The 69,672-nt window shown below is 47.4% G+C and overlaps 2 long non-coding RNA genes and 1 pseudogene across 3 annotated transcripts; 1 reads left to right on the top strand and 2 right to left on the bottom strand.

Annotated features, from left to right (window-relative positions):
• Positions 1-1,258: 1,258 nt before the first annotated feature.
• Positions 1,259-30,905, bottom strand: LOC103159983. Of its 2 annotated transcripts, none has more exons than XR_004770027.1 (5): positions 26,511-30,905; positions 21,903-22,044; positions 14,151-14,388; positions 10,524-12,189; positions 1,259-3,620 (listed from the first exon to the last, which is right to left on the bottom strand). It is a non-coding gene; the product is annotated as an uncharacterized LOC103159983 (long non-coding RNA). The 2 variants fall into 2 exon arrangements; XR_004770028.1 differs by lacking the exon at positions 26,511-30,905 and adding an exon at positions 24,887-25,811.
• Positions 30,906-38,406: 7,501 nt separating this feature from the next.
• Positions 38,407-44,721, bottom strand: LOC113835916 (annotated as a pseudogene).
• Positions 44,722-54,163: 9,442 nt separating this feature from the next.
• Positions 54,164-67,127, top strand: LOC103159982. Its single transcript, XR_003485758.2, has 3 exons — positions 54,164-54,430; positions 64,253-64,320; positions 65,498-67,127. It is a non-coding gene; the product is annotated as an uncharacterized LOC103159982 (long non-coding RNA).
• The last annotated feature ends 2,545 nt before the right edge of the window (positions 67,128-69,672 follow it).

Genomic DNA, 69,672 nt, shown 5'->3' with positions numbered 1-69,672 from the left:
ATATTTGTGTGTCTGTGTGGCCCTGATCTCCCTCAGTGGGGATCTCTGAGGCCTCAGGGAATCATGCCTGTTTTTTCTCTCCCTCCCCTGCCTCTGTTGGAGTGTGGACAGGCTCCCCAGCTTGGGTCACTCTGCTCTGGCTTCCTCTTTGCTGGAAGAATGATGCATCCCCATTCAGCTCTAGCTGCAGCCCATGAAGGCAGCATAGGACACAGAAAACCTTGCTCTGTTCATTTCCAGGGACGGGGCTTGCCCACTGCACTCTTTCAGAAAGGTCAGGGGTAATGAATTCCTCCTCTCACCACCCAAGGGACAACTGAAGCCCATTCACTTAGGCCCCCTCAGCATTTCCCGATCCGAATAAATCAAGTGGGAATTTGGCTGAAATTTATCTTTGTGGTGTTTACACAGACAGACCTTAAAAAGCTGGTCGATAGGGAAACAAGGGGAATTAAAATATTTCAGGGAAGACGGTTGAACATTCCAAAGGGGATGAGAAAGGAACATTGGAAGTCCAGCAGCTAAACTCATCCCTGGGCAATGAGAGGACGAGAAATTGTTGTTTTTATTTCATCTTTGTGTATGTGGTGTGTGGTATGTGTATGTATGGGTACTTGTTTACGTGGGTACCACACCACAATGCTTGTGTGAAGGTCAGAGGACAGCTTTGGGTGTTGTTCCTCATGAGGCAAGGTTTCTTATTGGCCGTTGTATGTGCCATGCTGGTGACTGCCCCAGCTTAGGGGAATCCTTCTGTCTCTGCAGCCCATCCCACTGTAGGAGCACTGGGATTATACAGATGTGCACTACTGAGTGTGGCTTTACATGGATGGGTCCTGGGGATCTAAATTCTGGTTCTCTTTCTTGCACAACAAGCACCTGACCCAGAGCCATCTCCCTAGCTCTAATGATCATTTTAATCATATTTTATTTATGTGGATATGTATGGATTTGTGTACATGCATGCCATAGTGTGTGTATGATGGCCCAAGGACAACTCGTGGCAGTAGGTCTTGCAGGAAATCACCTTTACCTGCTGAGCCCAATATCTAATTATCAGTCTTTAATGACACACTTATCATTACACAAGCTTGACCCCATTGGCTCCAATTAGTGACTCTCAGACAAGGTGGGTAAGTTGTACTGTTTGGTCAACGTTCCTCAGAGATGATGTTCAGCTGAAGTTAAGACAGGGTTGGGCCCCTCTGAGGTCAGGACTGGCTCTTCCAGACCTGAAGTGTGGAAACAGAGGGAGGAAGTTTCTTGACCCACCGCAAAAAAATCTCTCTATGTCTTGGGTCCCATAGCCCTGTGGCGGCTCTATTTCCCCATCTGGAAAGTGAGAGTGGGGCAATGCCAGTTTTATGTGCTCCCTCTGAGGGTCAGACCTCTCTGTCTGTGTCCCCTGTGGGGACAGACTTGGGACAGGGTAAGGCTCTGCTCCACCCCCTTCCCCCCACAGACCGCAGAGGGAAGGCCTGATGCTGCCAAGGACTCACTGTGATCTGTTCCTTCTCACACCTTTCCTTGGGCCCAGCCTCCAACCTGGAGACCAACCAAAAGCACCAACTAGGAGGCAGAGAGGCAACCAGCCTGCCACTTGACTCATGACTAACCCTGTTCTTCTTGGGCCTCCTTACTAGTTTCCTGTTTCTGTCACAGCAAAGTATTCCTGACTCATGTGGGCAGGCGTTCTCATGGGAAAAATATGGGGATCTTTTTGTTTTTTTGTTGCTAGCTCAGGCTAGCCTCCAACTCTCTGCATAGCTGAGGATGATTTTGAACTTCTGATCTTCCAAACTCTGCCTCCCAAGTGCTGAGATTACAGATATGACATCACATCTAGTTTATGCAGCATTGGGGGTGGAACCTAAGACCTCATGCGTGTTAGGCAAGCACTCTACCAGCAAAGATACAGCTCCAGCCCTGCTGTGGGCTCTGCTGACTCGGAAGCTACAATCCTCACTTCTAATCCTATATATGCCAACTTTCTAACAAGAGCAATGACCCCAGCTCTTCAGATAGGGACATGTCTGACTCTTCCTTGCAGGTGATGACTGTGCTGGATGCTGTGTTTGGTCAACAGAGTGGTTGTGTCATTGGGAAATGTAATTGTTTGAATGCTATGCTCAGTCATTTTTCCTTTGATGGGAAGTGGTTGATGTTAGGAGATTTGGGGGAAGGGAGCAGGCAAAAGCACCTTGCCCTAGGTACTGCCATTTTGAATTCAGACTCCATTTTACCCAGGTTCACAGGCCTAGGGGAGCTGGGAACCTTCCATAGCTGACCCACCTCCTCCTTAAACATAGACACTGTCTTTTATGCCCCTTAGTTCTCAAAAGCATCATGGCTGTTCCTAACAACAGAAAGAACAAATGAATCTCATTGGTTGGACTGAAAAACCTTACATTTTTTGTCAGTTAACAATGATGGAACACATAGGGAAAGTCCCTAAATCCCTAAACCGTGATTGGTGAAAATTGTAACTGTAACTTGGCAACAAATGTTTGTGGGTTTTGTGTTTATAGAGCCCGCTGCTGCTTGGGGCTGTCAGGAGAAACAAGGCTCCTGAGTCCTTGTCCTGTGGCCCTGCTCCATCATGAAACCCTGTCTCAAAAAACCAAACCAAACAAACAAACAGCCACTTATTTACTTATTTAGTTAGTTTTTTTTGAGACAGGGTTACTCTGTGTAGCTTTGGAGTCTGTCCTGGAACTCTGTAGACCAGGCTGGCCTCAAACTCAGAGATCCGCCTGCCTCTGCCTTCTGAGTGCTGGGATTAAAGGTGTGCACCACCACCACCTTCTGGCTACGGTGACTTATTTACCTTTGGAATCCATAAGTGTTGTCTCTCTCCTTCTTCATGGCGCACCATTGACTGCGTATAGTAGTCACTGTGGGAAGATGCTGAAACATACCACAGTGGCTGAGTAGAGTTTGTGTCCATCTTGCTGAAGCCTTGACCTTCAGGCAGAGACCATATTTGTTCTCAGTCCTCACCTGGGATGGAGTAGACTGAAATTGTTCTCCAGTGTCCTCTGCTCTCAAGGATGCAAGCATGGTCTCCAGAGTCCCTGTGCCAGCAAGAGGAGCACTGGACAGCTGCTCTCTATCTGTGACCTCCCATGGAAGAGATGACTAATGAAGCCAATGGCTCGTGCAGCCTCGGTGGAAAAAGGCGCCCATCATCTTAATGGTACCTTGGAGCCCTTGGGCTGACCGCGTGGCCATTTCCTGATGCTCACCCCGCCCACGATCCCTCCATGGGAGCTATTCCTGGCGTGTCCTGTGGTACAAAAGTGCAGTTCATCTTTTCAAGGAGACACAGGGAGGTTGAAAGTCAAAGCCATCGGAACAAACCTTGGCTTTGGAGAGGAGTCAAGTGCTTGTTATGCAAGTATTTGCTGTCTCCCTCAGAAGAGGCTGTGCTGAGTCCAAGCGGAGTTGGGGGATTTGCAGATAAGAACAAGAAGGGATTGAGCTTCATGAAGTACACACTGTCTCTGGGGAGAACTATGGCTCTCAGGTCATCCTTGTGCCTGGGGCAGCTCTGTCTCCAGCCTTACCTAGGATAGCCCAGGTGTCAGAGGACAGCTTTGTATCACACAGTTCTGTGAAGACTGGGGAAGGGGCAGGCAAAGATGGCTTAGTCAGTAGAGTGCTTGCCATACAAGCATGAGGACGTGAGTGTTATTTGCGGAACCCATGTAAAAAGGCTGGGTATGGTGGCATGTATTCTTGTAATCTCAGCACTGGTGAGGTTATATAGGTGGGGCTCACTGGCCAGCTAGCCTAGCTGAATCAGCAATTCCCACACAGAAGCAGAGGGCCCTTGTCAGTAAATAAGCAAGGTTAAGAGATGGCAAGACAGCTCAGTGGGTAAAGACACATGCAAGTACAAGCATGATGACCTGAGTTTGACCCACAGAACCCAAGTTAAGTGTCAGATCAGTGTCACACATCTGTAGTCTCAACACTCCCAAGGGGAGAAGGGAGAGAGAGAGGCAGAGGCAGGAGAATCAGCCTGAAGATCTTGGATGAGCTAGTTTGGAGTACACAGCATGGCGGGAACAACTAGAAAGACCCTGCCTCAAGGTGGAATGAGAGACCTGATTCCCAAAGTTGTCCCCTGACATGTGCTTTGATATACATATACTCTCACACAAAAATAATAAAAAACTTAAAAAAACAACAAAGTGTAGAGTGACTAAGAGAGACACATGAGGTTGAACCTTGGCCTCTAAACACGTATTTACCTGCTTGTACACACAGAAGCACACACACACACACACTCACACACACACACACACACACAGAAGCACGCTCACACAGGGAGGGAGGAGTAGAGAAAGTCAGGAAGAGCTGAGGTTTAGTGTGGCTTGGCCCTGGAAGTAGCAGGCATACCCTCTCCTCAGGCCTGTGGCCTGAGGTTATATAGGTGGCCACCTATATAACTTCCTGTGGCCACCACCTCCATCTACACTTAGAGGATGCCACTGAAAGACAGGGTTAGCCAAGACCCTCTGAATTGGCTGAGAGCTGAGCCTCTCCATGCCTTAGGGCTTCATCAAGACAGTAGGGCCTCAAGAAGCTTGCTTCCTTTAGCTGTGCTGGGCAGCAAGCAGAATCAGCAGCTGTTATTCTTGAGATTGATGACACCCTGAAGAAAAGATGTTGGATTCTCTCAAAATAGCTCTCTGGCCTGGCACTCTCATTGTCCTCTAGTGAATGAAGGATGTGGAATATTGGTGTCCCCAGGACCAGTTCCACACACTGAAAAAAAGGGGTCTATGGAGTGTCCAAACTTCAAGTTGCTGTGGGCATACTTGGGGCCAGGAGAATTTTAATGAAGTATGTTTGGTCTGTAGTCATGGGAGGTTGGAAGTTGGGAGCCTCATTCCCTAGGGACAAATTGGAAGGGTCTGCAGATATGGCTAAGTGGGTAGATTACTTGCCCTGCATACAAGAAGCTCACCATGTTTATGTCACCATGACATAAACAGAGACAGTGGCTGACCCTGTCATTCAAGAGCTAGGGTAAGAGCTCAAGATCTTCTTGGTTGTATTTCCCAAGGTCAGCTGCGGGAGCCTGTGGCAGAAGGAAATCTGGATGGGCCTCCAACCTTCTCAAAAAGTAGCTACTGAGTTTTGGCTCCTGTTCCATAGCTGAGTTCCAAGGATGGCCAAGGGGACAGAAGACCTTATCTGAGGTTAAAAACCACCACTCAGAGAACACAGCAGTTTACACCAAGACTTCCAACTGGCCAAAGTAAGGAGAACGGGTTATCTGTGGGGTGCTCAGCCATAAGTAGAACAGTTATGCCACACACATCCCACCCATGCCAAGGCTCAGGGACCATTGTGGAAGAGTGGACAGAAAGACTGGAAGAGCCAGAGGTCACCAGGGAGGACTGGGGCAAAACAACCTCTCTAGACACGGCAGGATAGCTGTACTCATGAGCTCACAGAGCTGTGGTTGCTACACAGGAACAAACCAGTCAGCATTCCTGTTGGCACAGATGAGGCATGCGCATACCAGTGTCCTCACTCCTAGCTGAAGAGCTATGGACAGTTAATGGCTGCTGGGGTAGGAAGAGTCAGCTTTCTTTTAGGGTAAGCTACCCCTGCTCCAGTGGATGCCCCACCCCACACCCCTGCACACATAGGTAGCACTAATTGGACTCAGTAAGCTATCATTTTTTAAAGGACATGAAGTTAGGAAGGGAATGTGTGTGTGTGTGTGTGTGTGTGTGTGTGTGTGTGTGTGTGTGTGTGTGTAGGGGGAATCCACGAGGAGTCAGAGGGGGAAGAAGAGGTGAATATGATTAAAATATACTGTATGCATGCATGAAATCCTCAAAGATAAATAAAAAATATTTTTCCCAAACACTGATCAAGACTGTAGGCCATTGGCACTGAAATTGGCAGACCTCTTGCAAATCCAGGGGCTTACAATAGCTTTTCAATATTGTCCTTTTGTGCACCATCTTAGGTTTCTGTTGCTATGACAAAACAGGACCAAAAGCAGCTTGAGGAGAAAACGGTCTGTTTCAGTTTACACTTCCATATCACAGCCATCAGCACAGGAAGTCAAGGCAGGACATCAAAGCAGGAACCAGGAGGCAGGAGCTGATGTGGAGGCTGAGGAGAAGTGCTGCTTACTGCCTTGCTCAGTCTGCTTTCTTACACAAGCTGTGGTTGGTGGTGGTGGGGTCATGGCATCATCCACATCCATATCAATAATTAATCAAGAAAACATTGTTTAGACTTGCCCACAGGCCAATCTTTTAGAGACATTTTCTCAATGGACAGTCTCTCTTCCCAAATGACTCCAGCTTGTACTAAGTTGACAAAATGCTAGCCAGCACATCGGTTGACTAGGCTCAGTTGGATATTTTTCTCCATGGGGTTGTGATCGGTTGGCACTAGAGTTCGAAAGCTTGGCTACCTGATTCCTCCATGTAAGTCCCTTGTGCCTCTGATTGAGTAGCTGAGAGGCTTAGAGACCAGGGGAGTAGCTCTTTCTCCGTGTTACCTTGTATGGACTTCTTCCATCCACACTGGAATGTTGACTGTCTTAATTTTATGCAGGTCTTGTGCAGGCATCATGGTAGGCTTAGGGCTAGGCAAGTAGACTTCTCAACTTGGGGCCCAACTTCCTCCAGAGTCTGTGATCCAAAATAGTTTTCTGTGACTTAGCTTTGGAAGTCCAAAGTATCTAGTTTCCAGAATCAAGTTGCTAGTGGGTAAAGGGAAGCTTGCCTGAAGACTTTGTTTTGCTTTGTTTGAGACAGGGTCTCACTGTGTAACCCAGGCTGGCCTCAAACTTCCAATCCTATTACCTCAGATTTCAAGTGCAGGAAATCTGCGCAATACAGATTTACACACAAGCGTATGTGTGTGTCACCATACCGGGTGTAAAGATCTTTCTATGAAAAGCTGGGCATGGTAGCACATGCTTGTAACCCCTGTGCTGGAGAGGCAGGGCAGGCTTTTCTAGCTAGTATAGGAGCTTAAGATCAGAGAGCAACCCAGCCTCCAAAAAGAAAGGTGAATGGCTCCTGAGGAAAACACCAAAGGTCACTTCTGGCCTTCATCTGTATTCTGCAGTCCCACATACATACACTCCCCCAGGTATATATACATGCTCCAGTAGTTTTAATTGTCAACCTGAACCAATCTAGAATGCCCGGGAAGTCACAATGAGGGGCTGTCTAGATCAGGCTGGCCTGTGGATGTGTCTGTGAAAGATTGTCTTGATTACACTAATTGAGGTGGGAAGACCCAGCCACTGTGGGTGTCGCCATTCCCCAGGCAAGATATCGTTAACTATTTAAGAGTGAAAAAAGTGAGCTGAGTGCATGTATGTTTTCATTTCTCTCTGCTTTTGTCTGTATGTAATATGACTAGCTGCTTCAAATACTTGTTCCTTGATGGCCCCACAATTATGGATTATAACCTGGAATTATAAGCCAAATAAACATGTGTCCCCTCTATGTTGCTTTTGTCAGGGTATTTATCATAGCAACAGGAAGCAAAACTCTCTCTCTCTTTCTTCCTCTGACACACACACACACACACACACACACACACACACACACACACACACACACACAATATTTCTTTTATGGAGTATACAAGACAGGGGTTAGGACGCACTACCCTCCCAGGACAGCAGACACAAATCCCTCTGCCTTGAGCCATGCTTCCTAACACATCTACCGAGGTTCCCATACAAGCCCGCTTTCCTGTCCCAGCTGAGATAATCACAGCTGGCTTCCCATTTCCAACAACTGCACCATAGGCAAGCCCCAAAGTCAGACCACAGGCGAGCAGGGCTTGGTCTGATCTTCCATGCAGGACCTGTGCCTGGAGACTTCTGGCTTCCTGAAATTGTCCACACTCAGACTCTCAATGGTATGCTTCAGACATGGTTCTCTTTTCCTCCTCCTCCTTCTGTGTGGGTGCACATGTATGTGTCCATACATGTAGGACCTAGAGGCAATCTTAGGCGCCTCAGAGTCATCTCTCACTAAACCTGTAGCTCACTGACTAGTCTAGGCTATTTGACCACAAGGGCTCAGGGTTAGCCCTAATTCGGCCTTCTCAGTTCTGGGATTACAATCATGTATCACTGTGTTCTGTGTGTGTGTGTGTGTGTGTGTGTGTGTGTGTGTGTGTGTGTGTGTGTGTGTGTGTGATAGACACATGAGGACAAATGTATACCACACCATGTGCTGGTGTATACATGTGTGGCAGCTATAAGTTGACATTGGAAGTCCTTCTCCATTGCTCTCCACTGTGTGTGTGTGTGTGTGTGTGTGTGTGTATTTGTGCAGTGGGATAGGAAACATGCCACTGCTCATGTGTGAAGGTCAGAGGACATCTTGTTGGATTCAGTTCTTTTCTTCTACCATGTTGGGTCCTGTGGATCAAACTCAGGTTGTCAGGCTTGGTGGCAAGCACCTTTACCTACTGAGCCATCTTACCAGCCTCCACCTTACTTTTTGAGCCAGAGTGTCTTACTGACCTGGAGGTCTCTGACTGACTAGACTGTCTGGCCAGAGCACTGGGAGCCGTGCTTAACCTTTTTTTACATTGGTGTTGGGGATGGACTCAGTGCTTGGCAAGCCCTTTACTAACTGAGCTATCTCCCCAGACCCAGACACTATGCTTTTTTTTTCTAGTCCTGTGAAGGGCCAGCTGGACCCAAATGGTTTCTTTTGCCCTAGCTGCCCTGCTGTCCCGGGCTTTCAGGGACTCTCCCAGACAGCCAAGCACAGCCATCACTTGGCAAATCAGCTTCCAGGGAATTGTTAGATGCCCCAGAAGCCCCTCTGTGACCATCATCCGGGTGGCCCTCCCTGCTTGTTGAGGCCTGGGACCCCTTTCACCCGGGAGATGGTCTTGCATGGGTGAGAGGCATGGGTGAGCCAAGAACCCCAGAGAGCTGTCCTCTGTGTGAATCTGGCTGCTGGTGCCAGGAAGAGGCTGTGCCCATCTGGTTAACACTAAAGGGAGACCCCAAGTGGGGAACCCTGAGCACAGATGTCCAGTGATCCCCTCCTCTCCCTCCTACTAGCGGAGGGAGAATGTTCTGGAAGGACAACTGAGAGAAGCAAATGAGAGGGTGGGAGTGAGGGAGAGGGTCCCACGGCCCCATGAAAGCCGCTGCCACTTTATCTCAGGAAAGGACTCCAGGGAGTCCTTGAACTCGATGTCATTTTTGTCGTGCACAAGGAGAGGCGCAGGCGAGCGTGTGCGAGGAAAGAGAAATGCCGAAAACACAGTTAGGCTCTGTTAATATTTGATAGGCAGCCAAAGCACTTTTGTTCCCTAGCTCAGCGAGCTACCCATGAAAAAAATAAATTGCTTTTCAAGAACATTCATCACTGTGAGCAGCTCATTTCCTTGTCCTCAGAAAACCCTATTCCTAGGCCCTTCCTCCCATCAAAAACTCCTCAGATGTGGTCAAGTAAAGAAAGCCAGGGAGGGCGGGGTGGGGGGAGTACTTCAGCGAAGGTGGTAGTTGGAGGAGGTGTTAGGCAGAGTGTTCTGGAATGCTCTGGAACACTCTAGAAATTCTCAAACATTCTAGAAGAGTCTTGAACATTCTCCATTCTTCTTGTAATGGGGCCCCGCCTAGATTCTCTCCCCTGAGTGGCAGGTCTTAGGGGTATGATCATTAGTATGATCATGGCACTCACAAGCAGATGCTCTGACTCTCATGAACCTGTTTTTCTAGCATCCCAGTTCACTCTGTTGGAGAGACCACCCTCTGCATGGCATCCTTCTCTGACCTGCTATGCCCTGGCACCCTGCAGGTTTCTCTATGGATTTTCTACGTACTCACTCAAACATGTTACTATACATGCATTTGCTTACGGCCTCCTCTCCAAGTAGAGAACCAGATCCCTTAGCCAGGATAAGGACTTGCTACCCTGTTCACCGGGTTCCTTTAGCTCACAGTAGGTGCGATGGAGGAATAACAAGCCAGTCTCAAATGTGATACTTACAGATTTAGTTGCCACTAAATCTCCAATCCAGGATGCCCTGTTTCTGAAATTCATTCTCTCACTCTCCCCCCACTACCCCTCTCTCTTCAGCATCTAATTCCCTGACTAGTCATCTGGCAGAGGGAACTTTCATATCAACGCCTATTGTGCTATGAGCCCCGTGGGAAGGGGTCAGCCAACAAGTTTGAGGGGTATCTCATTCAGGAGCAGGGCACTGAACTTGGGCTTCACTGTGTAACCTTCAGGAGGCCATGCTACCTCCCTGGCTTCCAAAGTCCTTTAAGACCAGGTCACATCACAGCCCTTCAGTAGAATACAGAAGATGTGGACAACACGCTCACTGGGAAACTAGCAATTCAAGAGGTAGTGACCACTTTTAACTTCATCAATTAGTTAACTGATCGTGTGTGTGTGTGTGTGTGTGTGTGTGTGTGTGTGTGTGTGTGTGTGTGTGTACACATGCGGGTGTAGCTCGGAGGACAACATTTTGGGTAGGGAACTCCTCACCTTCCCCCTCATTCTGGCACTGCACTTCGTGCTCCAGTCTGGCTAGCCTGTTAGCTTCTCACCCGTTCTCTGGTCTCCATCTTCCTTCTTGTCATTGGAGTGCTGAGATTATAGACATGCTCCACTGCTCCCCAACCTGCTGTTTAAACGTGGCTGCTAGGATCAGACTCTGGTTGTCAAGCTTGCACAGCAAAGCTAATGTCCTCCAGTTACAGATAAAGAAGTTATAGGTGAAATCTTAAAGGGCTTGTGGTAGAAGTGGCATGTGAGTCTTTCTTAGCGCTGCGTCACTGGAGCAACAACCTGGGGGTGTGTGGGAAATTCTTAGGGATTAGATGAATGTCAAAAGCCACCCTGTCTTGAGGATCAGCAACTCAGCTAGATCAGGGAGGTGTTCCAGGTGTGATGGCTAATACTGATTGTCAACTCAACAGGATCCAGAATCCCCAGGAAACAGCCTCTGGGCACATCTGTGAGGGAGTGTCTAGACAACTAAGGTGGGAAGTCTCACCCTGAATGTGGGGATGTGAGCAGCACCATCCCATGGGCTGGGTCCTGGACTGAAAGCTGTTGGAGCACCAGGTTCCTGATGGTGGATGCAATGTTCCAGCCGTATCATGCTCCTGCTGCCATGCCTTCCTCATCATGAAGGGCTATGCCCTCAAACTGTGGGCCAAAGTCAACTCTCCTTCAGTTGTCATTTACTAGGCATGCCACCACAGCATGGAGAAAAATAGCTAACACACCATGGCATTCTCCTGCTCTTTAAAGTTGAATGGAACTCTAGAAGGCCATAGGAACAAAGCCTAACCAAGATGGCCTCTAGAATGAGGTCTGTCAGTCACTTTGTGACTCAGTAAGATGGTCACCACTGATATTGGCACTCATATTCTCTCTGCATAGCATTTTTCTTATTTAATTTTTGTTTATAATCATAGACTTAATTCTACAATGCAGCCAGACTTAGAGGAAACAAGGAAAACATGAAATCCCCAAAACTGCAGATTAAAACTTGTGGGATATTAAGAGAGACTAGGCCTCTCCTGAGTACAGAAGCATGGGACTGCTGGTTAGGAAGCACACGTCGATGCGGTCCAATTGTCCATAGTCGGCAGTGGTGATCTTGTGGTCTTGAGGTGCCTGGACCTGAGTGAGGCACTCCATAGGTTCCACAACACCCACTTCATCTTTCATCTTCCAAAAGACTGCATGCTTGTCAGACCACCCAGGCTTGGCAGTGCTGATGAAACAGTGGGAACCATCTGTGCTTGGTCTAGCTTTTTCCATGGACAAGATACCAGGACCTGTATGCTCAGGATGAAGTTCTCGCCCTCAGGTTTCTCCCCAAATATAGACTTGCCACCAGTGTTAATTAAAAATTGTATTATATTTATTTGTTTTGTAGGTGGAAGGGACACATGCCACAGCCCATGCATGCAGGCCAGAGGACAGTTGATTGAAGTTGGTTCTCTCCTTCCACCATGTGGGCCCTGGGGATTAAACTCAGGTCATCAGGCTTGGTGGTACATGACTTTAGCTGCTGGCTTTGAGGCCTGGTTCTTGGACAGTCCTGACTTTCCTCCTTCTCTCCTCAGTGGCTGGGACACCACCATAATTGTTCTGCTGGGTTAACCATTGAACCATGAGAATCTTACAATTCAGAGTCCTGTGAGGGAGAGAGTTAATTCCATAACATGATTAAGAAAGGGCAACTATCTCGAAATTCCTTTAGCATTATTCATGTAGGTTAGCCACCTGCCAAATTGTTCCATTGTCTTGATATAGTCACATCTTTCTTTCCTGTCTCTTGCAAAGGATGCTCTCATGACGGATGGCAATAAGAATGAAGTAGATAAACAGGTTTTGCGTCAGGGTAGAATATAGTCAACTGTGACAACTCTTGTGTCTTGCTCTGTCATGTAGGGGGGAAAACACCTGGACAATCGACTTCAGAGATATTCCAAAGACATATGAGGGGCTAGAAAGAAAGCTCTGTGGAGAAGAGCAAAAGAATCAACCACTGAGGCTGACCCCTAGATCTCAAGTTAAAGCCAGGTGTGTGCTTGTGATCCCAGAAATGAGGAGACAGAGACAGGAGAACTCCTGAAGGTCAAGGGCTAACCAGGCCTAATCATTGAGCTCCCGGTTCAATAAGAGACGTGTTTCAAAGGATTAGAAATAACTGATGAAAGTCAACTTTTAGCTTTCATATGAGAGTGCTCTCTCTCTCTCTCTCTCTCTCTCTCTCTCTCTCTCTTTCTCTTTCTGTCAAAAAATAGCCAGGGTGGCAGTATTCAGAAGGCAGAGGCAGGTGGATTTCTGTGAGTTTGAGACCAGCCTGGTCTACTTAGGGAGTTCCTGGGCAGCCAGGACTACCTAGTGAAATTCTGTCTCAAAAGACAATACAAAATAAAAAACCTCAAGCAAGTATAAACACAGGATGAACACATGGCCATAAATCATTTTAGTTACTGATTAATGAAACCTTCAAAAACTCAATACTAGTTCTCTCAGTAATCCTACTACAGCTAATAGAGTTGTAATTAGAAGTTTAACAAAGAGGTAAGAATGGAGCACACACAGGTCCTCAGGAACAAAGGGCTAAAGAGTGTAAGTGCTAAGAGGCTAGTGACATGGCTTAGTGGGTAAAGTGCCTGCCACAAAAGCATGACGACCTGAGTCTGGAGCCTCGGTACCCATGTAAAAAGCCAGATATGGTGGCATGCATCTGTTATCCCAGCACTGGGGGATGCGCAAAGACAGGAGGATCCCTGGAGCTCACTGACCAGCTGGTCTAGTCAAATTAGTGAGTTCCATCTTCAGGGAGAGACACTGTCTCAAAACATGAGGTGGAGAGCAATTGAGGAAGACATCACCCAGAGCCAATGCATTCACAAATGCATGCATAATATGCATGTGCACATACATATATGATCTTATACCACCCCCCATGCATACATATGAACACACGGAACAAAACAAAATACAACAAAAAAAGAAGCAGGATACTTAAAAAAAAAAAAAGAAAGAAAACAAGATGGAGTATTTACACTCCACTTAACCCTTCTACTAAAAGATAAAGTTTGGCCAGGTGTTGGTGGTGCACACTTTTAATCCCAGCACTCGGGAGGCAGAGGCAGGCAGATCTCTGTGAGTTCGAGGCCAGCCTGGTCTACAGAGCAAGTTCCAGGCCAGGCTCCAAAGTAATACAGAGAAACACTGTCTCAAAAGCAAAAAAAAAAAAAAAGACAACGTTTGAAGGCTGGAGGTATAGACCAGTGATGACATACATAAATAGCTCATGGGAAGCCACAGGTCTAATATCTAGTACAAAAAAAAACACAAAAAAACCCCAAAAAAAAAAAACCCCAGGATATTTCAAGGTTGTACACAAAAGGATAAAAATTTCAAGCAGTTTATGAAACACATGTTTTAAACACGGGATGTAGAAAAGTAGAAAATGGAAAAACAAACAAAAATCCACAAGTTGTACTATGCAAACACTAGCCAGATGAAGGTTTGGCTCTATCCACATCAGAGTAGAGCTCTGAATTAGCCTCTTCTTTGGTGCTATACTAAAACACCTGACAACACCAGATAAGGGGAGGAGAGTTTATTTTGACTTACAGTTCCAGAGGGACAGAGTCCTTCATGGTGGAGAAGACATCTCAACAGGCAGAGAGGGTATGGCAGCAGGAACAGAAAGCTGTTAGTTCACGTTTGTCACACTCAGGAAGGAAGAGGGAACAGGATGTGGAACAAAGCTACAAAGCCTCAAATCCCACTTCCTGTGATGTACTTCCTCCAGCCAGGCTCCGCCTCCTCAGGATTCTTCCCTCTCCCTGACAGCACCACCAGCTGGGGACTAAGTGTTCAAACAAATGAGTCTCTGGAAGAATTTTATATTCAAACCACAGCCAGGGTAATGGAGATAAAGAAGAATGTGTCCTGACCATGAAAGGGTTATGTCAAGAAGGAGACAGCAATCATAAGCCTGTATGCCCCTACTAACATAGACCCTCAATAATTAAAGCAGAAAATAATTGAAGGGATACAAGAGAAAATGTGTAATCATGGCTGGATATTTGAATATCTTTCAGCAATGAATAGAAAAAGTCACATTTAAAAAGTCAACAAGTATACAGAAAATGCGAACAGCAGGATTAATCTGACCTCATAGACAGTAAAGAGTAATGCACCCAACAGCTGGAGAACATCTGTTCTTTTCAAGTGAGCGCTTAGCAAAGTAGGACGCATGCTGGGCCAGGGAGCAAGTCCTAGCAGATCCAAAGATGTGAGGTCATGCTGAGTGTCATCTCTGACCACAATGGAATTAAATCAGAAGCTAACAACAACAGCAAAGGCTATTAAAAAACCCCCTCATTTGGACTCTTCTCCATCACATGGAAAATGATAAAATGTCTCAAACTGAATGAAAATTAGCATGTCATATGCAACCAGAGATATACAGCCAAACAGACAGAATGATTTCAGGGTGAGTTAGTCAGGTACTATTGCTGTGATAAACACCGTGGCCAGAAGAAACTTGGGGAATAAAGGGTTTATTTCAGTTTACAACTCTCAGTTCACACTCCACTGCTGTGGGAAGTCAAGGCAGGTACTCAAGGTGGGAACCTGGAGACAGGACCATGGCAGGATGCTATTTACTAGGCTGCTCCTCATGGCTTGCTCATCTCTCTCTCTCTCTCTCTCTCTCTCTCTCTGTATTTTGAGACAATGTCTCTCCATGTAGTCCTGACTGTCCCGGAACTCACTATATAGACAAGGCTGGCTTCAAACTCAGAGAGATCCTCCTGCCTCCCAGTGCTGGGATTAGAGGTGTGAACCATCATGACAGCCCAGGACCACCTGCCTAGATACTGCTCCATTCACAGTGGGCAGAGCCTTTCTACACAATCATTAATCAAGAAAATAACCTACAGGCTTGCTCACAGGCCAGATGGAAGAATTGTCTCAATCAAGGTTCCATCTCTCCAGATACATCTAGGTTTGTGTCAAGATGAAGAAACAAAAAGCAAAAACAACCAGGCCACAAGGTATAGAAAGTAGATAATTTAAAATCAATGATCTAGGGGTTGGATGTGATAATAATTGCTTATAACTGAAGCACTTGGGAGGCTGAGACAGGAAAATTTCAAGTTCCAGATCACCATGAGCTACATAGTGAAATTCAGACACAAAGACTTGATGGGGGATGTCCTTCTGTATGCTGTGAATATCTGTTTCTCTTATTGGTTGATGAATAAAGCTGTTTTGGTCAATGAACAGGCAGAATGTAGCCAGGCAGGAAATATAGTCAGGGTTACCAGACTAGGAGAATTCTGGGACAAGGAACACAGAGAATGAGTTGCCAGAGAGATGCCATGTAGCTGCTGAGGAAGAAAGAGGCCCAGGTATCATGGGTAGGCCAAGACCATGTGAAGATACACAGATTAATAGAAATGGGTTAATAATTAAGAGAGAGCTAGCCAATAAGAAGCCTGAGCCATTGGCCAAACAGTTTATACTTAATACAAGCCTTTGTGTATATATTTGGGACTAAATGGCTTTGGGACCAGACAGGACAGAAACTTATGTCTGCAAAGACTGAACAGCCCAGTGTCTCAATTTCCATCTCAAGTAGTTGGAGAAAACACAGTAGAAAATCCAAGGAAAGAAGAAAGGCATTAACAAAAATAAGAACAAACAGCAGTACAATACATGGCAGCTGTATGAGAGCAAAGATTAGCAAAGCAAAAGGCTAGGCTGGTGGGAAATCCATGTGCTCAAAGGCGCTTTGTTTTTTGAAACAGCACAAGTTGTCACCATCAGCAATCAAAAGAATATGACAGGGCTAGGGAGATGACTCATGCAATTGTGAGGTCTCAAGTTTGGTCCCCAGAACTCATATTAAGAAATTTGGGGTGTGGTGGTGGTGTACAATTGTAATTCCAGGACATAGGAGTCAGAGACAGGTAGATACCCCTCATGGTAGAATGCTTGCTGAACATGAAAAGTATTGTGTTTGATAGGTTGATTCTCAGCATTGAATAGAGAGAGAACAAAGAGAGGGGAGGTCTATTACATATGCATAGGTATATATATATATATATTTATATGTACCTATCCATCCACTCATCCATGGATCCACTAATCTGTCTTTTTGTTCATTCATTCATTTATTCAGTGTCTGTCTGTCTGTCTGTCTGTCTAGGGAAATACATAAATGACAAACCTCCAAATGATGCTGTTCAATATATTTAGGATGAAATAAAAAGTGAATGATCAGTCATAACAGCATAAAAGATAATGCAGTCCAGCCCATTCTACACAGTGAGTTGCAGGCCATCCAGGGCTTAAACTAATAGATAAACTTTAGGGAATTTGAAAGGAAAAGAACTTAGCAAGAGTAGGGTAAAACTCACAGAAGTGGAAAACTCAAAAAGTGACTGAGAAAATAGGGAACAGTGCAGTGGGTCCAAAGCATGAATCACAGAGACTTTCTGGAAGCGTGGACAGAAAACATGGAGGGCAGGGGGGAGAATTGTGCACGAGTTTGAGCATGGAAATTCCTTAGAACTAAAGGCATGACTTCCAAACCAAATGACCCCAGGACCCAGTGCAACAGATAAACCACTGTTACCACACACAGGAGGCACAGAGGCTTCTGGGAGCAGAGTGAGAAAGGGGTGAAGAGTTCATGCACAGACGTTTCGGGCTCACACTTGCTTTGGATTTCACAACAGCAGTCCTGGGAAGCTTGGTGCCAGAGGAATGATTTCAAAACCGTGAAAAGGCTAGGGAGATTAGCTCAGTAGGTAAAGAGCTTGGCACACAAACCTGAGTTGGATTCCCAGCACCCATGTAAAAGCTGGGCACGGCAGCATGTGACCATGTGACCACAATCCCAGTACAAGGTAAGTGGGACAGGAGAATCCCTGGAGCTCACTGGCCAGCCAGCTTAGCTGAATTGATGAGTTGTGGGTTCATTGAGAGCCGATGTCTCATCAAACAAGATGGAGAGTGATTGAGAAAGGTACTTGACATCAATTTCTGGCTTCCATGGGCATGTGCAACACACGTGCGCACACACATGAGAGGAAAAAAATCTCCAACCACAATGACTATAAACTGGGCCACACAATGAATTGTTCTGAAACCAAATGGCTTTAAAAAGCTTGCATTTTCTCATAGCTTCTCAGGGGCAGTAGTCAGGAGTAGCTTAACATGACATCTGGTTCAGGGTCTCTCAAGAGGTTGCACCCAAGACCAAAGTCATCTCAGGGTTCAGTTGAGGCCAGAGAATTTTCTGTGTGTGTACATACATGGTATGCACATGTGTGCACAAGCTGTGAAGGTCAAAGGTCACTCTCAAGTGTCATTCCTTAGCAAGCTGTACGTATCAGAATTATAAACATATGCCACCACATCAGGTTTGTTTCTTAGGTGATCTTGGGGTTGAACTCTGGTCCTTGTTCTTGCTTGGGAAGTACTTTCCCGACAGAGCCATCTTCCTGGAGCTGATAAATTTGTTTCTAAGCCTACTTAGGCAGTTGTTGGAAGGACATTTCAGGTCCAAGTCATGGGCTGTCCTTGATGTGGCTTGGCTTTCCCCAGAGAGAGGAATCCACAGGATCAAAAGAACCCACGACAGACTCTTATAATCTAATCTTAGAAGTAACAATCCACCCCTTCTGCCACATCCTATTAGTCACAAGCCAGCAGTGGGGGAGAGTATTGTTCAAGGCCATAAATCCCAGAAGGGAGGTCTCATGGGTCCATTGTAGAGGCTGTCTATACTGTACCAGCCAAGGACTCTATATCTAGCCATACGCCTCATTTTCAACATGCGGGATTGCAAGACTTTACGTCCCAAACACCTTTTTCTTAGAAAACTACTTGAGGAAAGGCTCTACTCAAGCAAGGGAGTAAATTACGACACAAAATCTAGACCAGGAGAGAGACCGAAGGATTCTTCAGGATCATGGACAAGAAAGAAAACAGGCTGTGGCTGTGGGCCCAGGTGAAAGGAAGAATCCAGGCAAGTGTGTCAGAAGGGTCTACCCTCATTGATAGGACATTTGACAGAAAGGGGACAAGTGCAGAGATGGACAACTGACTGTTTAGATTGAATTAACAATGACTACATGGGGAAAAAATGAAACAATTGCTAACCCCTCGGGGCTGAGAATGTCCACAGAAGGAAAAGCCAACATAGCTTACCACATGGTGAATCAACGGTCACAACACCAGTGACATTGAATACAATACATCTAATTACCATGAAACCTTGCATGGAGTTCCAGGAAGAAGGGAGGTTCAGTGGGGACCACAGGTGGCAGAGTTGGTGAGGACACTCCCTAAGAGCACTTCTCTCACAAGTTTTGAATGCTTGATCTCCCCAGTTGGGGTGGTGTTTTGTGGACTTTTCAGGCTGTGGATTTGGGCCTCTGGGAGCAGGCTGTTAAAGACTGTACCCACTCTGGCACTGTCCACATTCTGTCTGCGTTCTACCATGTGAACCAGCCCTGTCTCTTCTCCTACCCCCACAGGCCAGGCCACTCTGCATGTCTTCTCTGCTATCATGTCAAACCATAAGCCATGACCAAATCTTCCTCCCTAAGTGGTTTCTGTAAGGCGTTGGGTCACAGCAATATGAAAGTAATAAATTTCTTTACGCTAGAAGATGCCTGGGACAGAGTCATCAGGAGCAGAAAAACAAAACAAAACAAAAACAGTTTTAGGGGTGCTAGAGATGTAGAGACAACTAAATATAAAAGAGCTAAAAAAAACCCCCAAAAACAAAAAAACAAACAACTTGAGTATGATGACCTAGGGAGAGCAGAGGAGGCCATGGAGGAGGCCTGGGAATCATAATAAAACTGGTTAGACTTTTAGAACCAGGCAGGACATCTAAATAATGATCACATGTGTTTTTGTTGGCATGGGGGAGGGGTATGTGCCTGGCATGTCAGTGGAGGGCAGGGGACCACCTGCAGGATCCAGCTCTCTTCTTCTGCCACACGGCTTCCCAGGATGGGAGTTAAGTCGTCAGACTTGGGGGTAGGTGCCTTCAGCCACTAAGTCAGCTTGCTAGCCCTCATGTACAAAATTAATTAACTAATTCATTAATTAGTGTGAAATATTAACTCCTTTACTAGCAAACAACTAGTCAGTTCAAAATTTCAGTGATTTATTATTTATTTATTTTTTTCAAGACAAGTTTTCTCTGAGTGAACAGCTCTTTCTGCCCTACAACTTGCTTTTAGACCAGGCTGGTCTTGAACTCACAGAGATTCATCTGCCTCTCCCTCCCTGGTGCTGGGATTAAAGGTGTGCAACACCACTGCTCTTAATACTTGAGTTCTTTTGTTTGTATTACAAATTAAGTCAGGATTCAATTGAGGCTCCATCCTCCACACATACACACCCCTTCCCATTTCTTATTTGCCCACCTGTAATCCCATGAGACTGACTCTCTCCTTCCACTTTTGTGTGGGTTTTGGGATTGAATTCAGGTCATCAGGCTTGGCAGCAACTGCCTTTACCTGCTGAACAGCTTCATCAGCCCCAGTGCCTCCTTAAAACCAGGAAAGCTGTTTGTTCAAACATGGTCAATGTGTCAGGCCACTGATACTCTTTAATGACATGGTCTCCATCATCACAGTCGTGTGTGTGTGTGTGTGTGTGTGTGTGTGTGTGTGTGTGTGTGTGTGTGTGTGTGTGTGTGTGATCATCAGTTACCTTTTCCAGTTGCTCTCTTTATTTTATTTTCGAATGCAGGGTCCCCCATGGAATCTAGTGTGCCCCAATTTGGCTAGACTGGCTGGATTGCAGTAAGCCTTAGGAATCCTGTCTCTGCTTCCCCCAGCAGCAAGATTCCAGGTATTCACTGCTGTGTCTGGCTTTTCCACATAGGATCTGGAGTATTAAACTCAAGTCCTAGTGCTTGCATGGCAAGCACTTTACTGACTGAGCCTTGTCCCAGCTTCCTCATAGTCCTTTAACCTCACATAGCTTCATTTTGGAACATGTGCAAGAGTCACTGAGGACTGACAACCAAGAGACCTCCTCATCTAGTTCTCCACTGAACAGAGGAGCTGAGGCCCAGGAGAGCAAAGGGCCTGCTCAAGATCACTCAACAAGCCAGTGCCCATGTGGGTTCCAAACTCAGCTCACCTCTAGAGTGGATCTGTCTGGCCTTTCTGCCCTGGGCAATATGAGCTCTCTAAGACCCTATCCCAAGGAGGTGCAGAGCACATCACAAGGGTTCATGTGATATCAGCAGAGCAGACTTACAGCCTGGCTTGCATCACTGTAGCCACAGTACTCAAGGCAGAGTGGCAAAGACTCGGGTTGGAAGCCCCTGGTATAGAAAGCTTCTTGGCTCATCTGTCAGCTTTGCCACCGTTGTCTGTTCCCTAATTTTCAGGGACAGCTCCTGTGTGTGTAGGTCTCTCCTCCTGGTTCCTGGGGCATCTCAGGTCTTCTTTAGTTCCTCTCCATTTTAGCTTTTGAGACAGGGTCTCTTGGTGACCTAGAGCTTGCCCATTCTGCTAGATTATCTGGCCAGCGAGTCCTAGGGATCTACCTGTCTCCATCCTCCTAGAACTGTGTTTGTAGACAGGCACTGCAGCACTCCAGTTTTTGCATGGGTGCTGGGGTTCACTATCTAGACAGGTGCACCTGGTGTGGGGACTCAAGGATGTCAGCAAACCTAGAGCTTGGAAAAGTTTCTTAACAAAAGGCTGAATTAAAGAATTTCCCAATCATCTTACATGTCCACCCTGTAGGCTGTAGGCTGCATGAAACCCCACACAAAATCTGAAATGTACTTAAGACATTATGATATTTTTAAAAAGATGGTGTGTGTATGTGTGTGTGTGTGTGTGTGTGTGTGTGTGTGTGTGTGTGAATACATGCATGCATGTATGCGTGTGTATGTGTGAAAAGCTGAACACAATGATATATATGTTTGTAATCCCAGTGCTGGGAAGGTGGAGACAGGTGGACAGGTGAATCCCTGTCTTGATGCCATCTATGCCCTCTATCTATCTATCTATCTATCTATCTATCTATCTATCTATCTATCTATCTATCTACCTCTATTATCTATCATTTATCTATCTATATCTATTATCTATCTCATCATCCATCCATCATCTCTATTTTCCATAGATCATGTATATCTACAACTGCCTATTCTATCTATCTATCTATCTATCTATCTATCTATCTATCTATCTATCATCTATCAACCAACTCACAGTCTCCACCATCAAGGAACTCACAATACAATAGATAATGCACAGTTCTGCCTGTGCACATGTGCACACATGCACACACACTCACACTCAGCATACATATATAATCACTTACATGCATGTTTATAATGTTCCCTGAGATAAGCATGTGCCCCACATCCTGGGACATGGACCTCACTCCTGGTAGTATGTGCGGAAGCTTCATCTTTCTGCCAGCCTATCTTGGCCCCTCCTCTTCCAGGCTCAAGGCTCAGCATCTGTGCAATAGAAAGTGCATCTTAAGCGACTCCTCCTGCCAAGAACAAGCAAGCCTCTGGTTGGAGGTTGGTGGTTCTAATAGACCCTGCATTTATTTATCTGCGTGAGGCTGGCTCTGGTGAGGGTGTGATCCCAGCCTGCCCTTCACCTGCTCCACAGATTGGAAGAGGGACACTGTATCTCTGGGGTGCTGAAGGACATGTGGAAGGGGCAGGGCTCTTGAGCTAGGGGAGGATCATCAACCTAACACAGCAGGTAAGGGATAAATGGATCCTCCCCCTCCAAGTCCTCATCTATGCTAGGGGCCAGGGGGCCATTTCTGCAGCCAGGAAGCCATTGCCACCTCCCAGCTGGCTGCTGCCTCTCCTCCAGTGAGAGGATGCCCTGAAGGCTCTGTGACCTCCTTCCCAATATTCAGTGCTGAACATTTCTCCATGTCTCCCCTTGCATCTGTATTCTCCCCCGTCCCTGTATCCTCTGTCCACTGGAAACACTACCACAGACCAAATGGTCATCTCTGAAAACCATATATATGAGTCATGTTACACAGATTGGGCAGGTTGTATTGATGTACTTATAAATACATCTGGATATACATATGTATCCATTTACACATAAGTACGTGGTAACAACAATCCATGAAAAAAGAGACCATGAATTTGAAAGAGAACAAGAAGAGATATGGGGGTTGGAGGGAGGAAAAGGATTGGGGGAAATGATGTAATTATAAACTCAAACTAAAAGAAGCAAACATATAAAAAGACACTACAATGGAGCTTTCTGTTAGGGAGGGAAGGATCTCTGCTTTCAAGTCACCTTCCAAGTCAAGGAAGACCCTGTGGGGATGGGTGGGTGGGGCTGGAGGCATCCGGCCCAGTCAGCTGAGTGCTTTGCATGGTGTGCAGGATGCCCTGGGCATAGGGGTATATGCCTGTAATCCCAGCCTCGGGTGGTGGAAGCAGGCAGATCAGAAGATCAAGTCATTCTTGGCTACATAGCAAGTGTGGGACAGCCTAGACCACATAAACTCTGACTCAAAAACAAAACAAACAAAAACCCCAGCAAACCAGAAATGGTCAGGATGCAGGGTATAACCATGACATCTCAGGGAAAGAGATGTCATGATGTACAAGGTGAGCTGAGGGAAACCAAGTCATCACATTGGTTGTGCCGTATGGGAAGAACTTTCTCCCAGCAGTTCTGAGTGTCGGGTATCTGGAACACTAGGGTCCTCAGCAGTCTTCACAAATGAGGTCTCTGTTGTTAAAGCAGCCACCTTTGCTCAGAGGAGGCTGTCTGCCATTGCTAACTCTGCAGTAGCCATCAAGGAAAGCATGTGGAGACAAAGGTTCAGAGAAGTTATGTAATCAGCTCAAAGCCACACAGCATCCCTGTCTGCTTCATTATCATAGCCAGACTCTTCCCACTCAGCCTCCTCTTCTAGATGCTTCCCTGTGGGAAAACCTGCCCCCAGACTCTTGGACCCAGGTGAGTAGTACTTTTCACCATGGTCACCTCTGCCAGTTGGCCAGACAGTTTAGCTTAGAATTAGGTTATTAAGTCTCTGGACAAACCTGGGGTAGGAGTATAACCTGTTTTTATTTCCTTCCAGTAAAACACAGTCCTAGGAGTTCCAGTAAGTTCTGAGAGTTCCGGGCTCTCTGGAGAGTAAACAGGCACAAGTGACTGGGGGCAAGTCCCTTCCCTAGGGCCACTGCCTCCTACCTGCTCCTGCCCCAGCCTCACCACAACTGCTCTTGGAGAATGCTCTGTCCTGAGCCTAGCCAGGAGGGCAAGTGAGCTAGTCCTTGCTCACCGGATTCACGGGCCAGCTGGCTTAGCTGAATCCGTGAGCTCCAGGCCAGGGAGATACCCTGATCAGAAAACAAGGGGCAGTGTCCTGAGCCCACACACACATTCAGGTATATGTATTCTCTAGCACATATGTGTACCTATACATGCATGTACAAGCACTAATACACACAGAAAAGTTCAGAGTCAGTAGTTCTTTCCTTCTAGCATGTGGGTCTCAGGGAATGAACTCAGGTCATCATGCTTGGTAGTAAGCACCTTTACTTGGTGACCCTTCAAGCTAGCCTAAGATACTATTTTTCAAACTCTTGCTACCCAAGGTAACAGCCACACCTCCTGAGAACCCATTGGAAAGGTCCAACCTTGAGCACCCCCCTCCCCACGCCCTGAATCTGTGTCTACAGTTCGGTGAAGGCTCCAGGTGGCTTAAGTTGAAGTTAGAGAAACACTAGTTAGAGCTTAAGTTTCAAGCTAGACCTAACTGGACTACTCTTCGTAGCCTTGGAGGTGCTGCCAGCTTGCCTTCTCTATTGTTTTTAGAGTGCCCCAGGGCAGCGGCTTTCTGATCTTGCAGTGTGTGTATTGGGGTGAGGTCCCCAGCTCTGTGCGAAGACAGACCTGGGAGACTGGAAGTATCCAGCCTGGGTGTGACTTCTTGAAGTATGAATTCTTGAAGGTGTGAGTTTATGGAGGGCCTAATCATACTGAGCGCATGGGAGAGCTCACCTATCTATGAACCTAAGACACCCATATGCAGGGAGATGGGAGGAAGATGAGGCTGTGACTGTGGCCTATGGGAAAGCCTAGGTGAACTGCTACTAGCTCTACACTCCGAATTGTGGGTCTAGGTCCTACGAAGGGGGGCGGGGTAAGACCTGTGGTGAGGACAGAAGTCATGAGACCTAGGAGCTGGGTCTCTAGGGTGAAGGTGTAGGATCGAGACAGAGCATGTGTTCTAGGGATAGTCAATGTGTCCCCTGACTCTCATCTCTGCCCTGCCTTGTGGCCCTTCAACAAATTCCTCCACACCTGATGGCCATAAAGCAATCCAGCTGGGCTTCCTAGAACCATGGGAAGCAGGAGCTTGACACTGTTTTCTAGCCACTGAAGGCCATGCTGTGATGTCCCTTCCTTCTGGAAGGCAGAAGAGAGGAAGGCAACAGTCGAGGACATTGAGGACATTATGTCCTGGGGAGAGGGAGGAGAGGATCAGTATAGCTGCTTACTTCCTTAGATAGCAATTTTAGTTTCTTTTTGTTGGATAAATACTCCCAGGATACCAACCAGAAAAGTATTATGAACTGGGTGGGGACAGCATTCAACACTCTGGGAGACCCTCTGAATACCTTTAAAAGTGTGAGGAATAACAAGGGAATTGATGTGTGACCTTGGGTGGTTCTCCTAATCTCTCTGTGCTTTGATGTTCTCCCTTGTTCTGTGATACGAAGAGAAGGATTTATCATGGGGTTGGTAGGTGGAAAAGAGATCCCTGGTACAAGCATAGCACAGGTACTACCCCTCCTCCAGCTATCCCAACTGTGTAACTCTGTGCGACTCAACTCCTTTATGCACAGCCCCAGCATCTCTCTGACCGCCATTGCCATTGCTGAGAGTCCTCCAGCCTGGCCCTCAGCTCCTGGATCACTGGGCCCTGTGAGAAGACAGGGGGAGCCTGCAGCCAGCAGACCCAGCACACAGCTCTTGCTCCTTGATTCCACCCAAAGGGTAAAGCCAGGAAGTGCTAAGGGCTGGCAGAGACCAGGTCACGTAAAGCACGGGGCAGAGACACGATGCCAACACATGAGGTGACACAAGAGGTGCTTTATTCCCATCCACAGGCGCTGGCCACAGGTGACTGTGAGCCCAGTGTGGGTGACTACTGGAGCCTGACGGTCAGGGGCATGCAGCCCTCTGGACTGGGCAGATGCCAAAAGCAGTGTGCAGAGGCCTCAGGCCCATCAGCACCTAGCATATCCCTCCCCTCCCTTCTCCTCTCTCTGCCCTTCCTCCCCTCTGTCTCAACTTCCTCCTTCCTCCTTCCTTCTCCCCCTCCCCCTTCTTTTTTGGTCTCCTATAGCACAAGCTGTCTGGGAACTCTGTTTAGTTGAGGATGACCTGCATTCATGATCCTCCTGCCTCTACTTCTAAGTGCTGGGATTACAGCTGTGTGCCATCGCATTTATTTATTTACTTACTTGAATTTTATGTGTATGAGTGTTTTGCCTGCATGTATGTATGTGAACTGCATGTATGTAGTGCATGTGGAGATCAGACAAGAGCACACATACCCTGGAACTGAAGTTACAGATGGTTGTGTATTACCATGTGGGTTCAACCCAGGTCCTCTGTGAAGTCAGTAAGCGCTCTTAACCGCTGGAGAGCTGGCTCTCTAGCCTCACATCTGGATTTTTCTTAGGTTCGTTCTGGGCATTCAAACTCAGATCTTACACCTACATGCCAAGAACTTGACCAACTAACTAACTTCCAAGTCCCACCAACATCTTGCTGTTCTATCTTGATAGGCTGGCAAAATGGAGTATAAGAGAGGCAGTTGTCTGAGCTCTGTTTTCCCTGTCTGTAACATTGACAATCCATTAGTTTGGGTTTGGAAAAGCCTCTCAATAGGTCTTGTGTTGAAACTTTGGACGCTGACCTGGTGCCATTGGAAGGTAGCGGAACCTTGAAGAAGTGGAACCCAGTGGGAACTCTTCTGGTCACTGGGGGTGTACTTTTGATGGAGATCTGTGAGCCTTGCTTGGTCTCCTCCTTGTCCTCTCTTGCTCCGTGCCTGTGGGCTGAGCAGTTTTGCTGGGATGCACACTCCTGCTATGTGTGCTATCTTGACTTCGGCCTATAGTCACGGCCTGTCCCACAGGCCAAGGCCTCAGAAGCTGTGAGCCACTGTGAGCCCTCACTTCCCTAGTTGATTGCTATTTGTTGTAGTCACACACAATGGTTAACACAGGGACAGTAAGACCTGTCCACAGACTGAATGACACAGAAACTCGCAGAAAGACAAAAGCTATATGCTTTCTCTCATTTGTGGTTCCTAGATTTTATACAGATACATAAACCATGCATGTATACATGACACAAAAACTAGAAGGAAATTTTTTAGGGGTAAAACATTTAGGGGGACTAGAAGGAGAGGGGAGGGGTGAGAAGAGGAAGGACAGGGTATATAGGGGAATGCGTTCAACATACAGATTATAGGTGTAAGAAAAATTTAAAAATAAATTAGTTTAAAAGGCAGAAGGGTTGTAGAGATACCTCACAAGCACGAAGACCTGATTCTAATCCTCAGAATCCACAAAAAAATTCTGGGCATTGTGGTGTGTGCTTATAATGTCAGTGCTGGGGAGACAGAGATGGGCAGAGTCCTGGGGCTCGCTGGCCAGCCAGCCAGCCAGCCTACTTGGTGAGTTCCAGGCCAATGAGAGACCCTGTCTCAAAAGTGGTGTACAGCATTCCTGAGGGTGACACATGAAGTTGTTCCTCTCGTCTCCACATAAACCCTCTTCTGACTGTGTTCCTCGAGAGAGTGTCCCTATCCTCAGAAGGGATCATTAGTAACTTCTGCAATGACTCTTCACCAAGGCCCAGAGAAGAGGTCGCAGATAGTATGGTTGAAGGAGGTACCTCATTTCCAGGTGTGTCACACCAGAGGACAGAGGTGAGAGACTGCAAGTAGGTATAGGTAGGTGAGTGATGGCATGCCAGCACAGGTGGGTACAGAGACCCATAGTAAAAGCACCTAGAGCTGCTGTGGTCTGACATACAGAGCGTTGGTTGTAGTCTTGATTTCCGGGATCTAAACTAGCTAACTCGATCACTGAGTGCTCTAGAGTCACAGCCTTCCCATCACTCTGAAGCCTCCTCCAGTTCATGGACCCAGCCCCACAAACCAGCTCTTTCGTTGTCCCTCTCATGAAGTATATTCTGCCGGTGCCCTGTTCTGACACAGTCTGTCCTCATTTCATCTAGAATTATTTTATGTGTCTTCTGAAATGCCACTTTGCTGGCTTGTTTAGTTTGTGTCTACATATTTTTCTTTTAAAAAGAAATCTGAGTATTCATATGTTTGTGTGCGGTGTGTATGTTCATATGTATGAAGGTGGCTTATATCTGTGTGTGTGTACATGCCATGGCGTTTGAATGGAGCTTGAAGAACAACCTTGGATATTGGTCCTCAGCTTCCACCTTTTGAGAGATGAGGTTTCTTTTTGTTGTTGCCACACTGTGAATGCCAAGCTAGCTGGCCTATGAGCTCCCAGGATTTCTTCTTGGTCTGGGATGACAGGTGCATGCCACCATGGCCTGCCTTTGTGGGGTTCTGGGGAGTTAGATCCTCCTGCCTTGTTTCAGGGTCCTGATGGGTGTCCCTTGGGGGTGGGAAAAGTAGACATGACACCAACGACAAAGGTATGGGGAACAAGTGGAAACAACAAGCTCAGTTTATTCCAGGAAGGGGTAAGCCTTATATACCCCCAGCTCTATCCCAGGGGAGGAGACCCACTAGGTTGGCATCTGCGGTGATGTGGTCGCTGTCCATTGGTTTATGTCATCTCTCGTCAGACTCAGCTGCTGTTGTCAAGGTCCTCTGGCAGACCCAGGCTGGCTGTTAGGAAATATCTACTGTGCATGCTCTAAGCCCATTGAGGCTTAGTTATCCCACACTGACTGCTCTGGGTGAGTGCTCTACCCACTGAGCCATTTTACCAGCCCTGTGTGTATATTTTTCCAAAGGGAAATAGTGGGTTTTTTGTTTGTTTGTTTGTTTGTTTGTTTGTTTTCTTTGTTTAAGTGTTGGTCTGTAGCAGAAGTCAAGAACTTGGAAACTTCTAGTTTTTCTAATTTTGAGCTTTCTACTGTGTAAAGCATTGGAGACTTCATCAGAACTGGCCTTTCTTTCCTTCTTTCTTTTTTTTTTCGTTCATTGTTTCTTTACTTCCTTCTCTCTCTCCTCCTTTTCCCATTCCTAATCAGGTTTTTACCATATAGGTCATGCTGGCTTTGAACTTGCAGTCCTCTTGCCTTAGTTTCCCTTTTGCTAGGACTACAGGTGTGGAAGTCAGGGCAGGAAGTCAGAGTAGGATCCCAGAGGCAAGAGCTGAAGCAGAGGCCATGGAAGAGAACTGTTTATTGACTGGCTCCCCATGGCTTGCTCCTGCTGGGCTGCTTTCTTACAGAACCCAGGAGCACCAGCCCAGGGATGACACCACTAGCAGTGAGCTGGACCCTCCCACACCAATCACAAACTAAGAAAACATCCTACAGGCTTGCTGACAGTCCCATTTTATGGAGGAATTTTCTAATTGAAGTTCTTTTTTCTCGGATGGCTCTAGCTAGTGTCAGGCTGACATAAAATTAGCCAGGACAGGATATTTTACCAAAGCAAAGGAAGGGAAATTAAGACACTCCCTACAGCACCAAGCTGGGACCAAGCCTCAACATATAGGCCTTTGGGGATATTTGAGACCCAATGGGAGACATTTGATGTTCAAATCATTGTAGGGAGCTGGAGAGATGGCTCATCCACCGGTTAAGACTGCTTGATGCTCATCTAGAGGACCAAAGTTTAGTTCCCACCATCCATGCCACGTAACTCATAACTGCCAGTGACTCCAGCTTCAAGGGCATCCAACACTCTTCTGCCCTCCAGACCACCACTGCCCCAAAATAAAAACAAAGTGAATCTTTAGGAAAATGGAATCCACAGCAGGGAGACATGCTGTAGGGATTGTCATGGTTTCCCTTCTGGTGCTCTGAGAAAATATCCTGGGCTGGCTAGTTTGATGTCAGCTTGGGAAAGAGGCTGCAGTTGTCTGTAGGTGGGGCCATGCCTTCACTCTGCAGCTTCACACTGGATGGGACTGCCGTTAGCACACTGAAACGTTGTGGCCTCGAGCGTGTGGACCACCCAAGAGGTCATGTGTGTGTAACCCTGTGTGCGAAGCAGCCTCTCCTTTCCTACTCAGCCATGGAGGACACAGAAAACCCACTTGGCATCATCTAATGAGGCTGGTGAGATGGCTCAATCAGTAAAATGTTTGCTTGGAAAGCATATAGATGCTCAGAACTAACATAAAAAAGAATCTGAGCATGGCTGCATATGGGCTGTCAGTGTGGGGGAGACAGAGGTGAGCAAATTACTCATGGGTTTCACCCATGAGAGACCCTGTCTCAAAAAGCAAAGTGGACAGCACCTGAGGAATGAAAGCAGAAGGGTAAACCTCTGGTCCCCACATGCATGAGTGAGCATCACACACACACACACACACACACACACACACACACACACACACGCACACACACACACGCACATGCACACATACCCCATAATGGTTTTACAAAGGAACACCACACTTGCCTCCAGCAGCTGAATGGATTTCACATTACTCTGATCTACTGATGTGTTCATGTGTCTTCTTGGACCTTTGGGAGAACACAACAAGATGCTAATGGATGCTTCCTGTCCTTAGCTCATCTGTCTACCAGTTTCAGGGCACCCCTGTGTTCAGACTGATGGGAAACATAGCTATGAAGCCAGCTGGATCCAGGCCCTTTTGGAAGGGTTCTGAAGGAGAAGGGGACCACTTGTCGCCGCTGTAATACACATCTGCTCTCCAGTGCCTCTTCAAACTCACAGGACTCCTTCCCTTCCCCCAGCACCTCCTAATGCTAACCCACTAGCTGAGCAGGAGAGGGCTGATGATGTCGTTGATTGATGATTGAGGAAACTGAAGCTCCTGAAACTAGCTTGGCTATCAGTGACTTCTAAAGCAGGGCCTCAGTTTTGGTGACTCCAAGCTCAACTCCAAATCAGAGGTATGGATAAGTCTTTCTTCTTCTGCAGACCTCCCCACTGACTCCCACCTGCCCTGACCTCAGGCTGAGAGGGTCCCTGGTGAAGGTGACAAGAGGCCACTTTTGCTGGTGGGACCCAGGGCCTTCACACCCCTCCCATGCTGGCCACCTCTCTTCTGCCATGTCTGAGATCCTGAAACTGATTTTGCTTTCTCCATCTGCATGTCAAATGCTAGTGACTGACCAGAGATTTGAACTCACATGGAGGGGAGGTTGAAAGTCCCATCTTTCTCTGTGCTCTGGATCTGGTTTAATAGCCTCCTGGGCTAGGGAGTGGCTCAGTCAGTAAAGCACTCGATTTGCATGAAGGCCTGAGCTCCACCTCCAAACCATGTTAATAAAGCTGATTCTGGTGGCTCAGGCCTGTAATTCCAGCAGAGATGGGAGGGACCCTGGGCTAGCTGGTCAGCCAAGCCAATTTGGCGCATTCCAGTGTGATGAGAAACTGTCTCAAAAAAAGACAAAGGTGGACAGAACTTGAGAAATGACACTAGAGGTTGTTTTCTGGACTCCATATGCACACTTGAATACACACATATACCCACACACAAAAATGGAAGAAAGGGAGGAAGGAGGCAAGGAGGGAGGAAGGGAGGGAGGGAGGAAGGGAAGTCTGTCCTCTCTTGATTCCTGCTTGGAAAGCAACAAAAGTGGAGGGTTACATGGGTAGTTTATAGGGCAAGGCCTGGGGCCCTGGCCTGGGTCAGGAAGCAGCAGTGGGAATGCCAGATGCCCAGCTTTCTGAGTCTAAGGTCCACAGACTTGGTATCAGCTAATCACTGGTGAGTCTCCTGAAAGGGAAGTAGAAGGTGGTTGTCTCCTGCCTATGGCATATGGAAAATGGGAAAACCGTACTGCCCTGGCAAAGAGTCCTCCATCCTGGACTTGAGACCTGGGCCAGGTCATCTTGCCCTTGGTAATCCCAGCTCCTTTCTCCAGAGTAGCCAGGGAAGGGGTGGTGATGGACAAATCCTCAGATTAAATTCCAACCCATAGTATCAGTACCTCTTCCTTCTTCCACATGGGGGCGTAAATCATCACCCTAGGCTCCGGACTTCCTGGTCATGGAGTTTTCTAGAAGGTATGAATGACTGAGATAAATTATGAAGAGAACAAGATTATTTCAAATGAAAAGGAGGAGACCGGGGTGGTGGGAGGAGTGTTGTGGCTCAGTTGTAAAGTGCTTGCCTTGCAAGCATGTGGACCGGAGTTCAACTTCCCAGAACCCAAATTAAAAATAAAAAGGCAGGATGTGGTGGTGTGTACTTGTAATTCCAGAGCTGGGGAAACAGAGATAGGCAGACACCTGAAGCTCACTTGTCAACCAGCATAGTCATATTGATGGGTTTCAAGCCAGTGAGAGACATCTCAAAAGGCAAGAGTAATAGGTCCTGAAGAATGACATTCAGGGTTGACCTCCGGCCTCCATGTGCATGCGCGCGCGCACACACACACACACACACACACACACACACACACACCACACCACACACACACACACACACACATCACACCACACCACACCACACCACACACACACACACACACACACACACACACAAACACCACACAAAGGATATGGTCTTGGGGTGGGCTGAAGTAGATACCATGGGTCCTGGGAATCTTGACTCTTCCATTAGTCCTGGGAGGGAGGCCAATGTTGTCTGCTGTTGGGGAGGGGAGGGTTCCTGTGGGCAGCTGGGGACACTGAGCAGGAAGGCAAGTTCAGAGAAGCAGCTGGGAGAGATGGGGGTGAACCCTTGTTGATCAGAGAGATCAGACAGAGCCGCAGGAGGGAGGCACCCAGCCACAAGAGGGTTGAGACTAAGCAAGAGGGTGTTGGGAAGGGAGCCACTGCCCTCTCCCCGCCACTGCTGCAAGGATGGGGACAGTGTGGATAGTAGCTCATAGGACCAGGAATGCCCAGCATCCGGAGGGAGCCCAGCAGCATTTGGACTGAGCTGGCCAGGCTTCTGTGACCTGAGTGGTTTAAGGGCAAGCTCATCTGACTACCCCACAGCAGAAAGACATCTCAGGATAAGGATAAGGAAGCTGATGGAGGGGCCCATTGCCTTTGGGAGCCCTCTGTGACTCAGAGTGTTCCACCCACCCCTCCAGCACTGTGAGCAGTCTTCCCTGGCGGATGCATCACGAGCAGAGAATTTGATCCATATGCTGCTTGATTCCTTTACCCTGAACTCATCGCATGCCCCCTTTAGAGCTCTTTGATGCCCCGCAGGACTCACAGGCCTTTTACGAGCTCACTCTCAGCCCTGCTCTCCCTGTCATGCATAAGAAAAGGAAGTTGTTTCTCAGAGTCTAAATAGACACTGGCTTTGAGAGTCTACAGTTCTGAATTCTAAGCTTGTAGGGTTCCCCTGGGCGCAAATCTCCGCAGCCATTCTCTTCCAGACTCTGGGGTGCAGTTCAGCATCCCCTGGCTTTGCATGCAGAGAGCACAGGCCTAGTGGTACTGAGTGGAAAGGGCTCTGCCCTTTTTCCTGACCCCACCCCTGGGGCGGGCCTTGGCTCTGTCACAGGCAGAGTGAGAGTGGCCATGGAAGGGAAGGGCTCATATGGGCCCTCTGCCTCCATCATGTCATATCTCAGCATGCTTTGTTTCCTCTGGATCAAGGCACTTGCTTCCTTGTCCCTCAAAACACTGCAGATGCTGCTGGGGGCAGGGAGATGGCTCACTGAGCAACGTGCTGCTGTACATGTCCCCAGCACACACACACACACACACACACACACACACACACACACACACACACACACAAAGCTGAGCATGACAGCCAGCACCTGTAATTCCAGCACCGAGAAGATAGACAGGAGGATCATCTCTGGTGCTTGAGAGCCAGCCAGTCTCATCAAATTGGCAAACTTCAGGTTCAATGAGAGACTGTCTCAAAAAATTAAGATGGGACTGAATGACCTGGCTCAGTCAGTAACATGACTGTCCTGCAAGTATGGGACCGGAGTATGGATCCCCAGCACCCATATGTCAGCTGTGAGCTAGGCATGGTAGCATATGCCTTTCATCCCAGTACTCAAGAGGATCTCTGTGAGTTCAAGGCCAGCTTTGTCTACACTGTAAGAACTAGTCTCATACCCCGTGCCCCGACCCCCACAAAAGTGAGTTATGGAACTTTTAATCTTAGTGTTGGTGATGAGTGTGGGGTGGAGACATGCTGATCCCTGGGGCTTGATGAATAGTCAGTCGAGCTGACTAGTGAGCTCCAGGCTTAGTGAGATGACAGACCTGCTCAGAAAATAAGCTGGAGGGCTGGAGAGATGGCTGAGTGCCTAATAGCACTAGCTGTTCTTGCAGAGGGCTCAGGTTTGTTTTTCAGCACCCACATGATAACTTACAACTATCTGTAGCTCCTGTCCCTAGGGATCTGAAGCTCTCTTCTGGCCTCTGCTGGCTCCAGGGATCTACATGCTGCACAGACATATATCCAAGCAACATGCTTATACACATGAAATAAAATAATAAGTCTTAAAAAATACAATGTAGACACAATTGAGAAAGATACTCAGTATCAACCTTGGACCTGCACACACACACACACACACACACACACACACACACACACACACACACACACACACAGGAAAAGGCAAACACATATACACATGCATTCACACATATAATTATCACTGTGATCCCGGCCCCGAGAAGAGGTGCGTCAGAGGCAAGAAAATTCTCATGTGAGAATGAGCTCTCCTAATCAGTTCTACTAACCAGGCCTGGTCCTACTTAGCATCCAAGATCAGCCAGATCGCTTGTATCCATAATGGTGTGGCCAGGGAAAGGAATCAGATACACACGCGAGTACAACTGGGTAGTGGCAGCTGTGAAAAAGCAGGCTATGGGGACATGCCAGCTTTTTATCAGGGACTAGGGGCATCTGGACTGTGTCTTAAAGTCTTGGAGACTGGCTAACATAAGTGTGTCCAACACGCTGCCGTCATGCCACACTAAATACAAACCTCCTTCAAACAGTAGTAACTGGGTCGGGTTGTTCTCCAGTACGGACTTTGCAGATGACACTGTGACATGATGTCATCCTTAAAGTTCATGTTTGAGGATCGCGAAATCAAGTTGCAATTACTTCCAGTCCTCGAGAGATGGCTCACAGGGAAAAAACACCTGTCACTAAACTGATGGCTTTTGATCCCGGGGCCCCACATGGTAGAAGGATAGACTCTACACTGAAAGCTGTCTTCTATCCCTAAACACAATGAATACAAAAAAAAAAGAGTTGTTCACTAGAGAGATGCCTCAGCAGTTAAGAGCATTGGCTACTCTTACTGAGGTGAGGGTCTGGGTTCAATTACCAGCACCTACACTGGCTGGTAACTTTCTGTAACTCCAGTTGCAGGGGACCTCTTCTGGCCTCTGTGGGTACTGCACACATTTGGTGCTTAGACATTAATGTAGGCAAAACACACACTCGAAAATTTTAACCAACCCCCCAGCAAAAATCTCATAATGTTTGAAGTGAGTTTATAATTTTGCATTGGGCTGCATGCATGGCTATCCTGGGCTATAGATGCAGCAGATTAGACATGCTCATATATGAGCTGTGCCATACTATATTATGTGTAAACTATTTTGCAGACTCCCTCTGGCTCCATGGAGGGTGTGAACTGGGACTGGGATAAATATCTAATGCTGGCATTGTAACTTGCGATTAAAGACTTGTCTAGTTCCAAGATGATATTAGAAGTGCTTACAATGGTGAACTCAGGGCTTGTAGAAGAGGGGGCAGGTAAACCCAAGGCCAGCATCAGCCCGGCCTCCTACCCATGTGAACTCCAACTGGGAAGCAAAAGAGGAAGCAGGACCAGTTCTCACCAGCCAGTGTAGAAACCCAGGCCATGGGTGGCATTGGAAGCCCAGGGCTCACCAGGAAAACAGAGGACTCATATGCAGCAGCGCCAGGCTAAGTGTCTCATGGCTCTGGTGGCCTTTCTATTTCTGGGACTAGTTGGGCAGAGTCTTTCTTCACTTTGATGAAAGAAATTGTGGGCAGCTTTGCCAGGCACGAGTGACCCCCTGCCTCTGCCAGTACAAATATACCACCGCAAAGCAACCACAGTATTGTGCCATGTCAAACAGGGCATTGGCAGTGGAGCTCACAGTGGACTTTTGCAGCCAGGAGGCCTCAGCCAACTTTGGAGGTGGCTTAAGGGACATGCAGGCAGCTGAGAATCAAGTCTTACTACTATGGGCCACTTACAAGGACAGTCTCCTATTGCTGGGTTTCCTAATCCTCAGGGGTGCCATGGAGTATACCATATAACAATTTAGGAGTGACGGTTAGTGCTCATTACCAACTTGACAGGATCCAGAATCACTATGGAAACACACTACTGGATGTAACCATGAGAGAGTTTCTAGATCGGGTTAATTGAGGTGCCATCTTTACTGTGGCAGCATCATTCCATGGACTGGAGTCTTGGGTTAACTAAAGAAGACAAAGGGAGCCAAACACCAACATTCATCTCTCTCTGCTTCCTGTCTGCAGATGTAACGTGACCAGAAGACTCAATGTTCTTGCTGCCAGGACTTCCTGGACATGGTAGACTGTATCCCCTTGAACTGTGAGTGAGAACAAACCTGTCCCAGTTAAGTTTCTATTTCTGTGATGGAGACCATGAACAAAAGTGAGTTGGAGAGTAGAGGGTGTGTTTCATCTCACAGGTTGCAGTCTTCCATGAAGGGAAGTGAGGACAGGAACTCAAGCTGCTTACTGGATTTCTCAGGCTGCTTTCTTATATCACCCAGAGCTGGCACCTATATCAATCATTAATTAGGAGAATGTCCCCACAGAACTTGCCTACAGGTCAATCTGATGGGGGGGCGGTGGGGGGACTTTTTCAGTTGAGAGTCCCTCTTCCCAGATATGTTTATGTTCGTGTCAGGTTGACAAAACCAATGGTCCCAAACCTTACTCCTTGAAGCTGCTCTGTCAGGGGTTTAATTGCAGCAATGGGGAAAGTAGCTAATGCTGTAGGTCTGGGAGGGTCCTTAGAGAGAGGGGACTGTGGTGTGGTGGCTCTGGGGACAGAGACTTGCTGGCCAGCCTGCCTCACCTCCTTGTCAGTTTCAGGTCAGGAAAGACCAAAAACCAAGGTAGACAGCGCTAAGGAATGATGTCTGAGATTGGCTTCTGGCACACCTGCACCAGGAACACACAAGACAGCCACATTCACACATCCCTCCAATGTAATCTCAGAAGGAACAAACTCCAGCAGGAAAGTGGAAAGGGTGTCACTATGGCAAAGCCTGCAAGAGAAGAGCCAGGCAGAACTGCAAGATTGTGTGCCAGGATGATGAGGCAGTGTGTACCAAGGCACTGGGGTAGATTCCAGTGGGTTCCAGGCCTGAGTGGCTAAAGTTGAGGTCAAAGTATGAGACTGGCATCTCAACCCAGTGGGCCACACTCAAGGAAATCAAATTGCTTTGAGTTGTGTTTGGGCTCAGTCAACAAGAATCTCTAAGACCCCGGTGGTGATGTGTCTATACGCAGGGTTCAGATGTGGTATGTCACATGTATGCATGGATATTGAGTGTTATATGTGTGTCTTATTTATTATTTGTGCACATGCATTGTGATGCATTTGTATGAATTATGTTCCGTGTGTGTTGTGTGTGTGTGTGTGTGTGTGTGTGTGTGTGTGTGTGTGTGTGTGTATTACTTTTGTGTACAAGTGTGGTTTGTGTAGTTATGTATATGTGTTGTGTATGCTGTTATGGGTAGCTTGTGTGAATATGTGTGCTTTCTGTACTGTGTTTTATGTGTACACAGGTGTTATATGTATACTTCATATATGTATAATGTATATGTGGATGTTTGGTATGTGTATTGTTTATACTTATGTGTTATATATGTACTGTGTGAATATGTGTGGCCAGGGTGTACACAAGCTTGTTTGTGTGTGTATATATGGTTTGCATATGGTATGTTATGTGTACATGCGTATTACACATGCAATTTGTATGGATTATGAAGTGTGTGAAGAGTGAATGTGTGTAATTTGTGTGTGCTGTTACATGTATATTTTGCGTATGTGTGATTGTATAGTGTGTGTTGTATGTACATGTATGTTGGATGTGTGCTGTGGCTATGTATTTAATTCATATGTGTGGTTTGTGGAATATTCTACATGTCCACATGTATTGCATGTGTGTTCTTTGTATGTGTGCTGTATAAATGTGTGTTGAGTAGAGTGTGTATTGTATGTAAATGCATGTTGTGCGATCCGTGTTCTGTGTTCTGTGTATGTGTAGTATATTACGTGTGTACATTCTGTATACTGTGTTCTCTGCATGCATATGCTGTGTGTGTAGTGCATGTATGTATATATAATCTTTGTAGTATGTGTTCTATGGATCCATTTGAAGTGTGTATGTACAGTTTTGTGTATGGTCTGTGTAGTGCGTGTTCAGTGTACATAGATACTGTGTATCTATGTAGTTTGTGAGCACATGTGTAGTCTGGTGGTCTGTGTGTATATGTTCCAGTATGTGTGTCTTCAAACCAGTGAAGCCCTGGTGAGAATGTCCCTTCCCCACTGTGCAGTGCCTGCCGTTGATAAAGGGTCCTTAACAGGCATAGGCCTGTGGGTATGGGGAGGGTCCTTTCTATCTAGCATCTCTCCTTCCTTCCTTTTTTTTTTAAACTTTTATCTGCATTTATTTTATTCTGAATTTATTCCCGTGCCATAAGTTTTTGTTTCTTCAGTTTCTTCTGTGATATCTTTTTCTTCTGTGCAACCTCATCTTCTGGCTTTGGAACACTCTGTTCCTTTTCCGTGAGGATCATCCGATGTGGCAGGGGGAGCTCATGTATGGGTTAATCCGGCCGTGAGTTCTGTAAGTTCATCAGTGCATCTTAGGTGCTTTGTTCACCAGGATGTGTTTGATGACCAGAGAATCTACATCTAGATCCTGGAGCTCAGCATTACTCTCTGCACTTTTAAGCATGTGCAGCAAAAATTTGGCACTCTTTTTCGGCCACCGACTCTGTGTCCAGCCCCACTGTTTGGCCTGGGCGCACCTGCCGACTCCACCATTGTATCGCCAGAATGGCACACATTGCTTCTTCAATGTGACATCTTTCAGCTATTTGGTGGCTTTTCGGATATGCATACCCTTGATGGCCTGGGCAGTTTCACAGGTATTCTTAAAGTGAACCCGGAGATTTGAAATTCTTGACTTGAATGGTTTTGTAGGGTTTTCTGGGTTGAGAGAGTAGCGAACCATCTTCACAGGCTATCTCAGGTTGCTTACAGGGAGAGCCTCTCCTTCCTTCTTATTGTTCCAGGTCTTCCTGCTCTGCCTTTGGCCTCCTCCTCCATTCTCCAGCACCATGGAAGGTCCTCCTTGCTCACCTTCCTGCACCCCACAGACAGCAGTTCAAACCTTAGCCTTTGCTGCCCAGTTTTCTCATTTATTTCTCACTTGGTCTCTGGGCTCTCTTGGCATAGGAACAGCTCAGTTCAACCCTGGGCCCTGCAGCAAGGCATTAGCGACTTCTCTACCTGGCTGTCCCTCCGCTATGAAGTCCCAAGTTGAAGGTCATGAGAGGCCCTTGGCAAGCCTTTTCTGGCTCCCACTCCTGGTGGGTGTGGAACATTTGTCCCTCACAAAATGCACTGCAGCTGGTGACCCTGTTTCATAGTGTCTTAGTTAGGTTTTCTGTTGTGATAAAACACCATGACCAAAAGCAACTTGGGGAGGAAAGGGTTTATTTCATCTTATTCCACATCACAGCCCAACATCAAAGGCAGCTAGGGCAGGAACTCAGGGCAGGATCCTGGAGTGAGGAATCGGCACAGAGGCCATGGAGGAGCTTACTGGCTTACTGGTTTACTGGCTTGCTCCCCATGGCCTGCTCAGCTTGCCTTCTTATAGCCCCCAGGACCACCAGGTCAGGGACAGCACCACCCACGGTGAGCTATGTGCTCTTATATCAATCATCAATCAGAAAATGCCACACAGGCTTACCTACAGGTTAACCTGGTGGGGGGGGGCATTTTCTCAATTGAGGTTCCCTCTTCCCAAACAACTCTAGCTTGTGTTGAGTTGCCATAAAACCAGCCAGCACACATTGCCTCCTCCAGAAGGTACATGGAAGCGTGCACCTTGTCTCCTGCTTGGAGCAGATTCACCACCACTGTGGGATAGAGGTAGGAGAAGAAGAGAGGGAAGACATCCACAGTGATGAGGTCCTGGGGAAGGTGTCTGTTCCTGGGGTCATAGGTGTAATTTGGCTGTGACAACAGCCTGGACTCAGCCCTGCATATTGTTGAGGATGTCTGATGGGCTGCGTGAAGAATGCCTTGCTCCATGTCCTCCACCTTCTCTCCTGATCATGACAGATGGCCAGTTCTGTGTCTCTGTCCTTGCACTCCTTCAGTCCCCAATGGCCCTTTGTGTACTCAGGTCAAGTGGGTTGCTGTCTATGGCAGCAGCTGACTGCAGGTAACATGAATAGTGAGTGACAGTGACACTGCCTGATGCTGCTTCAAAAATCACAGAGCTATGTCACGTTGGCTTCTGGGCTGCACCTTTTACAGGCCTCCTGCTGCCAGAGTCTGGCCACCTTCCCTGAAGAGCTGCCCTAGTATGAAAGGTTCTTTGATCTGAAAAGATCCATGCTTGTGACATTTCTACCTCTCCTGTGTGTGGCTTTCTTCTTAAAAATCTTGTCCCGAGGTTCCAGAGGTCTCCATCTTTCCTGCGTCTGTTTTCAGCCTCTTTCTGTGGGGCCTGTCATTCTGCCCACTTGGTATGCAATTGTTCCCTGGGCTATCCTAGGCTCATTGCTCCTGCCCCATTCCCGTGTGGTAGGCTAGAAAAGCACCTCAGCTGTCATTCCTCAGGGGCCATCCACTCTCTTTTGTCACACTGTCTCTCACTGGTCTGCAACTAGCCAAGTGAGCAAAGTTGGCTAACCAGTGGTCTCTGGGGATCCCCTTGTCTTCATACCTCAGTACTGGGATTACAGTCATGTGCTCTTGAACCGTATTTTGCATGGGTTCTGGGAGTCAAGCTTAGGCCCTTATGACTGCTAGTCAAGTGTTTTACCAACTAAGGCATCTCCCAATCTTCTCTTTCTCCTCTTTACATCCCTCCCTCTCCTCCAGATCTGCCCTCTTCTTCTTCTCCATTCTCATTTTCCTCTCCCCGCCCTCCTCTAGTTTTCTCTTCCCCCTTCCCTCCTGACACCCACCCCATTCTGCTCTCAGCTGAGCACATGCTGGCTGGAGGAATTGACCCTAAAGAAGGCCATAAGGTAGGGGTCAGAGGGTCTTTCTGACATTTTGAGAATACTAGGAGAGTCAAGGTGGACCATGAGGTACAAGGTGAGGTTGATTTTGTCATCTATGTGAGAACATGGGCAGTTAAGGAGGTAAATTCCAGAAGTGGACCTTCCAGCTACTCAGTGGATAAGACAGTCACAGGTGAAGGGACAGAGGAAAGCAAGGGCCCAACCAAGAGCCCTGTGTGTCCAAGGAAGATGAGCAGAAGGTTCGTGAGGAAGGTTCCAGTAGGTTCTGGAGAAGTCCGTGCTGGCAGTGGGTAAGGGCTGGGCTTGAGACCAGGACAGGGTTTGGGGCTGGAGTCAACATGGCCACTCTCAAATGTTCCTTGGGGGATTCTTGTATACCATGTGATATATCACTGTACATTGGTGGCAACTGACACCCTAGGACCAAGCATGAAGGGTAAGAGCTGAGGGGTGGGCCAGCGAGATGCTTTAGTAGCTCAGTGTTGCCAATCCTGACAATCTGAGTTTGATCCCTAGACCCACATGGTGGAAAGAGAGAACTGAATTACTTCTGCAACTTGTCCTCTGATCTTCATATGTGCATCATGGAACACACACACATGCGCGAGCGCGCACACACACACACACACACACACACACACACACACACACACACACACACACACACCCTTACCTTGCAAAAATTATTTACCATCAAAATCTCCACATCTCACCCAGAATGCTCTGGTATCCTAGACTGACCTCAAAGTTTGGACAGCCAAGGATAACCTTGAACTTTCTAACCTCCTGCCTTCATGTCCAGAACGCTGGGATCACAGGTATACACCACCACTCCTGGTTCATGCAGTGCTGGGGATGGAACCCAGAACTATGTGCATGCCTGCAAGCACTCCACTTGCCCAGGTACCACCCCAGCCCTTTTCTTATTGCTTCTTGACCTGGCTCTGTAGGATCCCTTTAGGTTCTTTGCCCAGTATCAGTCCTTCCCTACACCTCTGCCCAGGCATCTATGTGGCTGACTCTATCACCTTATGAGTGTCTGCTTTGAGCCACCAGAGAATTCTTTCCTGGTCCCTTTACTTAAAACCTCATTTCTGGGCCTGCAGAGTTCACTCAGTGGGTAATGTGCTTGCCATACAAGCACAAGGACCTGAGTTTGATACCTAGGACCCATGTAGAAAATCTGGGGTGAAAAATGTTGGAGCTTAGTCAATTGAGTGCCTGTCTAGCATGCATGAGGTCTTGGGTTCAATCCCCAGCACTGCAGACCTGGGTGTGGTGGCACATGATTGTAATTCCAGCGTTTGGGAGGTAGAGGTATTTAGATCAGAAATTTAAGGTCATCGTACTTTACATAGAGAGTTCAAAGCTGGCCTGGGTTACATAAGACCCTGTCTCAACAACACCACCAACAAAGAGCCAGGTTTAGTGGTATGTGCCGATGTACATGCCTATGATCCAGTCTTGGGGAGGAAAGACAGGTCAGTTCTGGAAACCAGCCAGCCAGTCTAGCAGAATCCATGAGATGCAGGCCAGTGTCAGACTCTGTCTCCAAAACAAAAAGATAGTGACTGAGAAATAATACCAGGTCTGTTCTTAAGCATCCTTATGCATGCACATCGGCACAACACAGGGACACGCACACACACTCATGATGCACACCCACACTCAACTCTTGTCTTAGTTCATTTCTGTTAGGCTGATAAAATACTCTAACAAAAGCAGCTTAAGGAAGAAAGGGTTTATCTTAACTCACGATCCCAGCTAAGTGTTCAACTGTGGAGAAGTGAGGACAGCAGGAACTTGAAGACACTGGTCACATCCACTGTCAAGAGCAGAGAGAAAATGAATGCATGCATGCTTGTGCTCCAGTCATCTTCTCTGTTCGTTTTTTTCAGTCTGGGACTCACACCCAGGGAATGGTGCCACCCATTTTTAGGCTGGGTCTTCCCACTTCTATTAACCTAAGCAAGGCAATCTCCCATAAACACAACAACAGACCAACTGATCTAGATAATCCCTCATTGAGACTCTCTTCCCAGATCCTTCTATTTTGACACTGAAATCTAACTATGTCTGGTTGACAGTTAAAAGTAACCACCACATGTTTGTTGTTAGCCCTCACCCCACACCTTGCTTTATCGTCCCCCATATTACCTGAAATTGCATTTTCTTTGTGTTTCATCACTTGCAATGTTCCCTACATCAGTCCTCCTCTGTCCAAGGATCGGGTCATGGTCCCTTCTGCTGGGTAATCCATGTGCACGCATAGCAATGGCTCCCAACATACTTGTGGGATGACTGTGAGTGAGGGAGGAGGGGAAGGTGGGTGGGGCAGGCGTGGCTGCTGCAGCAGTCTGTGTATGTCAGCACAGGATGGGGTTTCCTAAGAAAGGGGGGTGTCGCTTGCCAAACACATTTCAGATGGCTAGAGGCTGCAAAGGGGGAAAAACAAAGCTATAAAACCACTAGATGAAAAGACAGGAGAATATTTTCATGATCTTGGAGGGGAGACAGCATTCCGAAGCAGGACATGAAATCCAGAAGCTAGCAAAGAAAACCTCAACAGCCTTGATTACATAAAAATAAATGCTTCTGCATGGTCCAAAACACGATAAACAAAGTTAAAAGACCTGACCAGGGGAGAAATTTAAAACATGTGTAATGACCAACAGATTAATGTTGTAACATATAATGAGATCCCATGAGGCAAGAAGAAAAAGCATACACAACCTGGCAGGAAAACAAAACAAACAAATAAAAAATAAAGGCTGGCGTGTAAGTCAGCTGGTAGAGTTCAGCATGCACGAAGCCCTGAACTTCATCTCCAGCACAGCAAAACTGGGTGTGGTGGTGCATGCTTGCAATCCCAGCCCTGGAGAGGTGGAGGCGGGAGAAACAGGAGTTCAAGGTTATCTTTGGCTATATAGTGAGACCCAGGCCAATTTGGACTATGTAAGCTACCATCTTGGGGGGGGGGTGAATAAGAGGAAGAGAGGGAGGAAAGGAGCCGAAAAAGAATAGAAGAAAAAAAGAGAAGAACAGGCAGGGAAAGGCTTAAGAAATTTCCAGAGCGGGAAATACTGGGGTGGAGAGATGGCTCAGAGGTCAAGATGCTCATGCTGCTCTTACAGAGGACCTGAGTTCTGTCACTGTATGCAGGTTGGGTGGCTCACAATCTGAGGGCAATGGCACTCATATGGATATATTCCTACCTCCAAAGCACATACACTAATAAAAAGTAAATCTAAAAAATTAGTCTAGGCATCTCTGAATGGCTGAACAGTTGCTGGGAATTGATGCGATGCAGCAAGATTCCAGGGAGAAAGTGGGTGATAAGTACGTCACATCAGCCAGGGTGTGGGGCTGTGGGGCCATCTATGACAAGATGGGTCTTGCGGAGGGTAAGAAGGTGGTTAAGGGGCTCAGTGGCATTCATAATGATCACTCCTCAGGACTTGGAAATGCCACCTTTAGGAGCTTGTCCTTGAAAACTGGCAGATGTTCAGTGCCTCATGGTTTATGCCCACAGAAAGTACAAAGTGATGTCACCCATACCTTTGTTCCTATTCTGTTGCTATGAAAAGACACCATAACCGTGACAACTCTTATAAAGGAAAACATTTAATTGGGGCTGGCTTACAGTTTCAAAGGTTTAGTCTGTTATCATCATGGCAGGAAGCATGGCAGCACACAGGCAGATGTGGTGAAGAAGCACCTGAGATTCTACATCTGGATTGGCAGCAGCAGGAAGAGAGCGTGACACTGGGTTAGGCTTGAGCTTCTGAAACCTCAAAGCCCACCCCAAGAGACACACTTCCTCCAAGAAGGTCACACCTACTCCAACAATGCCACAGCTATGAGTCTATGGAGGCCATTTTTCATTTAAACCACCATACCCAACTTCTCCAGAAAGGTGACAACCATTCCTGAAGCCCTTGCAAGGACTCTACTCAAGCATGGTGAAATTCATCCAACTCATTGTGTGTAAGTCAAAGCACGATTTGCAGTAAACAGATTGATTTGGCTTTATTGGGCACCTGGTTACGAGGGCTTGCTTCATGTCTGGCAAAGTGGATATTGTTACTATCAATGACCCCTTCATTGACCTCAGGTGAACGGTATATATGTTCCAGTTTGACTGGAACGTTCCACAGCACAGTCAAGGCTGAGAATAGGAAGCTTGTCATCAACAACCATCTTCCAGGACCAAAATCCCACCAACATCAAATGGGGTGATGCTGCTTCCGAGTGTTGTGGAGTCTACTGGTGGCTTCACCACCATGGAGAAGGCCAGGGACCACTTGAAGGGTGGAACCAAAAGGTCATCATTTTTGTTCATGCCCCATGTTTGTGATGGGTGTTGTCTTAGCCAGTGTTTCCATTGCTGTGAAGAGACACCTTGACCAAGGCAACTCATAAAGGAAAGCATTTAATTGACACTGACTTATAGTTTCAGAGGTTTAGTCCATTGCCATCACGGCAGAAAACATGGTGGCATGCAGGCAGACATGGCACCAGAGAAGGAGCTAAGAGTTCTACATCTTGACCTGCAGACAGCAGATGACTGTGTGCCACACGGAGCACAGCTTGAACACATGAGACCTTAAAGCCTGCCCTCACAGTCACACTCGTCCCCCAGCAAGGCCATCCTTCCAATAGTGCCACTCCCTATGCGCCAAGCATTCAAACACAGGAGTCTATGGGGTCCATTCTTACTCAAACCATTCCAAGTTTGAACCACAAGAAGTATGACAATTCACCCAAGATTGTCAGCAGTGCCTCCTGCACTACCCACTGCTTAGCTCCCCTGGCCAAGGTCATTCATGACAAATTTGGCATTGTGGAAGGGTACGTGAAAACTGTACATGCCACCATTGTCACCTATAAGACTGTAGAGGACCCCTCTGGGAAGCTGTACTGTGATGGCTGTGGGGCTGCCCAGAACATCATCATTGCGTCCATTGGTGCTGCCAATATCCAGTGGTCCCCTTTTTACCCCAGTGATTTCAGCTCCTCTCCTGAGAGACAAGGACAGGTTTTTCTTCTTCTCATGGAGAACTCTGCACACCCCATCCCAGGTCCTGGATGACCAAGGGCCTAATCTATACATGACATCATTCATTGTATGAATGGATGTAGACTCTCCAATGGGTGTCAAGCTAACTGGTAACTGGTTAGTTGGGTGGGAAGCTAGCTGGAGAGAGACTGTGGGGTATGAGCTGGTGCTGGATACAGAGATCCCCGACCTCCCACTAGGAGATGATAGCAATAGCACATCCATCATGGCTGCTTCCCTGATCCCAGCTGTGAGGCTCAGGGAGGTGATAAACTTGCCCAAGTGATCGGATGGTACCTACATCTCCACAGTTACCTCCCAGTTACTTGATGTCCTGACTTTTCATTTCAGACTCAGTATCTACCTTGGGTTTTCTTTTCTTTTTTTGAGACAGGGTTTCTCTGTGTAGCCCTGGCTGTCTTGGAACTCTCTTTGTAGACCAGGCTGGTTTTGGACTCACAGAGCCACCTGCTTCTGCCACCCTGGTACTGGGATTAAACACATGCACCACCCAACCTGGCTGGTTCTCATTTGTCTGATTGCCTCCTCATGACTGCTGGTTGTAAGGTCTAACAGCCTTCCTGTTTTGTCTTTATTCTGCTTCCGATCTTGGTCCTTGAGCTTATGGACTGAGGGTTGAAAGGTTATAGGGAAACTGGGAACCATGGGAAGAAGCCAGAATGTGGGTTCTGTGGCTGAGACAATGGGCAGGGAGTGTAGCCATGAGCTCCACACCTTTGACCACTGACATGGAGACTGGAAGCCAGGGACACTCTGTCTGCTCAGACATCCAAGGCCGAGGCTCTACTCCAGAGAAAGATGTCTACACTAGGGTTGCAGGACTATGGCTCTTGCCTAAGGAATGTTCTCCATCAAGGCATCACTGACTCGCTTTACCCTCATACCTAACAGCTTCCTTTCTTCCCCCTTCCCCTTCTCGGTGTGGTGTGGTAAACATACTTGTTGGTGTGTATGTGTGTACACACGTGTGTGCAGGATGGCATGTACATGAGTACATGTGCCAGTGGTTGACACTAGATGTCATTCCTCCACTGTTTTATAATTTCCTTTCACACAAAAAAAAAAATCTTATTTTTTGTTTTAAGTGTGGTGGGGTTTGTGGTTGTGAATGCAGTACCCAAAGAGGCCAGGAGAGGGCACCACACACACTTGGGCTGAAGTTACACGCAACTGTGAGGTGCACAATGTGGTACTAGGAGCTAAACTAGGTCCTCTGCAAGAGCAGTGCTCACTCTTAACCAATGAGCCATACCTCCAGCCCTAGTCCCTGTGTCTGTCTCTCCGTCTGTCTGTCCCTATGTATGTATGTATGTATGTATGTATGTATGTATGTATGTATGTACATATGAATGCATTTTTGAGACAGGGTTTCTGATGGAACCTGAAACTCGTCATTTTTGCTAGGCTGGCTGGGTAGTGTGCTTCAGGGATCCATGTGTCTCTGCTCCTCCCTCACCCCCAGTGTTGGGGTTACACATGCATGCTGCCACACCTCACTCTGTGCTTGCGTGTGTCAAGATCTGTGTGAGTTGGGCCATGAGGATGCCCCAACATGAGAAGTGGAGGTCTGAGGAAAACTTCCAGGAGTCGGTTCCCCACTCCCACCTTGTTGACACAGGAGCTCTCTTGTTGTTTCTGCAGCGGTGAGGTGTTCTCCAGGCGAGCTGGCCCATGTGCACTTGTGGCCATTTCTCCTGTCTCCACCTTCCATCTCAAGGTATGAGGGCTGGGATCACAGCTGTTGGCCATCACATGGAGCTTCTGAGGTTGGCTCTGGTACTGGATCAACCGATTATTTGGAGTGCCAGGCTTTCATAGCTGGTGCTGTTACCCGCTAAGCCATCTCGCCAGCTCGGTGCTTGCCTCTCTATGTGGGTGCTGGGGATCCAAACTCAGGTCCTCAGGTTTGCATTGCAAACACCTTACTGACTGAGCCATCTCTGCAGCCCCAACAGCTCCAATCTCTTGTACTTACATTTGTGTTTCCTTTGTGTTTTCCGCTTGGTCTTAAAATAACCCTGTGAATGAGGTATTATTGACTGTGTTTTACAGACAAGGAACCAAACAGTCGGAAGGTCCTCAGCCAGTAGGCTCCATGCAGGTACACCTCACCCTTTTAACATTGAGATATGATATCCTCTCCTACAAACTTCACACGAAGTAACCATGAAGTCAGATTATGTACATCTTTCTCCCCTATGCACTCACACACTTGTTTGAATAAGTAAGCTTAGTATTTTGTATTGGGCTGCATTCATCACTGTCCTAGATGCATGTGGCCCAAAGCATCAGGTTGGACATACTTGCAAGCTTGCATTTGGATACCAGACTGCTTCTCCTCGGGCCCAACACTTCCAGCCAGAGAGGGACACAGGGAACCGTGCGGGTGTAGTGCACTCTTCTCAAGATGGCGCCCAGCCACTTTTCTGGTTGTATGGTATTTGATGGATTCTCATGTGACAGCTGCCCCCCTATTTTGGTTTATTTGAATTGCATCCAAGGGGCTGTCATGACGTTGTTGCCTGGCACATCACGCACATCGAAGTTTGTATGAGAGAAAAAAAAAATCCTAGGACCTGTGGTGAGCAACCTTAAAAAGAGATCATATACACACGCACAGATATCCACTGTTCTTACACACATATGCACCTGCACACATGCATACTATACTTATACATACATATGCCCCCACACCCGCATGCCCACATCCACATATGTACACTATACTTACCCATACATACACCCACACATGCACACATGTGCACCATATTTATGCATGCATACAATCCACAGGTGTGCTTGCATACACTTACATACATCCATACACAATCCACATCCACACATATACAGGCATGCACACACACACACACACACACACACACACACACACACACACACACACACACCACCCCAGATTCCTTTCTGCTGTTGTGAAAGAACAAAACAGCTTGGGGAGGAAAGATTTATTTGGCTCACACTTCTAGGTCACAGCCCACCATTGTGGGGCATGAGGGCAGAAACCGAAGCAGAAGTGTGGAGGGGCACTTCTTATGGACTCATTCTCTGGCTTGCCCTGCTACCTTTCTTACACAGGCCAGGCTCACATGCCTAGGGGTGGTGCCTCTCACACCAATCATATATCTAGACCAGTGGTTCTCAAACTGTGGGTGGTAACCCCTTTGGCTGCCTAAGACCATCAGAAAACACAAATATTTACATTGCAATTCATAACAGTAACAAAATTACAGTTATGAAGTATCGACAAATAATTTTATGGCTGGGGGGGTCTTAAAGCATTAGGAAGGTTGAGAACCACTGATCTAGACAATCATTTACAGACCTATTGGCCACAGGCCAATCTGGTCTGGGCAATTCCTCAGCCGAGGTTCCCTCTTTTCAGGTGATTCTAGATTTTGTCAAGTTGGCAATGAAAACTAACCATCAGCTTAGGTGTGGTGGCACATACATTTAATCACAGCACTCAGGAGGCAGAGGCAGGTGGATCTCCATGTGTCTGAGGTCAATCTGTTCTACACAGAGAGTTCCAGACAAGGTGGGGCTGCATTCATAATGAGACCCCATTTACAAGCAAAACAAAACAAAACACCACACTACAGGATACACATATACATATACATATACATATACATATACATATACATATACATATATATATATAAAATGTCTTTGGGTTTCCTCTAGCCATGGTGACTTATCCTCTCCATTGTGTTCCTGTCATCCCATGGCCTAGATACTGCCATTTTGCTTTGCCAGTGACTCTGTGTGCGTGGAAACTTCTGAGGCTGTCAATGCTTACTCATAGTTATATTTTGCCTCTTCCCCATTTAAAGGAAGATCTTGCCACTACCACACCCTCCAGATTGGAAAATATGTGGCTCTCACAATGGCATTCCAATGGACACCTCAGGCCAGATTTCCAAGCCCAAAGGAACAGAGGGTGGCAGTGGCTAACACATGCTCAGGACAGTTGGGATGACACTTTGTCCTGTCTCTTAAAAAACAAACCTTGAATGGCTCAAAGGACTGCTTTCCTATCAAATATTTGTTGGCACTGGTTGTGTCCTGTTGGTTAGAAAACATGTGATTTTTTTTGTTTGTTTTAAAATTAGATTTCCCTGGAAAGAACAATAGAAAAGCAAAGCAATATTCAGTGGGGCAGAAAAAACACAATCTTTGGCCCAAGAGGTCCTGCAGTTTGGTGAGCACCAATCTGACTTAGCTCCAGGATCCCCATCCTGTGCCAAAGATGGGACTCACTGTCAATGGTGACAAAGCCATTGACTGGGTCCTGGGAGGTCCTGGTGCAGGGCACTCTGTGGATAGCTTTGGAAGTGGCTACCCACAGTCACTGGTCTTTGCTGCCCTCTGGTCTTTGCTGAGGGTCCAGAGGACCTGTGCCCCTAAAGCCCTCTGCAATGCAAGGGCTTGGAGGTTTGGAGAAGGCTCCCAAAGCCCTGAGGCTGCCCTGTCCTCTGTGTGTCCCTCTGCTCCAGCCACAGCTCATAGGATATATTCTGAGCTTTGGCCCCTGGCAACTGTTGGCATCCTGGCTAGGGACCATGACCCACAGCCCAGGGGCTATCAGCCAAACAGATGTTTCTCTTGGGGCTTTGGAGGCAAAACATGCCGAGAAAGATGCAGAGAGAGACTGAGACAGAGACAGAGAGACAAAGACAGAGAAACACAGAGATAGGCAGCAAGGAGACCAGGCAGGACAGACCCAGAAGGGTGAGAGAGCAGGAAGAACAAGGGACTGAGACCTGTGTGACAGCTGAGGCCAGCATCCAAAGGTGTCTAAAACTGGTCAGGCCTCCAAACTGCCACCAGGTGGCCGGAGACACTGCTCACCCACAGCAGCTGCTCCCGGAGGCACATTGAATTTCATCTGCCCAGCTACCACTACAATGTAATGTTCAGACGTGATGGAGGACATGTTTTTAATCATCTCTTCCAGGAAGCATTCTCTGATCGCTTCCCCACCACAAGTCCCAGGCCTCTCCTTTTTTTTGAGGAGGGGAGTTCCCCAGAACTTGTCCCTGAGGGTTCCCAGCTTCTTGCATTGACTGCAATCTCTACGTTGTGTTTGTGGCTCTCTCTGCAGTTTCCCCAGAGGCCAGGCTGTGTCTGAGCTTCGTGGGTCCCCCTGCTATATGGATCACACACTGGGTCACAGCAGCTGTTATTGCTCATGGTGGGGCTGGAGGCTCCACCTCTGCAGTCAGTCCTGTCTGTGCTCCAAGCACAGGCCCAGCAGCCCATGCAGACAGCTATGGTGTTCTGTGGCCTCTGCTCCAGGTATATAGTTCTGGAAGCCCAGTTGAGGAATCTGCTGGTATCTCAGAAGTGACCAGCCATCCAGGCCAGAGCTCAGCGCTGTGGGGAGTATAGTCTGGAACCTTTTCTCTTCTTGAAGTTTACCCCAAGGTTCCTGTGTCTAGAGGATGGGAGTCCCAAGTGGGTCTGTCCTCTTCCCCACCCTTCTCTCTGACCTCTCCTCCATTCCTCCGTAATCTAGGGAGCCTGGCTTGGAAAGTGTGCAGCCTAACCGGTGTATACAGAGGCAAAGGAGCCAGGAAGGCTACAGCATTCATCCCTGATGCTTGCTCCTTCCTGAGAGCCCACGCACACAGTCACAGACTGCAGAGGTGGGCACTGGGATGATTCTCAGGTCACAGACTTGCTGTGGCCCACAGTTACTCTCCAGCAGAAGTGGAGGCCAGGCTGAAGCAGGATACAGGGAACTATCTTGAGGACATGAAAGGGGAAAAGGCTACTCCCCCTGGAGTTTGGCCAAAGGCCCTTGCCAACAGCAAGCAAGAACTCCAGCACAGTGAGCTGGTTGGTTCTTTCTCCCATCCCAGCCATGAGCCCACCACTGTCTAGGCATCCCCTCATTTATAGGAGAAGGTCATATCCTAACCCCTTTGCAGTTTCAGGGGTTTCTGTTGTTTTTGTTTTATCAGATTATAGCTCCATTCAAGGCATCTCTAGAACCACTTCATCTCACTCATCAAAAGAAGCATTCTCAGCCACTTGAAAACCACCAAGACAGTATATAAGTGGCTAATGCTGGCAAACTTCATTGTGACTGTCCCCGGAAGAGCCCACATACACACCCCTCGCCATGTCTCACTATCTTCTTGAGTACCTTTCTTTCTAAATATTTTTCAAGTTAAAATTTGTTTTTTAAAAATTATTATTGTGTACGTATATGATGTGTGTGGAGGGGGCATGTAGAGGTCAGAGGTCTTTGAGCCCATTCTTGTCTCCACCTTTATGTGATTTCCAAGAATCAAACTCAAGTCTGCAGGCTTGTGCCACAAGAGCCTTTACCCACTGAGCCATCTTGTCAGGCCCTCTTTCTAAGTATCTTTTTAAAAAAAGGCTCCAATTCTGCTTCATCATACTGGCTAATCCTCAAATTCTTTTTGGCTTCAAAGCCCTGGATTTCCATTTGGCCTGAACTGAAAGGTTAGGGGAACTTCTCAAGCTGCTTAAGGTGGTAGCGAGAAGCATTGTCTCTGTCTTCTCAACACAGTAAGCCTGCAGTGAGCACCAGGACCACAGCCTTCCTGCCTCCCCACCCCATGTTTCTCTCCTAACACAGCACAGCATCCATGTGAGAGACCCACTCCCATCCCAGAGAGCACAGAAACTCAGGCTTCCTGACATAGCATCTGCCTAGGTCCATTGGTTGCAAGGCCCAGGACATAAAGGCCACCATGTTGTCCTGTGCCTGTGCGAGCCACAGGGCAGGTGCAGGGGTCCTGGCATAGAAATAGCTGATAAACACATTCTCAAGGAGTCCAGGTAGAGGAGAAAAGACACAAGCTTAGAAGACATAGAACTGCAACAGGGACAGATGGGATCACTTGCAGAGGGCTGGGGCTGGGCAGCCCAATGAGCATAACAGTAGGGTCCCAAAGTAGAGGCCAATTGGAGGCATGCGTACTATCATGAGGGTGTGAGCCCTTGTCCCATTTGTCTTCCAGAGTGGCCAAATCTTCTTTGCTTGGTTGGTTTTTAAATTTTTTATTTTATTTGGTGTGTGTGTGTGTGTGTGTGTGTGTGTGTGTGTGTGTGTGTATGAGCGCGCTTGAGCAAGCCAAGTCATGGCATATGTTGGTCAGAGGATAACCTTTGGGAGTCAATTCTCTCCCTCACCATGGGTTCCAGGTACCAAATTCAAGTTGTTAGCTATGCTTGGCTGGCACACTTTTACCCACTGAGCCATCTTGCCAGTTCAAGCTCATTGTATAACTGAGGCTGACCTTGAACTCAAGATCCTCCTGCCTCTACCGGGTAGCCACGTCTTCAGATTTACACCCCCTCCAAAAAAAGCCAAAATTGTGCTCTTTCTGTTTCTGTCATTATTTTTATTGTATGTGTATGGTTGTTTTGCCTGTGCTTATGTCTGTGTACCACGAAGCTGCTGGGTGCCCACAAAGACTAGAAGAGGGCATCAGGCTCCCTAGAACCACCATGTAGGTTCTGGGAATTGAACCCAGGTCCTCTAGAAGAGTAGTCAATTGTCTTAATTGCTGACCCATCTCTCCAGGCTGTCTTCCTCTTCTTTCTAAGGGCATTGACCCTATGGGATTAGGGCCTCGCCCTTCTGATCTCATTTAGCCCCAATTACTTCCTTAAAGACTCTACTTCAAAGTCAAAAGTTAGAGCTTCAACTGGGCTTTGAGGGAGGTATAATTTAGTCACAGAGCAGAAGTGCCTGCAATTGGCTTTCTAGAGTCAGGTGTGTGTGTATGCATGCAGGTGCTTGTGTGTGTATTCATGCGTGCATGCATGTGTCTGTGTGTATGTGGGAGGGTACATGCATGAGAGAGAGCACTTCTGGTTTTTTAGTCACCATCTTGAGGCTGAACAAGTGTCCCTGCAGGCTAGATCAAGTCCTCAGGCCACCCCTGTCCTCCCTGCAGTACAGACACACCCAGTAACCAACTACTGTGATTCAGAAGGTGGTGACTAGCCTGAGGCAGAATCTCAAGCCCAGGCTTATGGCCAGTGGGGACTTCCCATTGCCATGCTTGGTCAAATTCTCTAATCCAGGTCCTTTGCCACCGGCATCGCAATTCTTGCATGATGCCTCAGAGATAGGTGTGGTGACCTTTCCCTGTGGCTGAAAGGCGGTGGCTCAGAGAGGCTGGGTCAAGAGAAGCTGAGGCACTTGAAATGGGATGTGGACTTGAAATGGGACTCAGAGCAGGACAGTCATTTCCCTTAAACTGTTCCAGAGTGAGCACCGGTGAGCCCAGCTCCATTCCAAGGACTCATGCGCTGGTTAGTATTATCAATTTTCCAGGATCCATAGTCACCTGGTCACAGTTTCAGAAGTTCCTGTCCTTGGTTGCTTGGCTCTGTTGCTTTGAATTTGTGGTGACTGGGACATCAGGGTGGGGAGGTGTGGTAGAGGACTCCTTTCCCGGTCATAGTGGAGAAGAGTGTTGGGAGGAAAGGGACAGCATCCACTTCAAGCGCTCACCTTCAACAGCCTAACTTCCTCCCACTTGGCTCCACCTGTGTGTGTGTGTGTGTGTGTGTGTGTGTGTGTGTGTGTGCGCGCGCGCGCTCGCTCGAGTGCACGCATGTGCTCTTGTCTGTATGTGTACCATGTGAATGCATGTGCCCACAGAGGCTGGAAGAGGGCGTCAGATTCCTGGGGTAAGAGTTGCAGGTCTTTGTGAGCTGCCTGATGTAGGTGCTGGGAACTGAGCACCAATACCCTTAACTGCTGCCATTTCTCTATCCCTAGTGCTCAGGGTTTTTTTTTTGTTGTTGTTTTGTTTTTGTTGTTGTTGTTTTTTTTTAATATGTGTGCTAGGAATTTGAACTCAGGTCCCCATTCTCGCAGAACCAGAACTCATAACCACAAAGCCATCTCTCCAGCTCCAATCTCACTTCTTAAAGTTTTGTAGGTTGGTTGGCTAAAGTGCTTAGCTTGCAAGCACAAGAACAGGAGTTTGATTTCGAGAATCCATGTTTTTAAAAAAGCCAAGTATAGTGCCCCAGCCCAGGTAGGCAGGGGCTCACAGGCCAGCAGCTTAGCAAGCTGATGAATTCCAGGCATAGTGATTGGCATCTACAAAAACAACAGCAGAGGTTGTCTTCCACACATGTCTGCTCACACGGCTACGTGTACACACTTGCATCTGCACACACGCAGGCCTACCACCTTCCAAAACTTGATACTGGGAACCAAGTTCTCAATAGCAGGTCTTTCAGAGACCCTCTAGAGTCAAACACCATCAACCTCCCCCACACTGGAAACTACTCATTCTGACTGTCTTGCTAAAATTCTATTTGTCTTCATTTATTGCCAGTGTTCAAAGTCCCTGGATCTAACTTTCAAAACAAAGGAAGACAAGGAACTCCTCTTTAACAAGCTTGGGTAGAACCTGGTGTCATCATTTTGTGCAGCGTGCCCCCGTGGGCACGCACAAGGCTCCTGGTTCTTGGAGCCCACAGAGCTCACATCCTGTTTTCTGCGATGGATAGGTTGTGAGGAAAAACCTCTAGGAGTCTGGCTGCTGGGTCAGGGTGAAGAGCAGGCCGACCTGACTCCTAGCTAACTGGGGCACAGAGCTCTCCCACAGGGGCCTGAACAGCCTCCAAACAAATCATATTTATAGGGTACCTGTCACCCCATAAATGCCCTTTGAATCCAAGATGTGCTTAAAGCTGATAGTTTGCCTCCTCTCGCAGTCAACAGATCCTCAAGTATCATCGTCATCATCACTATGCTTGTTACGTTTGAGTAATGGTGATACAGAGAGAGCCAGCTGGGCTGGGTCTCCTGTGAGCACCCAGGCTTTACATCTGATAGTACATCCATAGCCATAAACTAAACCATATGCTGAGCTGCCTTCTGAATGAGGGAGGCTGAAACAAGACCAAGGCTGGGCCCTCTCAAAATTTTATTAATTATCACTATTATTATGTGGTATGTATGTGTATGGTGTGTGTGTGTGTGTGTGTGTGTGTGTGTGTGTGTGTGTGTGATGTGTGATGTGTGTGTGAGCATGTGTGGAAAGTCTAGGACAACTTTGTGGAACCAATTCTGTCCTTCCATTTTTATATGAGTTCCAGGGATTGAGCTCAGGTCACCAGGCTTGCACGGCAAACTCCTTTCCCTGCTGAGTCATCCCAGTACTCCCCAGTCACCTTTTGAGTCAGAATCCCATGCAGCCCAGGCTGGCCTTGAACTCCCTATGGAGTTGAGGATGACCTGATCCTCTTTCCACCTCTACCTCCTGAGTGCTCTGCTCACAGTCACACCATCACACCTGGTACTAGGTTGGGATGGAATCCAGGACATTGTGCATGCTAGGCAAGCACTCTGCCAACTGCACTATGTCCCCAGCCCCTTGGCTGTCTGTTGTCACAGCTGTAGCCAGCATGCTGATTGGGGCTCTCTACCATGCTGCCTGAGCTTCTGGAGTTTGCCTGGCCCCTAGGGACTCTCACTTCACACATCTGACTCTACTAAACAGGAGCAGCTAGTGGAGAAAGGGCACAATCTGAAGTTTAACTTTGTCACATGGCCACAGTACACCCAGCTTCTAGGAGTCTGGGTGATGTGGTCTCTTTGGATGACATCAGCCAAACTGAATATTGGAAGAAGAAACTAAACACTGGGGCAACAGGCAGGCCCAGGTGAATGGATGGGAGACATTCAGCAAGAGACACCATACTCCCAGGAGGCAGCAGGGTGTTGTAGTACAGAACTGGAGCTAGTGGGAAGAGCTAGGAGGCGGAGGAACAATGTGTGTCCTGGGGTCTTAGATGAAAATCAAAGTGATAGCCGGATAAGGGAAAAGCTGGCATGACTGGAGCTGAGTGGGCAGACAGGCAGGATCAGGTCAGGTAGGGCATACACCTGAGGCAGGCAAAGAAAACTCTCTTCACAGAAGGGTTTGGTGGCCGATGGCAGCTGTGGTTTCAGCCCATCTACTTTAATTTTTTTACATTTATTATTTATGCATGTATGTGGGCACTCAGGAGCCTTGGTGTGTCAGTGGAGGTCAGAGGATGACTTTTGGGAGTCAGTTTTCTTTCCCCCATGTGGTTTCCAGGGCTCCAAGTCAGGTCATCAGGCTTACTAACAAGCACCGTTCCCTGCTGAACCATCTCACCAGCTTCAGCCAGGTTTGCTTGGGAGTCTCTGGGGCTCAGGAGAGGTTAGGAGTGCACAGTGGAGGCAAGGGGAGCAGAGAGTGGACTCAAAGCTTTGTAGACTTGACCTCATGCCTGTCACTCTGCATGGGGTGTTCTGCTCAACCCCAACGGCAGGTTGGGGAGGTAGGACCTAGTGAGGGGAAAGGGGGCTTTGCCTGCTTTGTGTGGACCTTGAAGGGCATTGGCAGAGCCCAGACTGGCTCTCTGGGAAGGTAGGGCTGATGTCATTGTGTTAACTGGCGACACCTGGCTCCTGAGAGCTACCTGTCTTCAGTCACTGAAGAGAAATACATTTGCTGTGAATTTCATTTGTGTGTGTGTGTGTGTGTAGGGGTATGTAGGGGTGTGTGTGTATGTGTGTGTATGTAGGTATGTGTGTGTATATGTCTGTCTGTAGGTGTATATGTAGGCGTGTATAGGTTTGTATGTGTATGTAGGGGTGTGTGTGTATGTAGGAGTGTGTATATGTCTCTGTGTAGGTGTGTGTGTAGGTGTGTGTGTGTGTATATGTAGGGGTGTGTGTGTGTAGGGGTGAGTGTGTGTATGTAGGTATGTGTGTGTATGTAGGTGTGTGTATATGTCTGTCTGTGTGTAGGAGTGTGTGTAGGTGTGTATGTGTATGTAAGGGTGCGTGTGTGTGTGTGTGTGTGTGTGTGTGTGTGTGTGTGTGTGTGTAGTGAGGAGGCCAGAGGCTGATGTCAGGTGTTGTCCTCAGGATACCAGCCACCTTGTCTTCTATGACAGTGTTACTCACTGAACTGGAGCTTGCTGATTAGGCTAGACTAGTCAGCTAGGGAGCCACTAGGATCTTCCTGGCTACATCTCCCCAGTGCCTGGATTAAAGTGTGTCCCACCACACCCCACTATTTTATGAGGGTTCTGGGGTTTGAACTCAGGACTTCATGCTGCACTGAGCCATCTCCTTGTCCTCCACTAGTAACCTTCTAAAACCAGCCCATATCCACAGAGTCAAAGAGCATGCAGACTCACCATGGCCTGAGGGCTGGCCAATTTGATCCTGCTGTCTGCTCTCAACTGGTATTAGTGACACCAAGGGCAGATTAACACAGTGGCCAGGTACCCAACTTCATGCCACCCACTGGGCTCTGGCTAAAGCTGCCTGTCTCTCCCAGCATTTAGCTGCTCAGACCCTTCAGCTCCCCAAGCTCAAGGTATTGTGGTTCTGCAAGGGACACCACCGGCCCAGTGCAAGACACAGGAGAGGGCAGGACACAGACAGCCAGGAAAGTGGCATACAAAATCTCAGAGTGGGCTCAAGACTGGAGAACATAGGGCTCTGGGATGCTCATCATCTGAGGAGTCCATGCCACACTGCATAGGCAGAGTGCAGAGGAGGAAGCTCTGAACACACAGCACAAGAAGAAGCTGTGTCTGTGTCAGACAAGACTTTATTCCATACATCATGCCCTCATTTCTTAGTCCCTTCTCTTCCCTTCTGTGGCAGTTTGAATGAGAATGGCCTCATAGGCTCATGTATTTGAATGCTTGATTCCCAGTCAGTGGAACTGTTTGTTGATTAGGAAGTTTGGGCCTTGATAAAGGAGTCCATGCCGTTTCCAGTTAGTATTCTCCCTCCCTCCCTCCCTCCCTCCCTCCCTCCCTCCCTCCCTCCCTCCTCCCTCCCTCCTTCCCTCCTCCTCCCTCCCTCCCTGTACCTATGAATCAGGATGTAAGATCTCAGTTACTGCTCCAGTACCATGTCTGCCTGCCTTCTGCCACATTCTCCCTCATGACGGCCATAGACTCTAACCCTGTGGAGCTGCCAGTCCCAAATAAACTCTTTCTTCTCCATTTGCACTGATCTTGGTGTCTTTACACAGCAATAGAAAAGCAATTAAGACACCTTCCCTTCATCTCTTTTTCTCTTCCTTTTTTTCTTGAGAGTGTCTCTGTAGCTGAGGAGCTGAGCATGACCTTGAACTTCTTATCCTCCTGTCTCTGCCTTCCGGGTAACCTATACCACTATTCCTGGCTTAAATGGCTTTGGGGATTAGAATCCAGGGCATGCTAGGGAAGTGCTCTACCCAGTAGAGCTACATCTCCAGCCCCTTGAGTTTTTCTTGTACATACTTATTTGTTGCATTGGCCACCAAGTCCTGGGCGTCAGCTGGATACCAAACTGTGCTAGGCATTGGATTCAGGCAGCAGTCGTGGTGGAGAGGAGAAGAGAGCTTGCCCCTGAAGTTAGCCCATTAACGAGCAGGCGTAGGGTAAGTGGAGAGGACATCTCAGAAGGGATGCACCTTCACGCACACAACACCAGGCAGGGTAGGCAACATCAAAGGAGCAGCTGTGGCAGCAAAGCATTGCTTGATTCTGGAAAATCCCAGCACCACTCGAGGGACTCTGATATCCAAAGACCTAAGAGACTCACTGATGCTCCTTCCAACTGCCCCTCTACATCTTGGATCCTCACAGAGCAAGATGGTGACAAGAGCCATCATACCCATGTGACAAGTAGAAGGATGAGTAGAAAAGCAAAAAAGAGATAGCCAAATGTGTGTTCAGAAAACTGTGTGTGGGAACAGGGAGGTGATTGGCTTTGTGAGATGCTTGTGCTCAATTCCCAGAACCCCTTAGAAAAGAAAAGAGAAGACAAAAAAAAGGCTGGGCATAATGGCTTAGTGGAGAGAGATCCCTGGGACTCCCTGAGTAGCTAGCCTAGCTGAACTGGGTGGGGCCCAGGTCCTAAAAAAAAAAAAAAAAAAAAAAAAAAAAAAAAAAAAAAAAAAAAAAAAAAGGAAGGTGGAAGGCTCCTGAAGAAGATGCCCTGGGTGACCTCTGATCTCCACATTCATCACACATGCATGCACCCACTCACACAGGAACAGGCAAACATGCACACACACACACACACACACACACACACACACAGAGTCACACACAAGGCTGAGCACTAGAATTGCAGCTAAGACTACAAACATCTGCTCACTAACCAGCAAAGCCAAGGCTTTCATAGCCTCAGGGCAGCCGAGGCTAGGATTGCTGTCCTCTTAGCTCCCCACCTTAGTTTTTCCGGCTATAAATGGTAGCTGTCAGGGCTGCCTGGGAGATTTTAAGCAGGAGTGAATGCTAACTTCACTGAGGAGTGACATTGTCTCCTGATTATCTGATTTAAGTGATCCTAGAACTATTACTCCCAGCCACAGACCAGGGCAGAGGTCTTGTTGCCAGTCCTCATGTTGCACAGTCTTCCAAGGCTGCAGGGCCCCAAGGACCCAAGGCAGTTCAGCCTGGCTTCCGGTCACAAGACCTGCCCTCAACCTGGGAGGTGGCTCTGGGCTTAGTGGGGCCACAAGGGTGGCTTTGTGCCTATCTGATTTTCATTTCCCCAGAAAAAACACGCGGCGGGGGCCATGACCTCATAGCATAGAAAATACCTCAACTCCTGGCCCCTGTATGGGGTTCTCCAATGAGGTGATTTACTTTGTTTTGCATATTAATTGTTCTAAATGTCACCCTCTCTGGGATCAATTAAGCCTTCTAGTGCTGGGAGGATGTGGGAGGCTGGTATCGGCCAAGAGGCGGACACCCCCTCAGGGCCATAGGGTCGTCTAAGATGCCTGCACCCTGGCATCACAACAGCACACTTTGGGACAGGCCCAAGGCAGGCCTGCCAACGTGGGCAGGTAGACTGGGCTGACAATCTGTCTTTCTATCCTCAACCTCTTTTTTTAAAAGATTGACTTCCATGTAGCCCAGGATGGCCTCCAACTGTATTGCACTTATCCTTCGTCTTTCACTTTCCCAGTACTGGAATTATAGGTTCAGGGCACCACTGTAGGGGAAGCTGTAGCCACGCCTACTTAGGGGCTGGCTACAGGTGTGCCTGACCACGCTTGTGAGGGCGTGGTCAGAGTGATGTAGTGTGAGGGCGTGGTCAGAGTGATGTAGTGTGACTGCGTTTGCGCTTTCGGTTTCTCTTTTTGACTTGCATACAGGCTGCTGCCACGACGGCTAGCTAGGTGGCTCTGCAAGTAAGGCTTTCCCTATTAAATACCCTTATATTTCTACCTGACTCCGTATTGGTAATTTTCCACTATACACCACACCAGGTTTATGCAGCTTCTAGAAGAATCTAGAATCCAGGGCTTTGTGTGTGCTAGGCAAGCATGCTACACACCCCCAGCCCTCAAACTGACTTCTTTTATTTTTAAGACAGAGCCTCATGTCCGGGCCTTGAACTTGCTCTGTAGCTGAGGATAATCCTGAACTTCAGATTCCATTGCTTCTGCTGTCCCCCTCCCAAGAGCTGGGATTCTGGGGGTGTACCACCATACCTGGCTTATGCAGTGTTGGGCAAGTACTCTAACCACTGACCTACATTCCCAGGTTGCCCTTTTGATCATCTGTTTCCAATGAGGCCAACCTGTGCAGTCTGTCCTTCCCAGGTAGAGGCTTTGCCGAGTCTCTTTGGCCACTGCTGCCTGGGCAGTTGGCCTTCCTTACCGCCACGGCTGGGTGTGGAGATAGAAATGCTGGTGACACAAGCTGCAAAGCCATGATCTGCAGAACATTCCCATTGTCCTCACCAGCACAGCACAGGCCCTTCATTCTACCCCAGCCTGTTGTGAGCACCTCCTTGAGCTCACCTTGCAACATTCACACACATGCACACTTCCACCCCTGACTACACACCAAGGAAACTCTCAGTAGTCCCCTTGACACAGAGGGTCTTGTCCTCCACCCACCAGCCACATTTTTACAAGTTCTATGGGGTTCAATGATCCAGTGTCATGGGCACAGCCTTCCATTTGTTCCCCTACAGATGTCCCCAACTCTCCTGCTGGTTGTCCTTATGTCATTTTCCACACAGGGGCTACCGTTGTGTGTGTGTGTGTGTGTGTGTGTGTGTGTGTGTGTGTGTGTGTGCGTGTGCACATGCCTGTGTGTCTTACGTGCATACCTGTACAAGGCATGCATATCCATTCTTGTGCTTGGAAGCCAGAGGCGGATATCTAGCCTCCTGCGCTATCACTCTATTTCCCTGAGACAGTCTCTCACTGGGCCTGGAGCTAGGCTGGCAGCCAGCAAGATCTAGCAATCCTCTGGTCTCCACCTCGCCCACCCCTAGCATGGGGATTACAGGTGTACCTGCCTCCACACTGGGCTTTTTCTGTTGCTGCTGAAACTTGAACTTGGATGCCCCATGCTTTCATAGCAAGTGCTCTTACCCACTGAGCCATCTTCTCAGTCCCTGAGCAGCATCTTAAAGGACCAGATCTAGTTTGGACTCTTCAGCTCCTCCACCCCAGCATCTTCAAAGAGTCCCCTTTTGCACATTCTGTGACCTGCAGAGGACCTTGGGGTTCTGTATTAGTCACTTTCCTATTGCTGTGAAGAGACATCATGACCCCTGCAACTTACAGAATTATTTACTGAGACTTACAGTTCCAGGTTAGGGCCTATGACCATCATGGCTAGGGGCATGACAGGGGCAGGGTTGTATGGCTCTGAGGCAATAGCTGAGAGCTATCTTGTTCTACAAGCACACGGCAGAGAGAGATTATTGGAAATGGCACCCCAACCTCAAAGCCCACCCCCAGTGACACACCTCCCCCAACAAGGCCACACCTCCTAATCCTTCCCAAACAGTTCTATAACATACGAGCCCATGAGGGTGGTTCTCATTCAAGCCACCACAAATACCATAGGAAACTGGCTTTGTACAGGCACATTTCAAACCTCTTACACTAGCGTGGTAGCACATGCCTTTAAGCCCAGTACTCAGGAGGTAGAAGCAGGTGGTCCCTGTGAATTCTTTTAACCCTGTTTCTCTAGTTCCAGGTCAGTCAGGGTCACACAGCAAGACTATCTCAAAACAACAACAAAACCAACTCTCTCAGAGGAGCATACTTGGGAGGAAACTGGAAGCAAAGCGTGCTAGGAGGGTGGTCAGTAGAGTCAGAAACAAAGACCAAGGCAGAAAAGTTGCTGGCTGGTTCTTAGCTGCCTCAAGGCCTCTGGGGGTTGGTATGCAAGACCCACACAGAGTTGGGCCAGAGGGGTGGGAGGATGGAGGCCATGGCTCCAGAGGAGGCATCTGGATTTTCAGCCGGCGCAGGCCTGCCTGCTCAAGCTTCCTTGGTCACAGGCAAGCGACTCCCATATGCATGAACGCATGAGTGAAGAGCTTTCTTAGCCCCCTTGCCAGCAGTTCCTTTGCCCACCCTGACACTTGCATGCTGCCATCTGTCCCCAAGCCCAAAATTCCCTCAAGGCCAAGCCACTCCCTTCTACACCCTCTGCCGCAACTCCTTACCTGGGTAACACAAATCTGTCCTCTTCCCATGGCCTGAAGCTGCAGCTTCACCCCCCACCCCACCCCCATGACTCTGGACTCATGGCCACCACTCCCCTTCACCTGTCTGAGGACCTGGGGATCCAAGAGGACTGCCTGGTGGTGAGCCAGTCCTCAGGGCTCCAAGGGGCAATGCCTCTGTTGGTTGTTCCCTGAAGGAATAGGGACCCAGAGTCACCAAATTTTTTTAGACATTTCAGAGAAGGCCTGAATTCCAGATTTTTTTATGTGAAAGTTCTCAGTTTCAAAATATTGGATCAAAACCAAAAACTTCTTAACACTGGCAGAAGCCAGAGAAGTTACATGTGACGAATGTGGTCTAAGCCCTGCTGATTATGGCAGCCTTGTGATGGGACCCACTACTTGACCCAACCAACCAACCCTCCACCCATCCAGCACTTCATCTATGGTCCACAGGATATGGTGAGTGCTTGCTGCTGAGCCTGAAGTGGGAATAAAGGCCATTAGATGCAGGGCTGGCTGCCACTGCCTCTGCTTTCTCCTGATGCTTTAAGGGCTTCATGGTTTCCTTTAAACCTTTGATTCATGTCGATTTATTTTGGTATAACATGTGAAGTGAGGTTCTAAATTAATTTCTTTTACAGATGGGCAGCCAATTGTCCCAATACTAAATGTGGAGAAATCCTGTTTCAAATGCCAACTGGATCATATGGTAACTTCCTATATATATTGGATGACTTCCAGTAATTTCTAAATTATATGGCTATTCATATACTTCCTCTATAGTTCCAATTATTTCAGCTTTATAATAGGTTTAAAATCTGTGTAAATAATGGAGAGGGTTCTCCTTGCTCCCTGCATTGCTGTTTTCAAACTTTTCCTGGATATGTGTGTTTTTCCATGTCACCCTTTCTAGTTCAGTGAGAGCCGTGTAGCTATTGTTCAGTGCGGTTGTGTTGATGTAGAGCTTCATTTAGGGAGAACTGGCATTCTCCTAATGTTGTCACTTTACCCATGGGTATATAAGCTCACATTTGTGCTCTTCAGTAGTATGTAAAAGATTGCTTCCCATGGATTTTGGCACATCTTCAAGGAATTTATTTCTGGGGCTGGGAAGATGGCTCAGCTGGTAAAGTGCTGCCCCTGCAAGCATGTGGCCCTGAGTTCAACCCCTAGCTTTCATTTAGAAAAACAAGCTCAGTGTGGTGAGTGCTTGCAATCCCCAAACTGGGGAGCAGAGGCAGGGGGATCCCTGGGACTGGGCAGCCAGCCAGCCCAGCTCAATTGGCAAGTTCCAGCCTTGTAAGAGACTCTGCCTCAAAAAACAAGGTGGACAGTTCCTGAGGGGTGATGCTCACATGTGCACTCCCACAGGCACCCACGTGAACAAGCACATACACATGCATATATACACACAAATGAAAATTTTAAAGTAAAAGACTTTCTTTACACTGACTTTACATTTTTTTTAAAAAAGTTTTTCTCTAGGTTGTTTTTATAAATGGGCTATTTTATCCATTACAGAATAGCTTTGGTTTGCCTCTGAAGTCTTTGAAGGCCAAGCAGTACTTGTTTTGTACAGAGTTGTCTTATGAAATTCTTTTGTCATTTTCAATCTTTTCCCCCAGTTAAGTCTTGTGCGGTTTTAGGTAAATGAGCAAATAACTCTCAAACAGTGAAAGGTTGCTCTCTGTTTTCCAACACAGTATCTCGGTCTAGCTTTATCATACAAGACCCAGAACGATAGTGATAATGATGACCTTGACTCCAAGACAAAATATATAAACGGCAACTTGTGTAATGATACATTCATCTAGTCTAATCTAACTTATTAAACTCTTTTCCTGAGGATACATTCTGAGCTTTTGAAGACACTTTTTTTTTTTTAGATTGTGAGAGATAAAGAGAAGATCCCAGAAGCCTTGAGAAACCAAAAAAGTCATGCAACAGAGGATCAAGACTTGGGATGGCACTGGGCTACTTCTCATCAACCCAGAATGCCACATGCCAATAAGAACTGCCTTCAGAATGTGGAGTGGAGATGATTTCCAAACGAGATTTATACAGCCAGCCAAACTGTCAATCAAGGATCCAAAAACTGAACTTCCCATATGCAGTTTTCAAGGAAGCTACTGGCATGTATATTATAACTAAAAGAAGACAGTAAACCAAGCAGGAGGGTGGCTTCGGATCCAAGCACCAAAGAAGAAGTGTGGAAGAGAGGTTAAGGGGTTTCCTGGGATAATGGTGGAGGGAAATTTCAGAATATCTACCATGCAGACATCTAGGAGGGTGTTTGGTTTGGGTCAGGGCAAGAGGACAAAGGGTGTTAAGAAAAAAAAATAGAAGTGATAGGTTACCAAAAGAATCTGATTGCATTACTAGAGATTTTAAAACTGTGTACATGTTTGTGGGAAGAATTAGTAGTGTGGCTTTAAAATGTAAGTAAAAAACAGAGACAATTACCAACACCAGGGAAAACAAAAAGCTGCACAGTTCAGCAACTACACCTGTAACCCCTCATACAATGGTTAATATTTATGTTATCGACTTGACAAGGTCTGTAATTGCCCAGGACATAAGCCTCTGTGCACACCTGTGAAATGTTATCTACATTAACTTCTGGGCATGTTATAAGGGATTTTCTTGGTTAGGCTAGTTGAGGTGGGAAAATCTGGCCTAAATGTGGGTGGTACCATTCCCTGGGCTGAGATCCTGGACTTTAGACCCGGAGAAAGGGAGTTGAACACCAAGCATTCATTTCTTTGCTTCCTGACTGTGGGTGACCACCTCACTGTGGTGGTGATACCCTTGAACTGTGAGTCAAGACAAACCTTCCTCCCTTAAGTTGCTTTGGTCACTAGGAAAGGAAACCAAGAGACTTTGTTTAGCTGTCAGTAACGTGTAGGTGATCAGGTAGCAGTGGACTCTGAGTTAGCATCTGCAGTGGGTTACGTAGGGAGGGGAAGTGTGTGTCTCTGTGTGGTGGCTTCTGTGGAACTAGCAGTCTTCCATAAGAGGAGGCCAACAAATTGTATGCGAAATCAGAAAAAGATGGCATTTAGAAATATGAAAGGAAATGTCAGAGGAACGATGAGAGGACTTGAAGTCATCTCCTCCAAGGAGAGGTGGGGCTGTTGCTTTTCATTATTGGTTTCATGCAACGATTTGACTTTTACAGTCTCATAACAAACTATTGATCAAAATGGAAATTTAATTTAAAAATGCCCGTGTATTTATGACCTAACTCAGCTTTTGAACCTCTCCTGCTGCTCAGGAAATGAGCTGACCAGAATTTTGAAGATCAAGGGTACAGTCTCTCAGCTCTGTAAATTGCTAGCTGTGTGGCCCCAAGGCCAGTTGCTCAGTCTCTCAGAGTCTCCATTTATTCAACTGAGAAGCAGGGGTAATTCCAGTATCTTCTTCATAGGGCAACTCAAAAGATGACATAAGCTCATGCCTGGACCTGATACTCAGGATTGTACACTAAAGGATGCCTGTTGGTGTCATCTTTCTGGGTTTTGTTCTTTCTGTTTCTTTTGGTGTGTGTGTGTGTGTGTGTGTGTGTGTGTGTGTGTGTGTGTGTGTTTGTTTGTGCATGAGTGTGCATGTGCATGTGTGTGCATGTTTTGGCACTTGTGTAGAGGTCAGAGGACAACCTTGGGTGTCAGTCTTTGCCTTCTACTTTGTTTGTTGATTTTTCCACTTCATCTACCAGGCTCTCTGGCCTGCAAGCTTCTGGGGTTCTCCCGACTGCCTGCATCGCTCTCTCTGAAGGAGCATGGGGGTTGTGCATACGCACTTCTGAGCTTGGCTCTCGATGGTTGCTGTTTTCATTCCATCCAGCTCAATTCCTAAGGGAATAACTGTGGACAAGTTCTCTGAGCTTTGCCCTTAAAACATGAAGTATTTTGCACTGCTGAGCAGATAAATGAGGTAGAGATGCAGAATATCCAGGACATAGCACCTCATCTTCCTAGAACTCTGATTTTTCATCAGCAAAGAGAGAAACTCCTTCCAGGGTACCGTGTGCATTGATGGGATGATCCTGGGAGATTAGTGCTCTGGGTTGCATCTATTACTCAAAAAAGCAGTCAACCGAGGAAATTCTAAACTCATGGAATACACTGTAAGAAACATGGGAAAATCTAGAAACCCATGTCAACACATTTGTTACTTTTCTCATTCCTGCACCCAAGTACCTGTCAAGAAGCAGTCTGAGGGAGGCCGGGTTCAATTTGGCTCACGTTTTGAGGAGAAACAGTTTATTATGATGGGGGAGGGGAGGTAAGGTGATGGAACAATGGTGAGAGGAGGAAACTGCTTGCTACATTGCATTGACAGGAAGAGAGAGCTGTGAGCAGAGCACACAAAGCTACCACAAGTGACCCACTCCTCCAGTGAGCACTGCCAAGCAGGTGTGTCCAACCCTTTTTTAAAATATCTTTTATTTTTATTTTATGTGGGTGTTTTGCCTGCTATATGTCTGTGTACCACATGCATCCTTGCTGCCCAGGGAGGTCATTGAATTTCCTGAACTGGAACTACGGGCAGTTGCGAGCTTCCATGTGGGTTCTGGGAACTCAACCAAGGTCCTCTGCAAAAGCGGCAACTGTTTTTAAATGCTGAGCCATCTCTCCAGCCTGGTATGTCCTATCTTTGACATTGCCACACAACATTGTCATCTACAAAGTTCACAGTGGGGGTCTGTAACTGATTTACAGAAAAAAAAGTCTCATGAGGCTGGAGAGATGGTTCAGCAATTAAGAGCACTTCCAAAGTTCAAATCTCAGCACCCACATCAGGCAGCTTACAAATGCCTATAACTCCAGCCTCAAGGGATCTGACCCACTCTCTCCCTTTCTCTCTCTCTCTCTCTCTCTCTCTCTCTCTCTCTCTCTCACACACACACACACACACACACACACACACACACACACACCTCATAATCGTTATATAAGCTTCTCATTAGTGTTGGGCTGCATTCATAGTTATCCTTGGTTGCATGTGGCCCACAGGCTGCATGTTGGACAAGTTCAGGAAGTTACAACCACTCTAAACAGCACTACCAGCTGGGGATTCTATGTTCAGATACATGAGCCTATGGGGGACATTTCACATGCAAATCAAACAGACAGGAGTTTTTCCCATCTTATTTCCTATGGAGTGTGTGTGTGTGTGTGTGTGTGTGTGTGTGTGTGTGTGTGTTATGTGTGATGTGTGTATGTGTACTTGTTTGTGTGTGTGTGTGTGTGTGTGTGTGTGTGTGTATGTGTATATGTGTACTTGTTTGTGTGTGTGTGTGTGTGTGTGTGTGTGTGTGTTATGTGTGATGTGTGTATGTGTACTTGTTTGTGTGTGTGTGTGTGTGTGTGTGTGTGATGTGTGTATGTGTACTTGTTTGTGTGTGTGTGTGTGTGTGTGTGTGATGTGTGTATGTGTACTTGTTTGTGTGTGTGTGCTTGTATGTATTCGGGTGGTGGATCTCAGTGGCCTCCTTTCTGCTTATTCCTAGATACAGGAGTTTGGTGGCTCTCAGGGCCACTCTCCCTTGGTGGTGACCTTATAGAGCTGCCAGCCTTCATTAGGAACTCAGTTTTCCATGGTGGAACAGGCTGGGGAGGGATGGGCTAACAGGGAAACACTATTGAGGAGGCATGGGTACCAGAAAGCAGCACAGGTTACTCCAACCACATTGATCAAAGAGAGTCGTGCGGTCATCCCAAGCTGGGGAAGTGGAACCGCCCTCCAAAGTGCCTGACCACATGGCTAATGGAACCCAGGAAAGAGGGGGACTTTGTATTGTGTTTGTGGAACCGGAACCACATGGCCTGCATCAGGCTCTTTCGCAGGCTGCTTTTGTCTCTTTGTTACATTATGAATCCTCTTTGAACACATGTGGCCGTCGGCACAACACAAACTGAAGAAAGATTTCAAGTGGCTGGTGACACTCTTTCTCTCTCCCTTGTCCCCTCCTTCCTCTTCTAATTTAGGGAACTGTGTGTAGGTGGCGGAGATCCAGGCTTCTGGTCTTTGCATGTCAATGCTCAAAAATATCTCCCCA

This window comes from Cricetulus griseus, chromosome 5 (assembly GCF_003668045.3).
Source record: "Cricetulus griseus strain 17A/GY chromosome 5, alternate assembly CriGri-PICRH-1.0, whole genome shotgun sequence".
NCBI classification, from domain to species: domain Eukaryota; kingdom Metazoa; phylum Chordata; class Mammalia; order Rodentia; family Cricetidae; genus Cricetulus; species Cricetulus griseus.
This window is presented reverse-complemented; position numbering and strand designations above follow the sequence as displayed.